The 72,089-nt window shown below is 38.4% G+C and overlaps 1 long non-coding RNA gene across 1 annotated transcript; it reads right to left on the reverse strand.

Moving 5' to 3' along the window:
- Positions 1–19,070: 19,070 nt before the first annotated feature.
- Positions 19,071–47,926, reverse strand: LOC116834753 (uncharacterized). The gene is made up of 4 exons (XR_012656256.1): positions 47,773–47,926; positions 40,494–40,589; positions 30,107–30,184; positions 19,071–19,536 (listed from the first exon to the last, which is right to left on the reverse strand). It is a non-coding gene; the product is annotated as an uncharacterized LOC116834753 (long non-coding RNA).
- Positions 47,927–72,089: the final 24,163 nt, after the last annotated feature.

A 72,089-nucleotide genomic window follows, 5' to 3' on the forward strand; every position in this document is an offset into this window, starting at 1 on the left:
TTTAGGAACTGGATTTTTCACAGCTCAGGGAGGGAATTTTGGGTGTGTGTCTTCTTGGTCTGTCTCTCTAGTGCTTCTCTCGGCTCTGGAGAGGTTCTCTACTTCATGCTTTCAATCTTCTGTTTCCCATGTAGGTACCAGTACGACAATATAGGTTTTTATATTGTTTTTGTTTTACATGTGTGTAGTTGCTGAATGTTTTTCAATGTATTTCTTTTGAATCAAGGCTTTCATCATTTTGTTTTCTTTATTAGCAATGACCCTGTTTAATTGTTCACCTGATTACAGAGACCATTTATGTCCTTTTTCTTTCTTTTTATATACGGCATTGTCTTTTAGACCTGTTTGTTTTTCACTTGGCTAAGGCTAAATGAACCAAGGGAGGGGGAACTCTTCTTTGTTAGAGTTATAAGCTTGAATTTGTATAGCCTCTGGGAGAGGGGGAGAGGACACTTGATCTCTCGGTGGTTGTATTCAAGGAATTGGAAATAGGAGTGATCGTCCCGGGCATCCAGGGAGGGGAGCCTGGGAGGAGGTAAAAGGGGGAGAAAGTGGTTATTTCCCGTTTGTTGTGAGGACTCAGGACATCTGAGACCTTGGGGTCCCCAGAGAAGGTTTTGGGGAGACCAGAGTGAGCAAACACTGGGAATTTTTGCTGGTGGCGCGCTATCAGATCTAAGCTGGTAATAAGTTTAGAGAAATTTATGCTTAGTACCGTCAATTTGAAAATCTTTAGGTTCAGAATTGAGGATACTTATACGTATGACAGTTGGATTTAGGAAAAACTTTTTCGATTAGAGAGCGTGGTGAAGCACTGGAATGGGTTACCTAGGGAGGTGGTGGAATCTCCTCCTTAGAGGTTTTTAAGGTCAGGCTTGACAAAGCCCTGGCTTGGATGATTTAGTTGGGAATTGGTCCTGCTTTGAGCAGAGGGGCGGACAAGATGACCTCCTGAGGTCCCTTCCAACCCTGATATTCTATGATAGACATCCTAATTTCCAGTCCTGTGGCTTAGCCATGTATACATGTTTCCTATGATGAAGAAGGAAATGTTTGAGCAGTGAATTGTAGCTACACGTGTAGCATCTGTATCTTTCAGAAACAAACACTATTACAGTATATTTTCCATATTTCTCTTTCAAGGTTCTGTCTGACTGGCAGGTCAAATCTTCTGGGGCAGAGTTTGATCAGGAAAGACAAATTATGGACCAATTGAAACTTGATTCATATGGCCAAATCTAAACCTGCTCTGTCCTTTGCTCCAGGTAAGATCAAAAGCTGGAAATGGTCCGTTGCACCTTTGGTTTAGATGGAGCCAAAATCTCATGAGATTTCTATTCCAAATGGTGGAACAATCACCAGAACAGCTGAGTTTGCAAGATTTTCACTATTCAAGGTAGTAAAAAGCTCATATGTTTAACTGATCTAATAATAATTCTATCATTTGGAGCCAAATTATCACAAGAACCATTGGTGCTTTTGTATTGGAAGTCAAACCTTAATCCTAGCTCCAATTCAGAATTGAGGCCAAACTTGAAGAATTGACCTCTATCTATATCAAAATCTGGATAAAAACAGCATCATCTTTGCCTACAATTAAAACCATGGATAGGATAGTTATAGGCATAGGTAGAAGGAAATGGACCGCAGCAAAGAAAGCAAAATGTTATACAACCATTTAACTTAATTATGAAGCTTTATCAGATGTAATAGAGCCCAGTGGAAGAAAGAAACTATTGAATGATATATACTACAAAGAAGGAGAATTGGTGGTTCAGCAAAGAGGATGGTCAGTTATATCCCATATGAAAGAGAGAAGGAAAACTACCTCATGGATACCAGGATAAAAGATGACAAAAATCCTTCTTCAAAAGGATATCCTAAGGGTGCTGAGGAATCCACTTGAAACCAGCAAAATGAGTCAAGGGAAATATGATAACGTCAAGGATAGTTTCAGGAATCTGGAAAGTGAACTGAAAAGGCAAACAATGTGTTTGTATATACTTTCATCGAGAAAAGTGAGAGATGGAAGGAGAAGATTAAAACTGAGACCCATTGTTGGAAACACAAAGCATTGGATATATATTCATACTGAACAACATGTCTCAACATGTGGAGGTTTTTCTAATCACTACTAATAATAACAATGCAGAGTAAATACTTAGGGTCAGATCCTTAGCTCCAATAAGGTGTCTGAACTGATTTGGTGGTGCAAAGCAGCTTTAAAGCTAACCTATTTCTAGCATCCTACGGGGATTTCCAAGGTAGTATAGAGTCAGCATAGCTAGATCTACATCACTTCCTTTTCATCTCCTGTGGTGGGGAAATTACCTGTGGTATACTGGGTTGGGGCGTGGAAGGAGAGCACTGAGCTCTGGTGATATTCAAGTTCTTCAACAGTCCTTAAAGAGTTCAGACACAGCTGAGAATCGAACCCTTTGCCTTTATACAGAACCTTACAAAGTCTTCAGACAGTGGACCATATTCAAACCTGCTGTAACTCTATTGACGTACACAGGGGAAGAATCTAACCTAATTACTTAAGTAAAAATAGTTTAATTAGCTGATACTTTTATGAGTATTTTTTGAGAAGTACCTTATATCAAATAGAGTAGGCTAAAAATCTCCTAGAGGTCTTCAGTGGAAGCATAGGATAAAAGTAACAAATGTACACACCTCTGCAGCCAGAGGGGTTACATGCCTCCCAGATTGGCTGCTTGGCTTGTCCTGAGCATGTTCAGACAGACTGAGCCTGCTCAATAACATCTGCCAAAGCCACTGCCCTCACTCTACCCCCCCATCAATATCAGCAGGTATGGGTCGTGTCTCTATCTGCAGCTATTAAAGAAATGTGAAATAAACTCAAAGATCTTCCTAAGTAAATCCAAAGATATAGTCTATTATGTGGGATAATTATACAAAGTTACATCAATTGAAGAAATATATATATGCAGAGAGGCCTCAGAGACAGTCCAACACATAGTGGCAGGATGTAAGATGAAGGCAGGAACAGCATACACTGAACGGCACAACCAAGTGGCTGGCATTGTGTACAGGAGCATCTGCACAGCGTGTGGGTTAGACCCTCCCAAGACCAAATGGGAGATTCCACAGAAGGTTGTAGAGAATAGCAGGGCTAAGATTCTGTGGGACTTCCAGATCCAGACGGACAGGCAGGTACTGGCCAATCAACCAGACATCGTGGTAATAGACAAGGACCAGAAGACAGTGGTGGTGATAGATATAGCAGTGCCAAGTGACAGCAACATCAGGAAGAAGGAATATGAGAAGCTGGAGAAGCACCAGGGCCTAAAGAGGAACTAGAGAGGATGTGGAAAGTGAAAGCCAAAGTGGTCCCAGTGGTGGTAGGAGCACTCGGGGCTGTGACTCTTAAGCTGGGTGAGTGGCTCCAACAGATCCCGGGGAGAGAGAGAGGGAGAATCACATTTGTTATTCAGACAGGTAGGTGTCATTCCTGCACTTCTTATTTATGTCAGCAATCCCACCAAAGTCATTAAGATAACTTGCATGGGAAAAAATTACGCACAAGAGTAAAGAGTTGCTGGATTTGGCACTTTGGACCAATTTTTTAAAAGTAGGCCCCTAAAGATGCAGATTGGTGTCTCAATGGAATTTTACAGATGTGAGTAGCCTTCTAGTGCCCATTGTAATCAATGGGAGTTAGGCACCTAGGCACTATTAAAAATCTCACTAAGTGCCTATTTGCATCTTTAGGGGCCTAAATACTTTTTAAAACCTGGTCCTTCATGCCTGTATAGGATATGGTATTCTATATAGATCTAGATTAAATGTTTTAGATTAAACTTTTTTTGAAAAATGCAAATTTGAATCAACTGTGAATTCATATCAGATGGCTTTGATCAGAAAACAAAACAAAATTCTGAAAGAAATCAAGATGTTTCATTTTGACATTTTCAGATATTTTTTTAATTCAAAATGATGTTTCATTTAGATATTTATTTCAGTTTTATTTTTTTAAAAAACGGAAGATCAAACATGAAATGTTTTGGTTTGAGTTAAACAAAATTGTTTTGTTTGACCCATTTTTGGGGAGGGCAGGTGGAGGTTGGTTTGGCCAGCAAACAAAACAATAAATTATTCACAGAGCTCTTATCCTGTGGGATATACTGTTTGTTTTTATACTGTCTCAGAAAGACAGTACTAATACATATTTTTGGAATCCATATTTATTAAACTCAACATCTACTTCCCAATGTTTCTGGCACTTTATCCAAAATGAGTGGAGATATCTATCTATCAATCAATTGATCTATAGATTGATATATAATATTTCATCCTAATTTTTAAGACCAAGAAGTCTTGCATAAATTTCACATGTATACTGCATTCTTCATTAAAAATAAAGGTTGTTTAATTAGAATAAGAAGTTATCAACCTTACTAATGTGTCCTGCTTTATATAACTATGAATTATTGGATCAGTAGAAATACAGGTGCCAAAAGAATTAATATGAAAGGAAATATTGAAGAGATTGATTGATAGTCCCTTATATAATTTTATTACTTGAAGGAGCATATTGAGCTGAAAAAAGAAACATAAAATATTTATGTCAGAACAAAGTATGGAAAAGTTGTGAGTGCTCAAGGGCTAGAATTTTTTCCCTTGCATTCCATGTGAACCATAAAATGAACTCAGAAGTTCTTGTTACTCTAAAAGGACTTACAGTGTGTGTACAGTATGTCAGTTTGCATCAGGGGATAGATACTGTCACCAATGAAAAATCAAAGGACAGCACTAAAAGCTTCTTTTTTGTGTATGTTATGTGAATGGTTCATTTTGGTAGCTAAGATAGGATTACAGGATAATATATTAAACTAATACGCTTAATAGCAATACAGTCTAGCCTGTCAGTGCCAGGGTTTTGGATTTATTGGTATGCTTATATTAAATATATATCCAATAGAAGTCGGACAAGATATGCAGTCATTTTCAGGTGCTTTGTGTAGCTACATTTGGTGTGATACTATAACAATAATGCTAGTATCATTACTCTGGTCCTAAGTTCAATTAACTATTTTCAAAGTCAAGGGCTCTGAATCTCCTCTCACTTACAGTGGTGTAAATTGGAAGTGACTCTAGTGAGGTCAGTGGAGTTACGCTGACGTGTGAAACAAACATCAGAGCCCTGGTTCTCAAAAATACTAGTCTGAAATTAGATTTTGGATCTGCTTTCTGAATTTTTATCCTTCAATTAGATTAAAGGTGCTGCTTTAAATTTTTGCTGTTTGTTGCACATTGTGCAATGAGGACTCTCAACTGCACAGACTAGAAGTAAAATGAGAGAAGCCCTCTGCAGTACTTAAAATTCCCAGTTACTCTACTTTGGAATAGTTCAGAATGTTTCTATTCAACAACAATCACTCTTGCTATTACCCTTGTTGTTTGCTTCCTGTGGGCTATTATGGAGCAGCTGTTGAAAGAAAAGAATAACTGACTCATTTAGATCTGTGAAACAGAGAGGTAATAACCTTCTAATGATTTCAGCCTACAGTTCACCCTGATTTATAACTTTGCTTTATAATAATTTGCTATTATTGCAGTAGAATTGATAACATTCATGCAGGGATAGCATATGTTTAGTAAGGAACTATTTTTGAAGTCCTTACCCAGCATGCCCTTCATGTATTATGCCCCAATCTGCAAACTACTTAAGCATATGCCTAACTTTAAGCATATGTGAATGGGAACATTGACTTCCTTGCCGGAATGAGCGAGTTCCTCTGTGACTTCAGTAGGATTTCTCAGGTGTGTGAAATTAGGCATGATTTTAACTACCTTGCTGAATTGGGGCTTAAAGGAAAGGATTTACTGTAAGAGGATTTACCTAATCCACAGCTAACTAAATTCCATGTTGGTGGTAGGAATGTCTGCTTCCTGCCTCCCCTAATTCTCACATTCTGTGCAGCATGACAGTAAGCTGCCACTTGTTGGACCCCACCAAGTGCCTGCCAGTGCATACTCCATGGTGTGCTGCTCAGGGCAGCAGTCAATTTTAATGCACATGGTGTTGTAAGTCAGAGTGCCTTGAAACAGAATAATGTTGCCTAAAATGTCTGCTTCTTCCTCCTCATGACACTCACACTCCTACCCCCACCTCCACCCCTGTGGAAATGAGATTTTGCATTATAGGTGTCAGAAGCTATGTGGTGTGGGAAAATTCTACAGCATAGCTCTTTATCCTTAATACATTCCCTACCCCAAAACCAAATAACATAAGTTCCCATGACTTTGCTCCCATTCACACCATTCAGTGACGGGTTATACGTGTCTCTCACTCCTTATTCAGGCAAACTCCCATTGATTTCTGAGTAAGTACTTTAGGATTGGGGTCATATGAGATGGGGTCTTACTAGTAGAACATATGCAGTATATGTTTGTGCACCAGAGCATACAGACTGTAGATTCAAAAGTGTGTGTCTCATCAAGTACTCTATCAGTTTTAGAGCCCAAGTCCCCTAAGAAACAGTGAAAGAAAAAAGAAACAAAATTCCTTATTTACTGTTTGGCTCCAGTCATCTCAGCAACCATTAAAGGAGCTGTTTTCTCCTCATTTGCACTCCTCTTTAAAGGATTTTGCTGATTGTAGGCAAATAATAGTTTGATTGTGGTAACTTTTCCTTTTGAACATATCTGATGATTGGTTCATGAGACTGGAATAACTTTCTGGTGCAACCATAAACCCAGAAACACATTTGCAGTGCTGAAGAAGAATATACCCTCATGACAAGCTAGAATTGTTCTCTGAGAATCTTCCCTGATGCTGGTCATATCATCAGGAGTTGAAAAAGTTTAAATCCCATTTATATCACCTCCTAATTGAGAGTGCCAATGTTGTGGTAGCTGTGTCGGTCCCAGGACGTTAGTGAGATAAAGTAGGTGAGGTAATCTTTTATTGGATAGAAGTTGGTCCAATAAAATATATTACTTCTAGTGATCTGAAGAAGAACTCTGTGCAAGCTTGAAAGCTTGTCTCCCTCCCCAAGAGAAGTTGGTCCGATAAAAGATATTACTTTATCGACCTTATCTCTCTAACTTTACCCAGATATACAACCTTCTATCATGATACAAGAGGCACTCCCTTTGTCTTCCCACACAAGTCAAATTTAACTGTTCAGAGGGGTCTTCCTTTTGCTTTCCATTTAAGTTTTCCATTTAAGCTTTCTGTTGAATCAGCTCCATGTTATTTTGATGAAACTACTGTCCATTGGAGGCTGAAGAGACAAAAGACACTCAGCATTGGCTCTTCACCAGGTTGGAATGATACCAGGGGACTGCAAGACTAAGCTGTGGTAGTTCAAGAAGGAGCCCTAGTCCTGCTCATGGCATATCAGTCTAGTTAGTTGTGTCAGTTAAATTCCAGCAATGGATCCGTGAGTAGGAACTAGTTACATTACTCAACATCTTAAAAAATGTAATAACAGGCCAAATCCCGAGAGTTCCTGCAAAGTGGAAAGCATTAGATTATGGAACATTATGTTATAGCATCTTCCTCTGCCATACATCCATCCATTTCCCTTCTCTTCTCCAAACACAAAAAGGCAAATTGTTGGCATGACCTTCATCCTGCTGGAACCTAACATACTTTCAGGAAGTCCAGCACCCTCCCTCTGGAGGAAAACAAAACTCTCCCTCCATTAAAAAAACACACAACTATGAAATCTTGATGACAGTGTATGCCCTGATGAAAACTGCCACCTTAGACTGTATCCCTACAGAAGAGACAGTGAGGGTGGGGGAGGGAAGGCTAAATGACTGAATGCTTTGTGACAGTTCATTTTATTCTGGGTTCTTCACATGACAGCGAAAATGATTTCTGTAATTATTTTTAGGCATAAGATCCTAAGTCAGTTCTATTAATGCATATACTTCGACTGTTTGAAATAAAATACATGAGATACTTCATATAGATCCCTCTGGTAAAAGCATTAGAAATCAGAAGCAAATGAGTGCATGAGCTGCTACTGTATTGCTTCCAGGCTAGGAATAAGGCAAATACAACTGGCTGATTTTCATCTGAGACATCTCATTTGTAGTGCAATTTCATCCAAGGTCTTACATAACCAGGCTTGCTTCTCTTGTAGCTAAATCAGTTCTTGTTTTAGTTTTAAGTTAAACCCAGATCATTGCTCTTGTTCACTAAGGAGTGGAATAAAATTGTAATATGCAGTTGCAATAGAGCTGAAATGTATATTAACCCTAATAGTGTTACAAGATTCTGTCATCATGAACCTTTAAGACTCTATGTGATTAGAAATTAACATAGTAGATGATTAGATATATTGCTGGGAAACAGTCTGTTCATAATCATTACTATAATTATTTGAAAGATACATGAGCTAGTTTAACATGCAGAAAAAAATGTACCATGTTAACAATTAACAGAATGTATTAAAAATGTATTTACCTTCAAAAGCCACAGCTATACAATATATTCATAGGCAATTTTAAAACAACTGATACTCCTTTTTTAAGAAAATTGGGTATTTCTTATGAAAATGTTCATGCAGTAAAACTTCTGTTGATATTTGTGTCTAAGTTGTTTCACTCTTTGGATTTCCAATGTGATTTTTTGTCATGTATTTTCAAGTTTTTAGCTGGGTTAGTATGATATCAGGATCATTGAATGAGTTGAACGTACCCCTAAGGTAACTGGGGACTCTACAGCAGCAGTTTTACATTATGTATGTAAGAAAGAAGGAATATGTCCACAAAACTGACAGAATGCCATCCATCAAAAAATGTCATCACAGCCACTGGTTCTCTCTTTCAAGAAGACAGCATGAAGAAGGCAGAAGGAGATCCAGCATGAAAGGGAAATTTTAATTGGTGCTTTATAGGAAAATTAGAAATTGACTCATTTCTACAAGGAGAGTTAATTTCAGGCACATAAGGAGCTGCATGAAAAATATTGGGGCAAGGCATCCACGGTGTAACTCCATCAAAGTGGATTTAATTGCATTAGTGATCAATTTGGAACACCGCTGACATCAGTGACGTTATGCTAGGAATGTATTTGTCCACTATGTTTGATAATTCTGTGTATCGCTCTTGACAGGATTACAGGAAGGAAACACTTGAGAGGGGAGACTTGTTTCTGGACAAAATGTGCTGTGTAGTTGCCTAAAAGATATATTTTTGCTATGGTCTATCTTTGCTCAGACACTATATTGGCATGCCAGAATGATGGATGACACACAGCATAACCCACAAGCTTCAGACTGGAAAAGAACTGAGGCTTTGGGGTTGGTTTAGGTGTTACAGAAACCTGAGCTCTCAAGAAAAAGTGCACATAATTCATAAAACAGTCATCATTAGGCCCCTCTGAGAACCTTTAAAAAATGCCCATTTTGTAGTGGAGGTTTATTTGTCAGTTATGTGGCATGTCACGCTCTGCCTGTCTATTAAAATAGTTGTGAGCAGACTGTTTTGAAATGTACAAACTTTCTGAAAGCAGACAGGCAAAGTCAAGTGCAACTCTACATGCAAATTGCAGAAGCAGTGTCTGCGATCTGGAAGAAAGCCAGATTGCTAGGTTAGTTATCATGGTGTCAGACAGCAGCATAGATAGAAACTTAATTGGAGGAATCAGACAGGCTTTCTGATATCAAGAGAACATTTGTTTATGAGTATACTTCATTATTGAGGTAGGGGGGCCTATCAGCTATAGTATCATAATTTTAATGCTTAACTTTATAGACCATCACTACCCTGTTTTAAGGTGGCCAAAAGTGGCATGGTTTGCATAGACTCACTATGACTTTGGCATTTGGATAGAGTTGGATAAAATAGGGCCTGTACTCAAAGCGAAAAGGGGTGTCAGCTAATGCTAATTGTGAATGCATTTTTCTGATGCGAACATGCATCCACTGAGAATTGGACTGAAAATGCTAGTTTATTTCACACAGAGCACTGAACATCCATCCTATTAATATTATTGTTTAGTTTCTATTGACCTCAGCCAGGTTAGAAATGATGACTTAGAGACATTGTAATGGGACTTGAGGAATCTATATTATAAATGGGGAGACACAAACAAAATTTAGCTTTCAGTGTCATTGTCCCTTCTTTGTTTTCAATTATGTTTCTATAGCCTGCAAAATGCTCTCTTCCTTTTGAAAGACAAGGACTCTGGTGACAGAAGAATGATTGTAAAATTGAAATTGGACAATCTTTTCCCTCCAAAATTATTGGAAAACAGCTCAGAACAATTACAGCCAAATTTAATCCATAAAACTTCCATAATCCAAGACATGATTGTTTTTCATCTATTTTCCTCTAAACCTCTAGTTGAATTGAGTTTGCAGACCATATATTTAATAATATAAAATCAAAAAGTACATTTTAAGAAAGATCATGATCATAAGAAGTATATCATAAAATATATTCTTTGCTTGGCAAGCTAGCGTTCTTGTTTCATTTCCTTCCTATTTACAGCATATGATTGCTAGAACATGGAGAAAACTAATATCAGATTTATTGATCTTTCTATTTCTCTGATCCTCTTGGCCTTTATCCATTATTGAAAGTGTACTGATTTTCTTTTAGAAAATAACTTGACAAATATTGTTTATTATATTTGACAGATGTGTAGTCCTCCTTACTTTTTATTCTTTCTAGAGACAATGTATAATACACTAATTTTTGTGAGTATATAACATTTTTGAGGAGAGGGGGCTATATCATTTGGATTGCCTCCACCTCTGAAGGAAAGGGGAACCAATTTTCTCAGAGACAAGCTGGCTAGAGGAGTCAGGAGGGCATTAAACTAGTAACAAAGAATGAGGATAAAAAGATGGAAGATGTGCACACTCAGCACAAAATCGAGATGTTAAGTACAAAATTAAGGAGGAAACTAAAGGACATAAAGAAAAGAAATTCATAAATTGCCTATATACCGGTGCTAGGAGCCTGGGCAACAAAAAAGAGGAACTGGAATTGCTCATTTATTAGCATAAATTTGATCTACTTGGTGTTTTACTGAAACCTGATGGGATGATTCTCATGATTAGAATGTTTAAATCAATTGTTATATCCTATTTAGGAAGGATCAAATGGGCAAAAGGGGAGGAGGAGTGGCACTATGTCAAAAATTACATTACCTGTTTCTAAGTCAATAACTCAGAAGAAAATGATCTTGAATGCTTATGGATCAATGTCCTCAGAAATAAAGCACAGGATGAGATATTAGTTGGTGTCTGCTACCGACTACCCTGTCCCTCACTAGGGAATAGGATAACTGGCTTCCTATGCATCTATCCTATTAGATGTAGGATGATCATGGGGGAACTTCAATTTGAATGACACATAATGGAGCCAGTACCAAAATATCTTTTGGAATTTCCAAATCTTACACATGTCAATTTCCTAATTCCAAAAGTGTTGCATCCTGCACAGAGGATTTTTGTATTAAATCTCATCTTAACAGAAAAAGAGTAACTGATCACAGAACTAAAAATTAATGTTAACTTAAATACCAGTGACAATATTTGATCTAATTTATATAGGGAACAGAATAAAGTCCAAACCAGTGATGGTAGACAGACACACCCACACCCACCCACCCCTGTACACCTACTTGGTGCTTTAAAAGGACCAGTTTCACAAATCTGAAAATAGTTATGAGCCAAATCAGCTAGGATGAAGAATGTAATCAGAAAAAATATAAATTATAATTGGAAATTGTTTAAGAACATTTTACTAGATTCCCCAAAAGCCACAATTGAGGAAGAAGGCCACGTTAGTTAAAAAAAACTGATTTAGAGAGGAAGTGAAGTGAAGTAATATATAAATACAAAGAATGATACCAATGGTACTGGGGCATTACTAGATGGAAAAGGTAGAATTATCAAATAATAATGTAAAAGGCAGAAGTGTTCAATAAATACTTCTGTATTTGGGAGGGGGAAAATGATGCATTTATATCATATAACAACATTTTTTTTCATTCTGCTAGTATCTCTGGAGATTGTTAAACAGATGCAACTGAAGTGAGCTGTTTTAAAATCAGCAGTTCCAGATAACTTGAATCAGGGAGTTTTAAAAGAGTTGGCTGAGGATCTTGCTGGACCATTAATGATGATTTTCAATCAGTTTTTGAACACTGGGAGACTTCCAGAAGACTAAAAGAAAGCTAATGTTGGGCCAATATTTAAGAATGGTAAATGAGATGACCTGACTAATTATAAGTCTGTCAGTTTGACATTGATCCCAGGGAAGATAATGGTGTGGCTGCTATGGAACTCAATTAATAAAGAATTAAAGGAGGGTAATTTTATGCCAATCAACATTATACCTTTTTTATAAGACTACAAGTTTGGTTGATAAAGGTGATCGTGTAGATGTACCATCCTTAGACTTCTGTAAGACATTTGACTTGATACCATATGACATTTTGATTAAAAAAACTAGACAGATATAAAATTAAACATGGGACACATTAAATGGATTATAAAGCTGGCTAACTGATGCGTCTGAAATTGCAACTGTGAACAGGGAATCATCATCAGATGCGTGTGTTTATAGTAGGGTCCCTTGGGGATCAGTTCTTAGCCTTATGCTATTTTACATTTTTATGAATGAACTGGAAGAAAACATGAAATCATCCCTGACAAAGTTTGCAGATGATGACCCCAAAATTGGGAGAGGGTTAAATAATGAAGAGCACAGATCATTGATATGGAGTGTCATAAATATAAAGGGAAGGGTAACCACCTTTCTGTATACAGTACTATAAAGTCCCTCCTGGCCAGAGGCACAAAATCCTTTTACCTGTAAAGGGTTAAGAAGCTCAGAAAACCTAGCTGGCATCTGAGCAAAAGGATCAATAAGGGGATAAGATACTTTCAAATCTGGGGAGAGGGAAAAGGCTTTGTTTTGTCTGTTCTTTGTCTGTGCTGTGTGCTTGCTGGAGACGGATCAAGAAGGCAAGCAATCCAACCCAGTTAGAATTAGTAAGTAATAATAAGGAAATGTGTTAGCTTACTTTTAATTTGGCTTGTGATTTTCCTTGTCTAGAGAGAGGTTTTATCTTTGGATTTGTAACTTTAAGGTTTTGCCTAGAGGGGAGACCCTCTATGTTCTTGAGTCTTATGTTATTCTGTAAAGTACTTACCATCCTGATTTTACAAAGGTAATTCTTTTACCTTTTCTTTAATTAAAATTCGTCTTTTAAGAACCTGACTGATTTTTATCATTTTAAGATCCAAGGGTTTGGGTCTGTGTTCACCTGTACCAATTTGTGAGGATATTATTCTCAAGCCTGCCCAGGAAAAGGAGTGTAGGGGCTTGGGAGGATATTTGGGGAAGGTAGGGCTCGAAGTGGCCCTCCTTAAATGTTTGTTTAAATCACTTGGTAGTGGCAGCATTACTTGATCCAAGGAATAGGGGAGTTTTTATCCTAAGCAGGTAGAAATAAGCTTAGGGGGTCTTCATGTGGATCCCCATGTCTGTACCCTAAAGTCCAGAGTGGAGAGGGAACCCTGACATAGTGTTCAGGATTGCTTGATAAACTGAGAGTAAGCAAACAATTTGATTTTTAAAATGGCAAAATGTACATGTATAGATCTAGGAACAAAGAATATAAGTCATTCTTACATAATGGGCAGCTCTATCCTGAAAAGTAGTGACTGTGAAAAAGATTTGGGAGGTGTGATAGATAATCAGCTGAACAAGAGCTCCCAGTGCAATGGTGTGGTAAAAATGGCTAATGTGATCCTTGGGGAATCTTAACTAGAAGCAGAGAAGTTATTTTACCTCTGTTTGGCACTAGTATGACCACTGCTGGAATACTGTGTCCAGTTCTGCTGTCCACAATCCAAGGAGAATGTTGATAAATTGTAGAAGTTTCAGAGAAGAGCCACAAAAATGATTAAATGATTAGAAAACCTGCCTTATAGTAATAGACTCGAGGAGCTCAATCTAATTTAACAAAGAAAAGGTGAAGGGACTTGATTACAGTCTATAAGTCCCTAAATGGGGAACAAATATTTAATACTGGGCTCTTCAATTTAGAAGAGAAAGGTATAACACAATCCAGTGGCTGGAAGTTGAAGCTAGAAATAAGGGGTAAAACTGTGAGGGTAATTAACCACTGGAACAGTTTACCATGGATGGTGGTGGATTCTCTATTACTGACAATTTTAAAATCAAGTTCTGATTTTTTTCCTAAATTATTTTGGGGAAGTATAATGGCCTGTGTTATGCTGCAGATCAGAATAGGATGGTCACAATGGTCCCTTCTGGCCTTGGAATCTATGAATAATTCTGTATAAATTCATATGGTTAATCAACAAGACCCACACTCATTGTATCCCATATATTTACACTCCAGTCAGGGGTGGCTCCAGGCCCCAGCATGGCAAGCGCATGCTTGGGGTGGCATGAAGCTGGGGGTGCTCTGCCGGTTGCCGGGAGGGCGCCAGACAGGCTGCCCTCGGCGGCATGCCTGCAGAGGGTCTGCTAGTCCTGCGACTCCGGTGGACCGGTGACCGGCAGAGTGCCCCCTGCAGCATGCTGCTGTCCTTGGGGCGGCGAAATGTCTAGAGCTGCCCCTGGCTCCAGTTTATTACTTGAGATTTTAAAAACATAAAATTAATCTAACTGATGTATAAAACTTTCCTATGGAAAAACCCATGAAAAGTGATTAGAGGGTACAGGAAACACCATTTGGAGTTTTCTTACATGTTCCTCTCTAGAGGAGGAGTTTGGTGGACCATAGAGAGGCATGGGAACCTCTCCAGATTCTACAAAGCCCTAAGGTCCTGTGGAGGAATTACCTTTTTATAGTGCTGCCTTCTCCTCCTCCTCCATGGCATCAAAGCTTCTTTAGCAGTCATGCTCCCATTGTTTTCCAAGCCTTCAATTAACTGCCTTTTCCAAGGAGGGTGCAGGCACAGTGTGGGAGTTAATGCTACTCCAGGTATTGTAATCTCCCACGTATATATCCAGTTAGTAGGAAGGTATAGTACAGAGAGCAGCTGCTCTTCACTTTGAGTCTATCTGCTTCCCTAGCATGATCTCTGTAAAATCCCCATCCTTCAGAATACATGAATACAGGAGTTTTCCTGGGATCAGGAGGAGAGAGAGGCATGATGTAGATATTATTAATCTTTTTGATGGCCCTCCCAGTTTCTTACTGTGTTTTGCTCCTCCCTGCTCACATTAGTAGATGGGGAGTATATGAGCCATGATTACAAAATATTCAGGGTCTAATTTCATTTCCTATAGGCAAGGGAATGTTACTGTCTCCTCCCTTCCTCCCCCCCCCCACCAATAACGTTCTATACATTTAAATGCTCTATGGTGCTGGACACATTCTGCCATGCACTGACATACTGATGAGACCACTGTTTCCTGCACATCAGTGCTTACCCAGGCCCTACAAGATTCACCAAGGTAGATTGTCTAACGTGCACATCTTATATGGCCTCCCTCTACCCCTTGGTTCATTGTCTCTTCTTTCATCCTGAGATAGGAGGGGAACAAATGTTCTCTTGTCTCCTCCCCACCAAAGTATTGAACTCTCCAGTCAGGGCCAAACTCTTCCTCTCTTTGAGCCCATCTCCTACAACTGAAATTGTGGTGCATGGTTCTCTACTTACAGACCATTGTGGCTACTATTTTTATGAATCAATCTAACAGCTACTATTATTCACTACTACTGGAAAGTGAGCTTTGAATCCAGCTTGCTTAATTGAAATTTATTTTGGTGGCTTGTGCAGGGTTCATCCTTGTTTTATTTAAGGAAGAAAAACAATTAATTGTTTTTCCTAGTCATGGATGAAATGTCTAAAGTCTCCAGAAATTAGATGTCACTATCAGTTACAGTAAATATGGATTGTATTCAGTCCTGTTAAATTGCAGGAGTCTATAACTCTCAGTTTTCAGAATTATAGGGTCTTATTCTATATCCATACACAGAAATGAATGTTAAACTTTGTGATACAATAATTTCATTGATGGAAAATAGTGTTTAAATTGTGAAAGTCATATTCAAAACTGAATTTTGATGTAACATGTAACTTCTTGTTATAAGTACTTGAAGATTTTATGCATATTTTATATATTCAAAATTCATGAGTGTATTTGAAAGGTGAATTGCCTTATCTTTCTATCTTCCTCCAGGTTTATAAAAGAACATACCATTTTAATTATATAAAAGATCACAAAGACAGCAATAAAGGAGCAAAGTGAATTATAGATTAAGAACTATTTTGTAGTGAGTAAATCCAGATTTTTAGATGGTTAGCTCTTTCTACCCACTGTAGTTTTGTGTGGCAGATCCTTTCAGTCCTATGGAAAAAGGGTTTCTGGAACTGCGTGAAGATTCAGGAGTTTCATCTTGCAAAAATTTTATTGCAAAACTGAAATATTTGTTAATATTTCATTAATTTAGCAAAGGAACTACATTTAGTGCACAGAAGATTTTCCAGTTCTATCAACCTTCATAGATTGGGCAACACTCTTATTTATGACACAGAACTTCATTTTTTTTCCTAAAATGATAATTATAGATCATACTGTGATACTCCTGCATATACTGAGTAGTCCTTACTTCATAAGAAGACCCATTAACGTCAAGATGAGTATTTGTGGTGCAATGTACTATCACTTTCTGGTCCTACATATTTTGTAGTTTTGGGGGTGGTCTTAGAGTGGCTTTTAGCATATAAACTCTTTGGAGCATGGAATTTGTCCTCATATTTGCCTGTAAAACAATTAACCTATATTTGGAGTGATATAAATAATAACAATAATGGAAGGTACATTTGATTTTTTAAACGTTTTGGACCAGTGAAATATTTCTAATTTACATAATGAAATGACTAGAAACATGATTTAGTCTTTGTAAGTTAGAATGCAGCTCTTAAGCTGATGTGCAAAGGAAAATGAAAATTAAATTAACCACGCATATGTGTGCTGAATGCTTAGGGATAGTCAGCATATAAAATATTCAGCTCCCTTTCACAAAAAAAATTTACTCTGTCATAGATTCTTTTCCTGGATGCCTAAGTCATGTGTCTATTGAGTGCCTCCCAAATTCTGTGTCCATTCAGTGAGGTAATTCAGACCTATGCTCTAAGGAACGTGATTCTCTAGGAGCGTGATCCAACTCACTGAAGTCAATGTCCATCTAGCCAATAGAGTTAAAATATCTCTGTACTTAGTCGACTGAATCACTCATCAGCTACATACCTCCAGTCCAAATCTCTGACTCAGGAGAACACATGCATGTTGTCCAGAATATGAACAGCACTCTAGTCCCTGAATTGTGGCCCATGAGATGCTTTAAGATGATACAACCTTAAAGGCAATGCACTCAAAAAACAAAACAAAACAAACAAAAAGCTAATGACTATATTTGTTAACACTGCTAAAATCATAGATAACAGAAATAGAATACACAGAAATATTACTACTAGCAACAATATAGTTATGTAGATCAGTTTATGATATTGGCAAGCTTTGTATGGAGAAAGATATGTTTAATAAGACTTTAACATCTAAAGTGACCATATAATCTTAATCCTTATTATGAGATTCATTTAAATGTGCAACTTTTATGCATGCAGTGACAGTCAGTAAATGCATGTATTTAGAATATTATGTCAACTCCTCTAGCTGATGGGACATTTCCACTTGTTAATGGAGATGTCACCCTTTTCAATTTTCCCATACCCACAGAGATGCCATAGCATGGACTCCACTCACCTGTACACTGTTGTTGTGGGCATTACAAACACCTCACACCTTATCCTGCAGTATTTGCTCAACTGAATCAGTAGCTGCTGCATGGAGCAATGTGATGCCACGCAAGCAGCCCTGGTGGAAGCCATGGAGCAGAGCAATTTGCAGATGCTGGGGACAGTTGCACATCACCTTGAGTTGGAGCGCCGCTTCAGGGTCCAGGAAACAAGCAGTGACTAGTGGGACTGTGTAATTATGCAGTTATGGGATGACAAGTAGTGACTACAAAGCTTTCAGATGAATAAGGTCACTTTAATGGAACTGTGCGAAGAGCTTTCCGTAGCCCTGAAGAGTAGCAATACTAAAATGAGAGCTGCTCCGACAGTTGAGAAGCAAGTAGTGAGATCTCTGTGGAAGCTTGCAATGCCAGACTGCTACCTGTCAGTGGGGAATCAATTCAGAGTTGATAAATATACTGTGGGGTCTGCTGTGATCCAAGTTGCCAGGGCAATCAATAGATTTCTGCTAAGAAGGGTAGTGACTCTGGGAAACATGCAGGACATAGTGGATGGTTTTGCCATGATGGGGTTCCCTAACTGCAATGGGGCGAGAGATGGAATGCATATCCCTATCTTGGCACCAGACCACTTTGCCAAAGAGTACATAAACTGAAAGGAATACTTCTCAATGGTGTTGCAAGCACTGATGGATCACAGGGGCCATTTCACCGACATCAACGTGGGATGGTTGGGGAAGGTGCATGATGCATGCATCTGTTCAGAAAGCTGCGAGCAGGAACTTTCTTTCTAGACTGCAAAATAACTGTTGATGTTGAAATGCCAATTGTGATCCTGAGAGATCTAGCCTATCCCTTGCTCCTATGGCTCATGAAGGACAGCAGTAAGGAGCAGTTCAACCATAAACTGAACAGGTGCAGAATGGTGGTGGAATGTGCCTTTGAGTGTTTTAAAAGCCCGCTGGCATAGTTTGCTTACTAGGTTAGACCTCAGTGAAAGTAATATCCCCATTGTTGTTGCTGTGTGCTGTGTGCTTCATAGTATCTGTGAAACAAAGGGAGAAAAGTTTCCGACTGGGTGGGGGATTGAGACAGATCGCCTGGCAGCCAATTTTGAGCAGCCAGACACCCAGGCAATAAGAAGAGCACATTGAGACATGCTGCGTCTCCATGAGGCTTTGAAAACTAGTTTCATCAGTGACCCACGGTAATGTGACACTTGTGTGTTGTTCCTTACCAAGCTGTCCCCTTCATTGAACATATTCCCCTGTAAACTACACCCCTGCTAACTGGTGTGCTGAATAAATAAAAAGTCTTTTCTCCTCAATCCATTAAGTTTTATTATGTTCACAAATACTGAGAGACAACAAAGAAAAGTACGATAACCTGGGACAAAAGGGCTGATAACACAGTGAAGGGGGAAACAAGGACAGCTTGCTTACAGTTGCACTGCAGTATCAATCAAAGGTTCAGCATAGGCTGCAGCAGGACTCTAGTGTCCAGTTTCCTTTCTTGAACCTCAACCAGATACCTCACATGTCTGTTTGCTCCCTCATAATCTGCACCATCTCATCTTGTGTGTCACGCTCATGTTCCCTGCCTGCTCTTCTGTCCTTGCGGTCAGTGTGCAGACTGTCGGACAGTGCAATCCTCCACGTGCTGAGCTCCGTCTTATCACTCTCAGAGACATGCATTAACTCACTGAACATGTCCTCCCAAATTCTTTTTCTGCCTTCTAATCTGGGAAAGTCTCCGTCCCAGTGTGAAGGATGCGCCTATAGAAAAAGTGTCAGCTGCAAAGAATACAAAGCATAAGAATAGCATTGACAGTGCATACATGGTTTCTTGTGCAAGGTTAAATTTTTTTATAAAAGAAACACCCCTCAATGCACTCCCCTGCAAGCCACAGCGTAATCACAACTGCTGGCTACTGTAAGAGTCGGTTTGCTGCTACAGCCATAATGCTTGAGCCCATGAGACATTGGCAAGAGGTCTTGTGCTGCAGCTTTTGTTAAGATGTACTTGAGATCAATGGTTCCAACCTCAGAATAGTCCCCTTTCTCATAGCAACCTGGATGGTGCTTGAGGACAGGCAGGAGCATACAGCCCCGCAAATAGTTTGACTGTTACAAAAGCGGCAATGGGTTAGGGTGGAAGGGAGAAAAACAGGAAGTGTTGTGCCTGATGTGACAAAGTGGGAATGTTCTTAATGTTTTCTCTGACTGCTGTATGGGTGCCTCAGTTTCCTCCATGCATGTCTCGGATGTTTAGGGATGTGTGATTGTTGCAGAGCCCTACGGGGGCAGCGTGATGGTGTCTGCAGAGAGAATGGCTGACACCCTGTCTCCTGGCAACTGGTGGCCTGGGCCCCTCCTCTGCAAAGGTGTTAACGGAAAGTGTTGGAGAACTAAGCGATCAGGTGACCTCCTGGCCCGAGAAAGAGACAAAGAGAGAGGAGGGGCTGGAGAGTTTTCAGTTTGGAACTGGATAGGAAAATGGAGGGGAGCCCAGACAGGGCTCTGGCCTCCCTGCTCCCTCCCCCCCAAACGGGCCTGACTGAGGGGGTCCTGTTGTCTGTACCTGCAAGACCTGTCTTGGACTGTGTTCCTGTCATCTAAATAAACCTTCTGTTTTACTGGCTGGCTGAGAGTCATGATGAATCACAGGAAGCCGGGGGTGCAGGGCCTTGTCTCCCCAAAACTCCATAACATGCTCCCTCCCCTTTTAAATACTGGCTGCAATATGGGGTGATCCCTTCCAACCACAATGAGGGCACGCTCAGGAAAGCTAGGTTGTGTGACCCAGAATTCACCAAACGGGCAAATTACTTATCGACTTGCTTGCAGTTTAAGGGCTAGCATTTAAAACTTCCCCCGTTTCCCTTAGGTGACCATAGATGGTATCATTTTCCTGAAGGTAGCAGAAGCAGAAAGGGAGCAGATGCTGCAAGCATCTCGGTACAGACCTGGTCCTTATGCTGCAATGAGGTGTGTCACAATGATGCCAGAAGAGTTAATACTGGAGTAGCATGGGAAAGTATTCTATCGTGGTGGACAAAATAAGGCAGCCCTTCCCAGAAATATTCTGCAAAGGATTGCAGAATATCTTCATGAAAGCTTCCTAGACATCTACATGAAGGATTCCAGGGCCATCCCCATGCACATAAACAGTCTTTTTCAGAGAGCACTCTCTGCGTAGCTAGAGTGGCCACCATTAACCACTATCCCAATTTTTTAATTCAGATTCAACATTAAAAATAATAGCATGTAACTGCTACAGTTTGATTGAAAATGTGGTGCCTTCCCTGGCATCACGCTCCGCCGACAATTAGTCCTGTGAGCAGATGGGTTCTAGAGTTTAAAAAAAAAAAAAAAAAAAAAGTTCTTGGCTGTCTGGGAGAATGGATCCTCCACTTACCTGACGCACATTCTCCTCCTCCTCATCATCAGCAATGTCCTGCTCATTGTTGCCTGAGGTAGCCTGGGGCTCCTCGGAGGTATCCACAGAGCATTTTGGGATAGTGGTGGGGTTGCCTCCTAGAATCGCATGCAGCTCCTCATAGAAATGGCATGTCTGTGGCTCAGAACCAGAGTGATTGTTCACCTCCCTTATCTTCTGGTATGCTTGCAAAAACTCCTTTATTTTCATGCGGTACTGCTGTGTGTCCCTTCTCCCCCATGCCCCACGTGATTTTGGCATAGATACTAGTGTTTCTTCTGCTGGTTCAGAGGTGCACCTGCACAGACTCTTCTCCCCACACAACAGTAAGATCCACCTTCTGTGTGGCTCATGCTGGAGAGTGTTTGCGGTCTTGAACACCCATGGTCAGGTGTGCTGACGAGCCCTCCAAGCCAATCAAACAGGAAATGAACATTCAAAAGTTCCTGGAGCTTTAACAGGGAGCGACTGCTTCCTGTGTACCTGGATGAAGTGCATTGGAGTTGAAAGTGCGAGTACTGTGGACACCACATGGAGTCCAATTCATTCGAATTACACAGCGCAGCCTCTGCACTATCTCCATGTCAACGTGTGGATGTCAACTTAAACATTATGCCTCTCATGGAAGTCATCTTTACAGGCCTTTTAGGTCAGTGGAAGGGACTCGGTAGTGTGGACACATGCATTATTACCTCAACCTAAGGTGATTTATGTTGACATAACTTTGTAGTGTAGACCAGGCCTTACTGTCTGATAATATTTTCTTCTTTACTTAAAGATCACACTAAAACACTTTGAATAGGAAAAAAATAATCCTGTTATATCCGTAGTTTGATGGCTGTCAGTTCACCAATTAAATGTGATGGCTGGATCATGCTAGATCTTCTATATGCTTGATCTTTTGTATCATATTCCCACTCTGACAGTTCTAAGTAAGACTTTTAGTTCTTGTATGCTCTACAAAGACAATTTTGTAGATTAAATTAATTAGTTAATGGACATTGGTGAAAAGGTAGCCTAATATATTACCTGGACAAAGACTTTGTTCAGGCAAATTTCAGCTAGTAAGTAGGCTGAGTTTGTTTAGCGGAATAAAGGGAAGTGCATTCATCTGAAGAATTATTCAACATGCCTGATAATAGATTTTATAACTGATATAATACCTTATTGGTGCTATTGATACTTGCACAGAAAGAATACAAAGGCCAGTGAAGGTTTCCTGGTTTAATCATTCTGAAATAGTATGCATATAGATAGTAGGAAAGAAATTGTGATATGATGTGGCAGCAATTTCAGACCAGTCCAATATACACCTAGACACATTCACATTCAAAGGAGAAAACTGATTAAAACCAATCTCCTTACAGTGAATAAAGTGTTAAGAACGTTAAGCTAAAAAGAAAACCACCAGACCAAAGATCTTTATTGACTAAAGCTATTTTAATTTTTTTCTCTGTTAAGGCAAATGTACATATTCTTGTAGTTTGGTCACTCAGTTTCTTGGTTTTCATGGAATCTAAAGCTGATGCAATTTCTACATTCATGGTATGGCCCACACATTGCTTAGTTTTAGGTCTTTGGCAAACTACCCTGTGTACCACAGAGAAAGATATTGACTACGACTACATTCCCAGCTATGCAAGGAGATCTGCACTGACCCACTTTAATATACTCAGAGTACAAATGAAAGTGGACTGCCAGTACACCATGAGCACAAAGGAAGAAGGACTATTAAAGGCAGGCTATCAGTAACCACATAGTAGAGACGCACTGTCTACCTAGCAGGCATTTCCAAGCTTTGGATAATGGTGGCTGGAAAATTTGCAGGTAGCTAAAGACCTTCAGCTGATCCTTCCCAAATAAAGAGCTGCTCTAACTGCTTCCTATTGTATTTAAGATAAACAACCTGTAGAATTTGTCTTCGTGGCTTTGTTGTGACTAGGAGCCTGTCACTGCCTCTTGAGGTAGTGTCTCAAAGGCCTTAGCTTCTTCTGACTGACCCTCCTTAGTTTGCTCTTAGATCAGTTCCTGGACCCTTACCTTTAATTAAGCCTGTCAGCCCTTCGTGTTTTGGATTTGCAGGCTCTTTCAGCCTGCTGGCTGTTTTCTTGGAGGAAGCTTAGTGCCAGGCCTGTTGCCACCTTGCTAGCCCAGGCTCTTCAACCTCCCTTTCCTTCCTTGCACTCTCTCCTTTAGAGCAGCCCTTGTTTCCTCTGTTGGTTGCAGCTGTGAGTGCTTGCCTCCATGATTGGCAGCTATGTGGGACTGTGATCAAGCTGCTTGCTTGTAAACAAGAGAGACTCCCCCCCCCATCACTTTATGTTCAGTATAGGGTTTGTAGACTCCGTTACACAGCCAGATTTTTTGTGTACTTCTGTCTTCACCTAAGACTATACAGAACTGCATAAGCAACATTGTTTCCTCATGCTGAACCAATGTGTGCAAAAAGTATTTGTTTACCTTATTGCATAGTGTTGTTGGTTCAGAATAACTGCTTTATTTGCACCATAAAGTGATATTGTGTAACCATCTATCTGTAATATAAATTCATAGTCAATAAATGATTTGGGAGCTTTCCAGGAAAGAGATGTTATATAAATATAAAGTAGCATCATTATTCCGATAATTTGTCCCATGAGTTGTGGTATTAAACACTCCATTGTTGACTAGTTGTGCCCCTTTCAGTGTTTGCTGCAAGTAAATGCATGACATTTATCATGCTTTATTGAATTCATTCCTCTATAGATCATTTCCCCCCGATGTCATGATGTTCGCACACAGAATGCTTGTAACCAGTACTTTTCTAATACATTCAAATTAACAGATCAAGAGGTCTTCATATTTGCTTGGCACTGGTGCACATAGTGGAAAGGTCCAACCAACTTTTTACTGAACATATTGCCAGCTAACAGATGGACATGATTACTGAGAGCTGAGAGACCTTGTAAAGTATGGATATTAACTGCATTTGATAGAGACACAATTTTCAGTGAGAAATAGGTAAGCTATCTGCCCTGAGTTTCTGTTTATGATGAGAGAATAAGCCTGATTTGTACTTTATTAACATTTAGAATGTAATTCAGAACTGTGGTGTGATTTGGATGTTACTTGTGGGAACCCTCCTGAGATCTTGGCTTCCTGCGTCTTTAGGATTCATGTTTAGTTTACTTCGAAAAATGTTTCTGGAAATGAGTTTTAGGACTAGTAGCAATGTATTAGATTCCTAAACCAAGCTAAGTCAGATGTGATGTCACAATAATTATATAGATCATGCTCCTGCAAAAAAATCAGTACAGGCACATCGCTGCGCTCATGTGGAGCCCCACTGAAATTGAGCTCACTGAAGAATTAGGGATCATACTTTATTTTTGTATTTTAATGTATTGCATATATCTATATGCTCCAAATCAGTGTCCTTTTCTAGGACTTTTTTTAGATAATTTAGTCATGTTACAGCAAAGCCAAATTGCAGAGATGGTGACAGACCTCCTGGTGTTCTCCATATTTTCCTCCTCTTTCCAGCCACAAACAGAAAAGATTTTTGTATGGGAGAACAATGTTTCAATGTTGTCATTTATACCACTCTGTATATGATTTTAGTACTGCTGCCTGTTGAATGCCATATTTAACATTTTAATAATCAACTAGAGGTCTATTTTTAAATGGGAAAATAGCTTCCATAGTTACTCTTGGAAATATGTTAGTTCTACCTTAGTGAGTCAATCAAGACATCATAAGGCAGTCTGCACCTGTTTCAGACTACTACCTCTTGATTAATTCTTGAAATGAGTTTCAAACAAACATCAAGACCAACCTTCATCTGGATAGGTCAACACAGCATGGAAAGTTCTGTGACCCATTTATGTGGAGTAAATAAGACTGTAGGAACTTAATAACTAGAGATTAAAAGTGATCAGGAAAAGGAGTTTTTGTTTCCAAAAATGAATTATGGTACAGTTATAGATCAAAAAAAGTAGGGAGGACCTTTTTGTTATGCCTTTCTGCAGACTTGAGTTCAAATGAACATATTTCACTCAGCTCTAAATAGTGTCTTCCACTCAGTGTCCCAAAGAGCTTTTAAAACACTACTTTAAATTTCACAGCAGCCCTGTAAGTATTATTACCATGCCTATCTCACAGATGATGCAAAGAGAGGACCAAATTTTCCAAACACAGCCTCCATTTGGAGAAGCCAATTGTACATACATGTTCTTGAGCTTCATGGCACTGTCAGTGTTTAGAGGTGATGGAATTTCTCTTTCACATGCAAGTGATAATAGAATTTACACATGCAAAACCCAACTGGACAAAGTTTTGTTCACACAAATGGAAGCCAATTTGGGGCCTCTGAGAGAATTGGGCCATAAATCCAAGATTTTCAAGAATGCAAACTGAAGTTAAGTCCCTAAATAAGTGGACAGTTGAAAGTATGGAGTACCCAGCAACTCCCACCAACATGCTGGTGCCTAGCATTTTTGAAAAACAGATCTTTTGTTTAGCACCCTAAATAAGGACTTAGGTTGGGATTTTCAGAAGTGCCTAAAGGTGTGCAAACAAACTGCACAGCGACTAACGTGATGTAATTCCATTCCTGATCAAATAAAATTATGTCATTTGAAATGAACATGTTCAAAAGAGCTTGTCTAGCCATTTTAAAATGTAAAACAAATGCTTCTACTTAGTATTGGAAAGTAATGTGTATGAGAACAAAACTTATTTTTCACTGAGATGGTTTCATTTCAGACTCTGTTATACTCTGAAATTTGATAGACTATTAATAGAGACAGACAAGCCTTTAGAGAGCAAGCAGAAATGTCATTTATAGCAGGCAATTCCACAGCCTCTCAAAAATGTGCTGAGATGACAACAGTGAATGTGTATTAGGCATTGAATGTAACTTCCTAGTGAATTGTTAATGACCTTGATCTTAAGGTTCAAGAAGCCTCTGAGTTTGCATTTATTCTGACTCTGAAGCATACTTAAGAATATCTGGAGCTGAAAAATCTCAGACCTGCTGTCCTTATGATTGCATGAATATATATATCTATATTATAGGGTCATTTATAATTCAGAGTCTGACATTCTGAAAACACTGTCAAATCAAAATCTTCACATTTTATAACATATTAATCATAAAATACATAAATACTCTATAAGAGAATTTCATTTTAACTCATTTCATTTTATGCTTTGCTTATCAGTTATGTGTCTTAGCACCAAACATCATTAAATTATATTTTGCATAAAGCTTTGCATGACAACCTGAGGTTTTAGCCTAGTGTATAGAACATGCAGGTTATACTCATAGTTACAAATGTATTTTAAATCCTTATTTTTGAAATGTTTTCTATGTTATGTTCTATGTGATGAATCATGAAGTCATAACATTGTAAACCATATTTCTTTGTGTGAATATAGATCAAATTCCTTTAAATTAATGATAACATTATCAGAACTGCAATATTTGCATACCTTCACTTCTCTATTGTGCTGCCAGTCAATAACTCTGTCCTTTCCTGAAAATGGAGTTCCACTGGTCAAAGGGAGTTGTTTACATCAGGCCACAAAATTTGCTGACTTAAGAACTCTCTGGCCATAAAGGTTGGCTGAATGTATATGTCTGGGACCTTTCTCTTTCCTCCTTTAGCTAGCAAAGAACTTCCCTTCCCACAAACCCTTCCCCACATAGTTCAAGTGTGTTATTATTAGTTTGTCAGAAAATAGAGACTTTTTCCATGACAAAAATTAGAGCTTTTGGTGAAAAAGTATTTAGTTATTTGGCCAAAATACTTTGTTTAAGTCTGAAATGCTAGTGCCTCATAGGAGTTTTAGTTTGGGTATCTCATGATTCCATTCTTCACTACAGGCCACGCTCCCTAGTCAGACTACATGTCCCATGATGGACCCCTGTCTTTAATGCTGACATGATGACTAATGCAGTAAAGTTGCAGCCTGGCCCAATCTTGAAAACTATTACTCCATCTCCTTACTGTATGTGTGACAAAACATTTGCAGCATGAGTCCCATACTTAGTACTCTTCTGATTCTTTAAAAATTAACCACCTCAACAAATAACAGATAAAGATCTATTTTTATTTCCATTTTACAGGTAGGGAAACTAATGCAGAAAGGATGATTAACTTGGTTAAAGCCAGATAATGTTAGTGGGAGAGATGTGAATAGAAAGAAGGGGAGTCCCTGGCTCTTTGTTGGTTCTCATGATTATTCTCATGATGTGATTCTCAAACTAGGGCCACCACTTGTTCAGGGAAAGCTCCTGGCAGGCCAGGCCAGTTTGTTTACTGGCTGCGTCTGCAGGTTTGGCTGATCGCGGCTCCCACTGGCCATGGTTCACCACTCCAGGCCAAGGGGGGCTGCAGTAAGCGGCATGTGCTGGGGGATGTGCTGGCTGCCCTTTCAGGGTGAAAAAAACCCCCCAAAACCCAAAAGGGTGATGTTATGGTAGGGGTGTAGTACAGACTACGTAACCAGGAAGAGGCTTTTTTTAAAATAAGTTACAAAATCATCCAAGCACAGTACATGATGATGGGGACTTCAACTACCCAGACATCTGCTGGGAAATTAATACAGAAGGGCACAGATTATCCAACAAATTCTTGTTGTAAATGTAAATGCCATTTTTTTTTATTTCAGCAACTGGAGAAAGCTACTAGAGGAGAGGCTGTTCTAGATTTGGTTTTGAAAAATAGGGAGGAATTAGTTGAGAATTTGGAAGTGGAAGGCAGTTTAGGTGAAAGAGATCATGAAATGGTAGAGTTCATGATTCTAAGGAATGGTAGGAGAGAAAACAGCAGAATAAAGACAATGCATTTCAAGAATGTAGTCTTTAAAAAGCTCAGAGAGTTAGTAGGTAAGATCCCTGGAAAGAAAATCTAAGAAGAAAAACAGTTTAAGAGAGCTGGCGGTTTTTCAAAGAGCCATTATTAAGGGCACAAGGGTAAGCTATCCCCCTGCGTAGGAAAGCTAGAAAGTATGACAGGAGACCACCTTGGTTTAACAAGGAGATCTGAACCTCAAAAAAGAGTCTTACAAAATGTGGAAACTAGGTCAAATTATAAAGGATTAAAATGAACAAATACGCAAGAATATAGTAACAAAATCAGAAAGGCCAAGGCACAAAATGAGATTAAACTACCTAGAGACTTTAAGGGCAACAAGAAAACACTCTACAACTACATTAGAAGCAGGAGGAAGACCAAGGACAGTGTAGGCCAGTTACTCAAGTGGGGAGGAGACAATAACTAAAAATGTAGGAATAGAAGTGCTAAATGACTTTTTTGTTTTGGTTTTCAGTAAAAAGGTTAGTAGCAATTGGACAACTAACATAGTGAATGCCAGTGAAAATGAGGTATGATCAGAGGCTAATATAGGGAAAGAAGAAGTTAAAAATTACTTCGACAATGTGGATGTCTTCAAGTCACCAAGGCCTGATGAAATACATCTAGAATATTCAAGTAGCTGATTAAGGGTGTATCTGAGCCATTAGCTATTATCTTCAAAAAGTCATGAAAGATGGGAGAGAGTCTCCAGGCAACTGGAAAGGGGCAAATATAGAGCCAATCTATAAAAAGGGAAATAAGGACAACCTGGGGAATTACAGACCAGTCAACTTAATTTCAGTACTCAGAAAGATAATGGAGCAAATACTTAAACAATCAATTTGCAAACACCTAGGAGATAATAAGGTAATAAATAACAGTCAACACGGATTTGTCAATAACAAATCAAGTCAAACCAACCTAATAGCTTTCTTTGACAGGGTAACAAGCTTTGTAGATGAGGGGAACTGCTAGATGTGGTACATCTTGACTTTAGTGAGGCTTTTGATACTGTCTCGCATGACTTTCTTATAAACAAAATAGGGAAATACAACCTAGAACTACTATAAAGCAGGTTCATAACTGGCTGGGAACCATTCCCAGAGAGTAGTTATCAAGCTGGAAGGATATATCAAGTGGGGTTCTTCAGGGATCAGTTCTGGGTCTGGTTCTGTTCAATATAATCAATTATTTAGATAATGACTCAGAGAGTCTACTTCTAAAGTTTGCAGATAATACCAAGCTAGGAGGAGTTGCAAGAGCTTTGGAGCATAAGATTAAGATTTGAAATAGTCTGAAATAAATAAGATGAAATTCAATAAGGACAAATGCAAGTACTCCACTTAGGAAGGAACGATCAATTGCACACACAGAAAATGGGAAATGACTTCCCAGGAAGGAGAACTGCAGAAAAGGATCTGGGAGTCATAAGTGGATCACAAGCTAAATATGAGTCAGCAGTGTAACATTTTTGCAAAAAAACCAAACATCATTCTGGGATGTATTAGAAGAAGGTTGTAAGCAAGACACAAGAAGTAATTCTTCCATTACATTCCATGTTGATTAGGCCTCAACTGGAGTATTGTGTCCAGTTCTGGGCACCATATTTCAGGAAAGATACAGATAAATTGGAGAAAGTTCAAAAAAAAAAAACACAACAAAATGATTAAAGGTCTAGAAAACATGACCTATGTGGGAAGATTGGAAAAAAATGGGTTTGTTTAGTGTGGAATAGAGAAGGCTGAGAGGGGACATAATAGTTTTCAAATATGTAAAAGATTGGTACAAGGACGAGGGGAAAATTGTTCTCCTTAACCTCTGAGGATAGGAAAAGAAACTATGGGCTTAAATTGCAGCAAGGACAGTTTAGGTTGGACATTAGGAAAAACGTTCTATCAGAATAGTTAAGTACCGGAATAAATTGCCTAGAGAGGCTGTGGAATCTCCATCATTTGATATTTTTAAGAGCAGGTTAGACAAACACCTGTCAGAGATAGTCTAGCAAATACTTAGTCCTGCATGCTCCCTGAGTGCAACTGTGTATTTTCTTACAAAGAAAACAAACTGAAAGAAAATGTAGACATACCTTGCTATTTTTTTTCCCTTTGGAAGTGGCAGAGCAATTTGTCAACATTTTGTGTGCCTCTAAGGAGCCCGGATGGAGCTGAAAGAGAATTTCATTTTCTCTGTCATAGAATATAATTCTGCATCCAAAACAGAAGCTTGTTTTGTTACTTTTTACAAAGTAAAAGTTTCATAAAAATGGGCTTCAGCAGAAAACATTTAGTGGCTTTTAAGAAGTATTTAGCCGTGAACGTTCAAAGTGAGGGGCACCTTAAATTCACACCTCTTCAGAGGGCTAGCAGGAGGCCTCTGCACCACTTAAGTTCTATCAAAACAGTGCTTAAGTGGGACTTATGTGGTGCAAGACCTCCTGCACAGGACTTGATTTTTTCAATAATTGTACATATGCAATTGTGAGTGCCTAATATATATAAATAACCAATGTGCCTTTGCAAATTAGAAATGTGCACATGACATGACCAGTCAGATGCCTCCTAACCATAAGAGTAACTATGCACTAATTGCTGATTTGCACATATACATAAATTAGGCACATACAAATGTCTGTGCACAATTATACTGGCCTAATTTTAACAGTATTTTTTTCTGAATGGGTATTTTTATAGCAGTCAGTCCTAATAGTATGCAGTACATACAATATAGATTGATACATACATAGATGAAAAAGAAAGAACTGAGAGAGAAAGAAGTTAGGGACTACTGCTTTTATTCCATTCTGAAGTGAAGTTTTCTTCTTTTTAAGATCCCAGTTCAGCAAATCACTTAAGCGCTTGGTTAACTTTAATCAAATGAGTAGTCCCATGGATTTCAATTTATTCACATGAATAAAACTAAGCACATGCATAAGTGCTCACAGGATCAAGGTATGAAAATGTAGGTATGGTGCGAATGCTTTTATATTCTCATGCTTGCTTATCCCCTAAAGCTGAGCATTGTCCAATTTCAAATGAAATAACAGACACCACCAGCATGTCAGTGATAACCATTTCTAATTCTCAATTTCCCTGTAGGATTTAAATTAGAATCTGTTTTGCAGATAGTTCAGAGAAATCCTAAGGCAAGTCCAGTCCTGCAGTAATTGCACTGGCTCTGATTTGTTTTCCTAAACCACCTGTCAGTCGAGCTGTGTTTATTTTAGGAAATAAAGCTTATGTCAAAAAGGAAGTAATCTGAAATCGTATGAAAGATTCTCAGTATCTGCAAGTGCTTAGGACATATAGATAAATGAACAAGAATACATACAATCATTTACAACATGAGGAAAGGTGATAACTTAGTTATGTTGAGCTAGACCTTTAATTGACTTAAAAAGACTGTCATATTAAAAAAAAAGTAGAGGTTTTGTCTGATGTCAAATACCTTTACATGCCAATCTTTTAAATTATTTGATAAATATTTTAATACATTAAGGGCAGATAGATTCCCCCTGTCTGTGTATACACCACCAGCTGATGTTATTGTGAGTTCTGTCACAGTTTAAAATTTTCCTTTGTTGTGATGCCTAAAAAAAATGTGACAATGGCTAGGCAGCTGGTGTACTGAAACTATTGTCTTAGTATGTTGACAATATGGTCTCTTTGTTTCCTGGCACTCCCGCTTCTGTCAGTTTCCAACTGTCATTTCTCATACTAGACGTAGATTGTAAGCTCTCTGAGTCAGGGACTGTCTTTTTGGTTTTGTGTCTGTACAACTCCTAGTACAATCTCTGAGTGGGGCTCACGGATGCTATCATCAGCATCAACAACAACAACGAAAATATTAGGAGCAATATGTTCCTATGATATTCAAAACAACATGTAGGACTTGATCTTGATGCCACTGAAATCAGAGAGTTTTGCCTTTAACTTCAGTGGGGACAGAAAAAAGCACAAAAACACTTACTAAGCTATTTTAGAGACACGTACATTTCAATAATCTCTGCAGGTGTGATGTACATATATCATTCATATTTTGTCGTTGCTGTGTGCTTGATGTTTATGTGAACATTAGTTAGAATTAGAAGTTATCACTTTCCTCCCCTAAATCGCTCCTTTTATTTTTATTTTTTAAAACCTCAACAATGAGCTGATAAAGAATAATGCCAATAGTATTGTCGTATTGGCTTTTGATTAAGACAACAAAGCATGCTGGTTATTTGTTAACTAATTGACAGAAATGAAAGAGAAAATTTCAAGGTCACTGACATTTAAAATGCAAGCCCTATTCCTATTTTAAGTCACTTATCAGCGTTTACTTGGTGTACATAGGGTCAGCAAATACAATGCTAACATTGTCAGTGGGGAAGTTGGGACTAGTAATGTCTACTAATAACTTACTATATTTATGCTAGATCCATTAACTTAATACAGTGGTTCTCATCCTTTTTCTGGCCAACACTTCCAGCCCTTTTCCATACTGCTTCCCTCCCACTACCACTCCAGAACCTCCCTCTGATGTCCCCTCCATCCCAGCTACCCAGTAACACAGGAAGGGTAAGGCGGCCCCTCCTCCCCTGACACTGATGTTCACACCCTCCTCTCCTGGTGTGGAGCATCACAACCTGAAAGTGAAAAGCTGTGCCCTCATCAATTGATCCAGTGATAGCGAATGACAGGGAAGTGTGTGTGTCTTCTGTTGTATAGGGTTTTTTGTTAAAGCTATTAATATTAATATTTAGTATTTGAATGTTCATGTATTGTACAAACACTAAAAAATCTCTTATGTAGTATGTCCTGTTTGCATCTCTGAATGTGGGTGAAAAGAACTTTTATACATTCCACTCACTTTAATAAAAATCTCCTAAAAAGGAACTATTCCTATTGAGAGATCAGATTATTTTTTATCACCTTTCAGGACTCATTTGCACCATAGTAGGAAAAAATGAGCCTGTAAAGTATTCTAAGTTAAAAATGAGCTTGCTTCATTTTTGCCTGGTGTGTCATGCTTGGAAATATGTTCCTGATGGCCTCGGTGGCCTTTGGCTTGGTTTATAAATTGTTGTGTATGTCACTTTCACTGCTGTTGGCTGGTTGCAAACTCTGTGGCTGAGGTCAGCAAGGACACGAGGCAGTAAAGCAATGTACTCCATTCTTCATGTCCAGTCAATCTTTCTCCTATCTAGTGAGATTGTCAATAAATATGCTAGTCCACGCTACAGCTGGTTGAAATATTTTAACACTTTTTTTTCAAAATTAGAATTTTTTCCATTTTTTGTGTTTCCAAAATTGTGTATTTTTTGACAAAATTGGAAAAATTAAAATTGTAGCCATGTTTTCAGCTTTCATTTCCCCTGTATGTCCCATCTTCAACCCACCAACCCAACAGTTCCATGACAAAATGGAAAAAAGGAAAGGTAAGAAGAAAAGGGAGAGGGGGAGGAAAAAAGGGGGAAAATAAGAAAAACAAATGAAAATGTTCATAAACTGAACATTTTCAATAAAAATGTTCACAACAAAATGTATTTCTTTGCAAAACAAATGGAATTAGAATTACTTTGAAAATTTTCATGAATTACACACTCTTCCTTCCCACCCTCCTCCCCCATTTTTGACCAACTCTAGTTATTGGTGGTAACTGTGAGCAAGGCCCATTCCAGCAACTTCTTATTATAGCAAAAGCCATTTAATTACACCCTTAAGTGGGGCATATGCTTGATGCTGGATCTCTGAGAGAGGTGTATGTGAGCTATGTTTCTCTATACCCACTGCAACCAGCACATTTATTTCAGGATAAGAGCAAGGTTAGGAGCTCATGGCTTTGACTACTTCTACAGTATTTGAAACACTTTTAAACTTTCCAGGACCCGAGTGACTTAAAGGATATGGACCAGTCACCCCAGTCATAATCTAGATCAGGCTCAGGTCAGTAACATCCCTTTGTCACCATGTGACTGCTATCCTGTTGCCTACATGAAATGAATTAGTTGTCTCAGTCCAATTCTTAGTGAAAGTTTACTCAGGATCCAGTGCTGCATCATGTAGAGAAGAAGCTGCGCTGTGCTAACAGAGCTCGAAGGGATTAAGTGGAGCATAGGCTTGTGCTGGACCTTTGCACAGGAATGAATTTCACGCTAAATGAACATAAAAATGATATTCAAAAAGAAAAAGAGAAAACTCCTTTTCATTTCATGAAGTCTTCAGCCAAATTACTAAATGATAATTTATTGTTGCTTCACTTAATAGAAAATAAATTATGAATGGCTTCTGAAGCTGGAGAACTTTTCCAGAAACGTGTAGGTTTGTGGGTTAAAAAATGTTTAATATAATACACACTGAAAAATACTCTTTCTAAATCAAAGGACTGCTAATGATTGTTTTATCAATAGTGCAGTGCTATAGTGATTTTGACTTTGAGAAAGTAAATCTTTAAAATCTTGCAGCTATTATGACTATTATTTTATTCATTTTTAGTCTACATTTTTACTATTGATTATAAAATATATTTTTGTATTTATACAGTATGTATTGTAACACTGTATGTGAAGCTATAATGAGAAGTGGCATCTATGTGATCACCTTGGAGAGTGGAGGAGGGGAATATACAATGGTATGTCAAGCAGAAGAGAATTTTAGTAAGCATGCATTATCTATAACCACTTATGGCAACTGGGCCAAAAGGTTATCTTTACAATGAATCAGATATATACAGTTTTTTTTTTTTGTAGCCCTTGCTTTGTGCTCCATCTTATCCACTGGAGTACTTGTGCCTTATACAAAGGATCGTGCCCCTCCCTTTGCGTCTTCCTATACTGATTCAAAACCTCTACTAGCAGTGTCTCTTGCCAGTCATTGGGATGAATCGCAATGGCAGTAACTGTCCAGAAAGCAGAAGGCTTTTCCCCAAACTCACTCCACAGCGACCACATGGAACTAACTGGAATCTTGGAAGGGGTACTACCCTTGGATTATTTGCATATTTGTGGCTTCATCAGTTCCACGATACCTCTGACCCCAGCCAGTAGCCTGTTGTTAACGGCCTGAGAGATTCAGTTAATATTCTCCACTTTTAGCCCTTCATTATATCAGAAGCCTGTTGGGAATGAGGGTGAGAGTGTCACAGTTCCATTTCTCACTTGCTTAATGAGGTTAGTGCTAGACTTTGAAGGAGAGCAGTTGACTGATTTCTTGGCAAGCAGCCATGGCAAAATTCCTCATTAAAGTGTCTTTCAATCTCTCTTAAATTAAGGTGATCAAAGTTTCAGATGAAACAGCAAAAGCAGGTCTAAGAAAGAAGAGCAGAAGGATTGACTTGTGATTTTGTTTTGTTTATGAGAGATGAAAATCAATGATTTTAGTGAAAGGGAGGGATACGTTCCCAACCCAGATCAGCATAATGCTAGTCCAGCAACTATAGTGAAGAATGCTAGTTGGATCAATAATGTTTTCTTGTTTCACAGAGAGCATACACACATTTTCTAGAAAATTATGGAAAGGGGAATTAGGAATAGCCATCCCTGGTTGGGATAAAACAAGAACCCACACAAAGCTTTCTTTAATCAAATATTTATTTTTAAACATACAACTTATTTTTACATTTGATTTTATTTTCACTCTCCTGTATACTTTATAATTCTCACTGGGACTAAAAGCAGAGGATTGAAATATCACAAAATGGCATAACATTGCATTGCTTTTCTGTTTGCTACCTATCTGCAAATAGATCAAGGGTTTCTTTTTCAAATATAGTCATCATTTGAAATTATTAGCTGAATGCTTTGTGTAAATAGGTCTAGACTTGTAGCTCATTTGTGAGACATTAGTTACAAGATTTAAAAGTGAAGCTGTATGATTGATCACCTAGTTCATGTGGATGTTTTTGTTCTCTGGCTGGAGAAGCATAAGTCATAGAATCAGGTTTCCAGTGTGAATGTTTTCAAAAAAATTTGCTTCTGAGGGAATTCTGTGGAAAAAAAAAATTCTGTGCATCATATTTTAATATTCTACAAAATTCTGCAAATTTTATTAGTCAAATAAATTTGGAGACTCCACCATGACATTGGGGAGCACAGAGGTGGGAGATCACTGTGCAGCTCCCACCCAGGACACAGACTCAGTGGTGAGGGGCTGCACCCAACCCTGACACAGCGCAAGGATGAGGCCTGCCCCTCCATGCCAGGCACAAAAGATGTGGGCAGGCAGGCTCAGCAAGGCAGAATCCAAGGGTGGAGGGGCTTAGTGTGGAGGTATCCAGGTGTGGGTTTAGAGGGTTCTGTGTGGGGCAATGAGGGTGTGGGCAGTTCAGTGGGGGATCTGGGTGTGTGGGGGATCTGGATGCATAGGGGCTTGTGGGGGGGGGCGGTTCTGGGTGCAATGGTAATGGGACTCTCCAGGTGAACATAGTTGGGGCTCAGCAGGGGGGTCTGGGTGTGGGTGGCTCAGATGCTGGGGGAATGAGGCTCAGTGGTGTGGGGATCCAGGTGCAGTTGGTTGGATCTCAGTAAGGTTGGGATCCGGGTGCAGGTGAGTCATCGGAGTGGTACAGGTGCAGGAAGAGTGGGGCTCATCGGGAGTTTTGAGTGTGGGGGAGGGGTGAGGCTTAGTGGGAAGGTCTGAGTATGAAGGTTGGGCATAGGGATTGGGTAGATGGGGAAGCAGCTCCCAGTACAGTGACCCTTCCCCCTACAGCAGAGGAGCAATGGGTGCAGGGAGAGTTTGCAGAGCTTCCTACAGCTGGGGGAGAAATCTGGAGGTGGGTCTGAGGTGGTCTCAGGTGCCCTGCAGAGGAAGAGGAATTCCTATGCTCCCCAGCCCAGCCGGGATTAGCAGCTGGGTCGTAGAAAATCAAAACACACAGTTGTAATTCCTCTGTCATCTTGTGTTGTTTCAATAGATATTGTTTCTTTCAAATAATGTTTTAATAATTTTATTAGGAGATACAATGTATAAAGCATATCCCAGGAAAGAATCCTGTTGCTATGTGAAGGAGGGAGAAAGTGGAGGTGTGTGTGTGTCCTTTTTAAACAACCTGGAGTGTTACAAGCAGCATCCAGTGAAGCAAAAACATTTAAGTAGGATTATCTTTCAATTCTCTTGCTAGTTTCATTCTTGAAGTTATCATCTGAATGATCTGTTTGACCTCATATAAGGAGTAACAAAACGATCAAAACAAAGTCTGTCATAATGTGCATCTCTAGAGCATGCAGCAGGAAAAGGAAAGATACATGTCCAAAAAGAAACAGATTATATACTATGTTTTCTGGCTTATCTCTCTAAACCTGTCACATGTATAGTATTGATACGCTCAAAGGACACCAGCGTTTCTCAGTGGCTCTCTAACACCTTCCATGGAGGCAGTTGCTTGGGTCAGATATAATTGTTTTCTGACTTATGACTCACAGTTTAGACCAACCAGCTCTTCAGATACTGTTGTTTGAATGCCCAGAAGGGAACTGAGTATCCTTCTATTAGGTAAATATGTTTTGACTGAAAGACGTAACATTTTATCTCAGCTTTTGTTATCATTTTCTGATTTCTTCAGTGTTGTCTTGTGACTATCCAGGGCTACTGCAAAATATGTTATGCTGCTATTAATACATGATGTTCATATCAGTCTGCAGCATTTTTAGAGACCGTCTTGGCATGATATGCTATGCATGTACGCACTCTTTTAACAACACACCACATAACGTTAGAGGGGTTTTTTTTCCTTAATAGACTGTCTCCCTCTCACATCTCTCTGTCTCATCAGCTTTGGTGATCCGTTAAAAGCTTACTGTCACAGGGCAAACTTGCAGTCCTTGTCAGTCCTTGCTGAAGATCCAACGATGTTATCTAAGAAAGGAACTTTCTTCCTTCTCTGCCCACTCCAAACAAAAACAAGAGTTCAGACAGCGGGTTTGTACAGCCACAAATCAAAAAGGTCTCATGCTCTGACCTACTTTTCAGTATCCTTCAGGAGAATCAGTTCTAATACAAGCGTATGTCCCCTTTAAATTGAAACTCAGATCCATCAACAGTGGTGAGTGGGGCCACTCCACTCAATGCCACCACTTGGTAATGCATGATACACTAACATTCTCAAGATTGTTTATTTTTGCAGCTTTGTAGCAATTTAGCAGGGGTTTTTTTTGTATTATGCTAATTTTAAAGCTAACACATTTATCCAAAGTACAGCGTAAGATATAAATTACACCACAAATTACAGAGAGATGGGGGAAAGAAGTCAGTATGTGAATATGTAATTGAAGATTGTATTATAATGCATACGCGCAAGAGGGCCAAATTAAGGTTGCCTAGGCATCCTTTGGGAAAGTTCTATGGTGTGTGTTATACGGGAAATCAAACAGTCCCTTCTAGCCTTGGAATCCTAATTTTATTGCCTAATTTTTGAGTGCTTGACTCTGCAACTTAATATTATTGTAATATTGGGGGGGGTTGTTCATTTTGTGTGTGTGTGATTATTTATATTGTAGTACTGCCTAAAGTCCACAACCAAATTGAGTCTCATTGTGCTAAGTACTGAACAAACATATAAATTACATTCCTGCCCCAACAAGCTTATGATCTAAACATCTTTCCTATATATATTAATGAAATAATGGCCAAACACTGAAATCAACAGCTATACTTGAATGCACAGGGCTCAAGATTTTGACCTTAAAAGCTTTGCTTCACAAATATGGGATTTTAGTTTATCTTGTTTTCCTCTTTTCTTCTAATATTGTGTTTATATGTTCTATTTATGTGAACCTGATTTAATCGAGAATAGATGTTAATGGGGTGTTGGATCTTTTCCCATCCAGTCTTTTTACTATTTTATGAGAGAATATATGTAATAAAAAGATTAAAGACAGTGGTATTTCCCTCAGTTGGAGAAGCGAGATTCTGATCCATGACTAATTTTTCAGTGGGTGTGGTTTGTTGTCTCAAGTGCTTCACATAGAATTTTACTTGCTCTGGAAAGCACTATAGTCCCTAAGTAGGTGAATAATATTTTCAAAGTGTTTTCTTTTGGGTATGCATCAGCTCTGGTCCTATCAGAGTAAAGATTTTAGATATTTAAGATCTGAAGCTTTAGTTGAAGAATAAGACATTGCTCACTGTTGCTCTGTGCTCTGTTGTCTTCCTTTGATATCACTGTTAGCTAGGCTTTAGACGTGCAAATGAACAGCGTAACTACATTTCTGGTACAAGTTCCTTCTCTTATGTTATGATGGGATGTGATGAGAGAAGGTCAAGCTTTATATAAGAGCTATGTAATTCATAACTTCGGCCTTTGATTTTTATTGACAACTGAAGTGGCAATAACCATTGACTGAGCCATTTCAGATTATTTTATTTACTGAAAAGTAACTTAAATATTTTGTCATTTATACTCAGAAAAAAATAAACCCCAAAAATTCAGAGTAAAAGTGAAAATTCTAGTAATCATTTTAATCCTGACTCATGTCTTATGACACACAGAGGCCTAAATTCTGCTCTCATATCAGGAGGTTAATTTCCTGGTGACCTCAGTGGAGTTACATCTACAGAATTGATTTTGGCCCACATTGTGTCACATTATCTATCTCTTTGAGAATCCTGCAATATCAGTGCATAACAGATTGAACTGCAGTTTCAACCCTAAATTTACTAGCTTTGAGAATGACACAGTATCTTTAATAACCAAACCAACACAAAACAAAAAACTCAATCCCTCCACCATTCTAGTATTTAAATAATATTAGCATCAGGTTGCAGCTTGGTGGGTTAGAACTCTGTAAAATATATTAGCCTAGTCCCCTAAACAGTCATAGTTGTGCATTAGACTAGAACCTGAATAATGTGAATTAGTTAAACTACTTACAGTGGTTTAACATTAATTCTACAGCAAAAATTTTGGTTCTGCTTATGCTCAGAATTATCCTGAATTGTCTAATAGCTGTTTGTTTGACAATATACTAATTACTGGTTACATCAAAAGTACATTCTAGAAATGGCTTCTCTAGGTCACTTTTCTGTAGGATTTCTTTCAATGGGAACATTTTTTGAGGAAACACACCTCTACCATATATACAATATATTGCACACAGACGGTATTAGTATGTTTCTGTTTTGGAGCTTCATTTCTTGTGAAGTTAAGAAAGATAAATGAATCTCATAACAGCTTTATTTTACATTATATTTCCCACTGACTTAAGGACCAAACTCATGCCCAGAGAAACTCTATTTAAGATAATTTGCAGCAACCATGAATTTGACACTGAAACTGTAAAGAAAACCTTGCAACATGTTTCCCCTTAGGATCTTCCCTTTTAACATGGTGGCAGATAATTACAAATGTCATAATCACTTCAATCACTTCATTATTCAGTTTCACAATCTGCTTCCTGGTTTCTAATTGGTAGTACACTGAATTTTTGTTTAAGGCTGGTATTCAACTGCTTATTACTTCTATTACACATATTTATTATTATTATTATACTTACTTACCTCTTCTGAAGGTTGAATTCTTAGTACAGCAATTCTGACCTTAAGATGAATCAGTGTAGCATATTTTTCAACAGGAATGTCCTCACTCTTCATTTTCTGAATGTGACAGTAAATGGATTTGCCAGTTTAGATTGAACTGCAATTTGTTCCATGACCAAGGTGGCTTTTTCCCCATCATTCGGGGCATGTAATTAACTGAGAATAAAAACAATGGAATGTCCAAACAATCTAACATCCTGGAGATCTGCCTATCAGGTATCGTCATCTTGATGGTCATGGGACAAACTCATCATAATAGCTGATTTACAACAACCAAGTCAGTATTTTTTCACACTTTACAAAAGTACAGCATGATGATGAATTCTCTTTTGTGGAAAATCACTATGGCAATTTTAAATTCTGACACAATGTTTCATGGTTCCAGACAGCTCTACTTCGACTTTCATGTACATCATATTCACATATATAATAATAATGTGAAAACCTAAATATTTATAATCAAAATAATTCCCCAATGTTTTTTCCCTAGAGTTTGCGGATTATTTTGAAGCTGAGAAATAACATTCACTAAAATACTATGAGCTATATTCTTTATTCTGTGTATTGAATACAGAGGGGAACAGAGCAATGCTCATTCTTCAAAGGGATATTCAAAGAGGGAAAGCAGGTATGTGGCATATTTTCCCCACTACATAACAGCCTCTTTCCTTACCTCAGTCTCTAGGCATGAGGTCTCCTGTAAGTAGTGTGTTTGCGTCTCAGATTATTAGAACTCATAATAGTCCACTCTACACCATAAGTAAGGCTACGATTTAGTGACAGAGGTCATGACAGTCATTGATTCTGTGACTTTGCCAGACCTCTGTGACTTCTAGGGCGTCAGGAGGATGGGCGGGGGGGGGTGGACTGTGCACCCCTGCTCTGCAACTGGGACTGGTTGGTACCAGGATCCTGCAGCTTCAGCCCTGCAGCTTCCACCAGGGGCTGCAGTGGGGGCCTGCAGCGTCCTGGCTTGGCGGGGGCCATGTGCCCCATCCCCTACTGTATTACAATATAAATACTTAGTTCTCCCATTTAATTGAAAACAAAACTAATCCTCCACCCAGTCATTACCTACTGAAGAAATTCTGCACATTTTCTCTCCCCCAGAAGTGTTGTGTGTCTTTGGACTAATTTTGTTTGGCAGACACAGGTAAGTGATGTCTTCTCTTTATGCAAAGCACCAATGTGCTATTCTTGGCATGGTTCATTCTCACAAAAGCTTTCTGTTTACTTTTGATTCTCTTTTATGTATTCCTGGCTTGTCTTTTCAGATGTTTATTTTTAAAGCCTAAATATAAATGAAAGAAATAACTAGAAAAGGAGAAAGGATGGGACACTATCCCCTTGATGTTCTGTAATTGCAATATTCATTGTGCTAGTGGTAATTATTCATGCTAGATCACACAGCCTAATAGATAACTTTCTCCTTGCAGTTAATATATTGCTCTTTCTATTTTACAAGTCATTTGAAAGAATTAACAATTGTGGGGTTTTGTTGTTAAAATGAAATTCAGAAAAAAAATAAGTAATTCTGCTGAGTAGATAATTAATTCTGCTGGAACAATATCACTAACTAGAAGGTTTTGTTCATGGATTTAAAGGCAAAATTAATATTCTGTCTCTATTAAGCTCTCAAGGAGCGCAGTTGCAATACCACCACTATTATTTTTCACATACAAATCTATATATAGTTATAGAAATTGTTTAAAATTAATTTTAACATAGATACTGTAATTTGATAGACAAAAGCACAATATTTCATACTGCTGGTAAAAACAATATAGCTGAAAGATGCATGGCCAATAACAAAATACATTACTCTATATGTCTCTGAACAGCATAGGCATGGCCATTCCAGATTAGCCAATGGTCTAAAAGCAAAAACTGCTATTGAATCGACTGATGATGTCCCCTTCCTCTCCTCAACCCTAGAAATACTTAAGATAGCAAGATAAATACATAGTTTAACATTCTGTGTTTTGTTGTGGCTAGCATCAGATGCTACAGAGTGGTTGTAAAACTCCCATAATAGATTAGTATGTACTTATTTAGGTTTATACAAAGAATTTAAAAAGGTACCTATCCAGGGGTCTATAGCCCCCTGCCGTAAATTATTTAAAAAAAAACCCCAAAATTAAACCACCCACCCAACACCAAACTCTCCTCCACCGTACAAATTAGCTTTCTCTCAAAAGCTTACTTCCACAGCAGCTTATTTGTATACATCATGTGTATAGTCAAATAGTAGAGATGGTTGAAAAATGGTAAATATTTTTTCATGAACTACTTCAAAAATTTGGAAATAATTGAGGGTGAGAGTAACAGAAACAAAAAGGATGGGATTTCCAAAGTGCTCAGTATTGGCTTAACTCTATTTCTGCTGAAGTCAGTAGTAAAACTCCCATCAACTTCAGTAGGAGCATATTAGAAAATCTGTCTCAGGGTTGCATATTATTCTTATTAGCTTAGTTTACAATTTAGAGACTACGTAGGTAGTTTTTAAATAAGATAAGTGTGCAAAAGCTATGAATTTATCACTGATACGACTTAGATTGTAAGCTCCTCAGGGCAGGAACTAACTTTGTATTATGTGCCTAAACTTGTACAGTGGGGCCTTGGTCTCTTTGGGGCCCCTGTGTGCTACTACAATATAAATAAATAATATCAGGCCACATGTCTCCTCTTCCCTGTTTGTTTTCTCTTCTGTGAGACCCTGTCATATTCTCTCCACTTCTCCGGAACTTGCATTTTTTAAATGATTTCTTGTTTGTTTCCTATACTGCGTGACTGGCTTGTAAGCCTCATAAATAATGTGGGTGCAACATCTTTCCAGAGACCTTGTAGAATTTACAATAATTGTGGTTTAAATAGGCCCATACTCCTTTTATTTCAGAAGAGCAAGAAAACTTGTACAGATTTGGTACATTGTTGAGACAGATAAAAATGTGTTATGTTCCTTTTGTTGACTCTGCAGCTGTAGTTAACTAACAAATGCTGTTCCTGGAGCTCTGGTGACATCAGTTGATCATACTTGTGTGCAACACTGCTTTTGACATGATAGATTGCTATATGTAAGCTGAAAGGGTTTATTTTGTTGGGAACCAAAAAGAGCCACATCAATTTCAATTCCAGTCAAAACACGGAAAGACCTTAGTGATTTCCAAATACAAAAGGACAAAATCAGCAGGGAGTGAGGGTATTCGTGCTTACAAGGGACTGATCCTGGGAGGTTTCAAGCACCTTTGACTCCTACTAAAGTGTGTGTGTAAATGTTTGTTTAAAAATGCTCAATTGCCTTTTATAAAAACAGGAGCAACTCTTAGATCAGAGTATAAATGGCAACTCAAAGAGCAAGTGAAAAATATGAGCTAAAATTATTTTTTTAAATGCCTTTAAGAGATTTTCTTAACTGCTATTAATTTAACTGGCACAAGGAAACGAAAATGTAACCCAGCAATGGAGGTGTTAGTGATATCAGGGAGAAGGTTTTATTAGCAATGACTAGGTAATGGCACCTGCCTATAGCTAATGGTTCTCAACCAGGGGCATGTGTACCGCTGGGGGTACTCAGAGGTCTTCCAAGGGAGTACATCAACTCATCTAGATATTTGCCTAGTTTTAAAACAGGCTAGATAAAAAACACTAGCGAAGTCAGTATAAACTAAAATTTCATAGACAATGATTTGTTTGTGCTGCTCTATGTACTATGCAGCATTGAAATATAAGTACAGTGTTTATATTCCAATTGATTTACTTTATAATTATATGGTAAAAATTAAACATAAGCAATTTTTCAGTAACAGTGTGCTGTGACACTTTTGTATTTTTATGATTGATTTTGTTAGTTTTTAAGTAAGGTGAAACTTCGGAGTACACAAGACAAATCAGACTCTTGAAAGGTGTACAGTAGTCTGGAGTGGTTGAGAGCCACTCCTCTAGCACTTACAGAGGTAGTGGTCCCAAAGGAAAAAACAATCTTATAACAGACAATCAAATAACTACAGTTCCAAAAGATCACAGAGTACCTAGCAGATGGGAAATGCATTTGTTGGGCTCCTCCATGAATATGAGGACAAATGAAAAGAACGAATACTAGAACCACTAAAACAAAATCTTTGAAATTTTATAATTGCAGTTTTTGTTGAAAAGTTCATGAACTCATTAGTGTTAACATGAGGGACAACCAATTTTTTGTGCGGGGGAGGAGTGGGGAGAAGCTAGCAAGAATGTAAACAAGTGTGTTTAAAAAGAAACCCACAAGTCTGAGTTCACTTGTTCTGTTCGCTGCCTCAGCTTTAAAATAATTTTCATTTTTATTGTGTTTTTTTTCATACCATAAAGTGGTATGTTCTCCAGCACAGTACACTCTTTATAACATTCTAGGAATAAATGCTTGTAACCACTGACTTTCCTATCTCATTACCTACAAAGCTTTTAGTGTGAAAACCAAATGCTTGGTGTGATATTAACTCACAAATGCAGAATGAGTCATATTGTCATTGCCTTTTACAGTGCAAAGCAAGGGAACTGCTTCCCATCTGAGATGACTATAATATATGAATTTCAAAATTACTAGAAGAAATGGTGATTTATATTATCCTTTTTATAATAAATTGCTACATCTACTGGAAATGGGCAAAAGAGGATTGCATAAAAAGAGCCAGCCTTGGGGTTAGATCTTCAAAGGTTTTAGGTGAGTAAACAAGATAAGCTGAATTTCACAACTGTCCCATTTAAATCAATGGGAGTTAGGCACATAGGCACCTCTGAAAATACCATTAGGTGCCCATCTGCATCTATGGTCACACAAATATCTTTTGTGCTATGCTCTAATTATTTTTCTTGAGGTAAAAATAAACCATTAGGAAGGCAGAAAAAGTTCAATTAACCTTCTTTTAAGTGTCCAAAGCTTGGCCTTTTATTCAGGGGAAATTCACATTGAATTCAATAGGAGTCTCGAGGATTTTATTCCATTTTTGTTCACTTCTTGCTACCTGCCAAGGCCCTATGACATGTTGATGTACAGTCAGAAGATTTGCAGCTGAATTTATTAGGTTCAGAGAATCTGAATAATTTTTCTACAAATTCTTTGGTGCTTATCTGCAACCCTGAAATTTTGGTCAGAAAATTGAAAAATTGGATTTTGGGGAAGGTTTGGGGCAGATAGCTAAAGGTGGTGTGAGTATGGATGAGTAGGTGGTGGTAGTGGTGGAAAGGAGCTTTTCTATTGCTTTGATTTACTGGTTTGCTTAGTTAATACATGCTTTATACTTCTTCAGCATGAAAAGAGTAGTGTCCATGTGATATAATCCTCCTCATAAATCTAAATTCAATGAATTTATGAATTCTTGGATAAATTGGTAAGAAATTATTGAAAGTTTTCAAATTATGCAATCTAGGAGGATAACTTTCAGGAAAATTGTTCAGTATTTTTCAACCAGGTTATGGAATGGCCAATTTTTTTCTGAAAAATTCATATTTTAATAAAAAAATCACTAACAATTTTTGACAATATGTCTATATATTTTTACAACTTTTAGTTAGCATTTTCCATAACTTGCACATTCTCTGGTGGACTAGACAGACTATGATCATCTGAAAGACACTCCTCCGCTATCTCTGAAACATTGCTGTAAAACTCCAAAAAATAACTGTTGATTACATTTGGAATTTCTCTGATTTGTAAAAGAAGCCATATTTCATTTACATGAATTATTTAGATACCTCTAGTTCCATGGGATGATCTGCATGAAAATTACTAAGTGCAAATTAATCTGAAAGTAGAATACAAGTTATGTGCTTTGCAGGAAATTTGTACTTTATAATGTTCTCTGCATACTGTGTGCTGCGTCCTGAACACTTTAAAAAATACATTGATTTGGATTCTGTTTGTCAGCCTATAGAATGGAATCTATCACCCTCCTCACTGCAGCTATTTCTATCACATGTATGTAGGCAAATAGCTCTGGCCAATTCTGTAAATAAACATGCCTTTAGCTCTTAAAAGATTACTATCTTAGTGCTGTCTTTCTGAGCTTGCCTATGCTTGTAAATAGTGAGTTAAACATTGCAGGATTAGGTCTCTAATTGTCTTCATTGTAGACATGTTATCTAGCCATTAACCAGGTATCAATGATATAAATACTCATGGTGGATATATCATGCACTTCAGAGCCTATGCCACCTCTTTGTTAGCTTTTAATCTAAAGTGTTAACATACATTTCATACATCTAGTGGAGTCAACAGATTTTATGTGGGGTCAATCCCAAATCATTTTAGCAGAAATATGTAATCTGGGAATCTCAGAACCCTCAGATTTAATTTCTTGTTGTTTTCTATGGATTTACATTTGGAGCATCATGGCCTATTGTCTTCAGTGATTGTATTTCATGCTTTCACCTAACTACCCTGGGTATCTGTCTTTCATCCTGAATTATTTGATTCTGGTCAGCCACCTTTCTACAGATGGTGCCTGGTTTTGCAACAACTGTAGTCTTGGGAACTATGTGGGTGCAGTGGGAAAAGAAAGGAGAATAAAAAGCAAATAGAGAACATGAGGAGAAAGTAAATAGAGGAGAAAAGAAAAGACTGAAATTTTGTAAATGGTGTTTTTATTGTTAATATTTTGCTCTGGTAGATGCTCTTCCACAGTGATGCATCAGGTTACATATCAAACTTTTTGTTACTCATTTAATTGTATGTGAAATGATCTAGCAGGGCACATTTCTGCAATTTGAAAATTATCTGCTTGCAAGCCAGGTTTTATAAGAACATAGTTTTGTGTCTCAGTAGCAAGAACAACAATAACGAAACACCTAGGGTATTGCTGTTACAGAAACTTAAATTGCATAACCCCAAACTCCAGCACTTATTGGATATGGTGTTCTTATCCCTTTGGATCAACTGAGACAGATAGCTTATAAACATTTGCAGGTATTATATGACTACTTTACCATGCATTTGGTGCTGCAAAATTCAAAAGGATGGTAACAGAAGAGATGAATGTTAGACAGATTGTGGTGCACTGGAGGTTAATATTCTGCCCCAGCTAGAACCCCTACAACTATTGCCACAAATTAGGCTTGCCAACATTTTCCCCAAACTCCTGCTCTCACCCCTAATTACTGTTGTGGAGAGTATTTACAAGCTAGTACAGCAGTTCTCAGTATACCTGGAATGTAGTGTTGATTCTCCATTGTCACTTCCAGGTTATCATAAATTAAGCATTTACTGTACCTCTGTTGTAAACGCTCATGCCGCTCTGCTCCTGCCTGCACCATAACACCACCTGGGGCTTGAACCTCCCCTGACTTGCTCCAATGAGAACTAACATCACTGAAATCAAGATCTGAGGGGAAAAAACAAGGTCCACAGCATCAGAACTGGCTGGATTCCACCTCCAGACACACAAGGAGAAAAATAAAAGAGAGAGTAAATAAAACTCCTCAGCAGTGAAGGGAGGGCTTTTCCTGACTCGGGAACATGCCCCCAGAACAGGATGTGCTGCCTGGACAAAACTGAAAGAGAAAATGAGACTGCTAAATGCTCTTAGAAGGGCTGTGGTAGCAGGAAAGACAAAGGAAAAAGCAGGACAGAGAACAATAAACTCCATTCTTCAAAGAGGAAAGTGAAGAGGAGGCTTTGCTGAAAAACTGGGCAGCAGGCCCAAAACACAGCAGCTTCAGCAAGGAGGCCCATGAGCCCATAGCAACACAAAGGAAGAAGGCCATTTCTGTAGGACCAATTAAAGGGGAAACAATAAAACAGTGTTTGTAAAAGAACCAAAGTCCACCCTCCGCAACTCAAAACCAGCATAGTGGAGTCCATATTTCCCATTATTCCTCCAAAAAGTTCTCATATTGCTGATAAAGTCATTGGTTTATTCCATTTGGGCCTCATTCTGAGCAATGTCATGCTGCATGCACCCTAAAAGTAAATTCCCTCAAATACATCATGGTCATACTCATGACCTCAGGTCTAACTCCTCATCAGAATGATGTGTATGAAAAAGTGAAAACACTTTTAATGTTAAGGCAGGGTTGGTGATTGATTTTCATTAAAAAAAATGTTGTTTTTTGGTCAAATTTTTGAAAAGTGTACAAGTTGTAATTATGTGATGCTAGGGGACAGGACTCAGCAGCCATGGGGCTCACTTCCAGTATGTATTGTGTTCCTAAAAGTTCACGTTCAGCTGCAGGGGTCAGGAATGGATTTCTCACCCCCACCCTCACCCTCCATCCTTCCCCACTAGTGTCTTCCCCTCCCCCACCATCTCCTTCCTCTGAAGCATCCAGGATGGCCACAGCTAGAGATGGGACACTGGTTGGGGTAGATCAGGGCTCTGAGCATTTTCTCTCTCTGGTGCTTGGCTGACTGGCTTTTGTTCAGGGTGTAAATATTCACCATATGTTGGGCTGGGAAGGGATTTCCCCCAGGTCAGTTTGGCTGGGAAATTGGTGGGGGTTTACACCTTCCTCTGCAGTGTATGGGTCACTTGCCAGGATTGCCTGGGTATATCTCAGTCATTTCCCTGCTATTGTGGGAGGAATAATTATGACAATTATTAGCACTGGTGTACCTCAATTCCTCCCATTCTCTGCCTTTGGCACATTGTCTAAACAGCCTGTGGGCTGTTAATACTTTGGTCTAATTTTGGTTGTTGGGTTTAGTGTGTGAGTGCTGGGTGGTGGCCTGTGATACACAGGAGGTCAGACTAGATAATCTGGTGGCTGCTTGTGGCCTTAAAATCTGTGACTTTATGAACACAGAAGCTTGAGAAACATCTATAAAATACTGAAGGCAGGATAAGAAGATGCAGATTTCAGAGTAGTGAGGTGCAATAGAAAAGCTTACTGAGAAACACAAAGAAAAAAATCTAATCAATTCAAACAGTGTGTGGAAATAAGTACAAAGAAGAGAAAACTAAGTGTTTGAAGATGTGGTAGAAAATCTCAGCACTCCTGGAAAATGTACCCAGCTTGAGAAACAGAATGCTACCAATGTCATGAAGTCGATGCTAAATGGCGTTATGCAGATTTCAATGCAGAAGGAGGTGAAGATGGTAAAAAAAGACCCAGAGTAAGAGGAGATGGCCACAGCAATAGAAATTACTAATGGGACTGCTAATATATGAGTGAGAGAGTGCTTAGAAAGAAGTGCCATTTCTTCTCCTACCCTACAGTAGCAAGAAGAAATTTATGGAAACTTGTAATCGCAGCTCAATAGCAGATTCAACAGCAAATATAACAGATCAGCAGATAAATACACACAGATACACAAACTGGATGTGAAAGCTTCAAAGAGCATGGAATTTGTAGCAGAGGAAAGTTGAGACGTCAGCTCCTTGAGTGAGAAAATTGAAATTTTCCACCAAATATTTTGGTCCTTTTGGGGGTTTAAATAAGTTCACCTCACTGGAGAGCTTGCAGACTGCTGTTTGAAAAGTCAATACCCATGAGCTTCCTTTTTCCAAAAAACCCTGGCTCATATGGTGCCTGGGCCAGGCTGTCAAGAGAGCTTTAGAGTTTCCACTGACAAATCTTGTGATGGACCTGATGGAAGAGGATGCTCTGCCTGGTCACATTGGTGAATAAACTAAGAATTGTGACTTGTTCCTTCAGCTAGAGGAAATGAAGGTAAAGGAAGCCGAAAAAAAAAGGGAGGGCGTACAGGTTAGAGCTGAAAGGGAAAAAGTAAAACCTAAAACCAAAAAGAAGAGAGAGGCCAAATGTCATAAGGTCAATGTGAAGAAAAAAGGCAAGCCTAAAGTCAAAGAGAAGAGAGAAGCACATATATTAAGCTGGCTTTCTAGTAATACAAGACAAAATAACTCACACGGCTGATTTGGAGGTTCAGGTAGTCTACCCTGTCCTCCTGTTAAAGTTAGGTCTTGTTGGATTTTTAGTATGACTAAGTGTTAGAAGCTGAAATAGGGGAGATTTGCTGAAAGCACTTGGAGCTAGTGTTGTGAGATTCAGTATACCTGGAAGCATTGTTGACTCTCTGTTACTTTCCAGTAGTTTCTAATAAAGCACTTCTCTCTTGTGAGCACATGAGCCTCTCTGTGCTGCTTGCTCCTTTCTGCATCACAACATGACAATTATCAGCAAGAACCTGATTCCCTAGAAGGTAGAACCAGTGAATAGAAGAAGGAAAGAAATACACCAGGGTGAAATCTTAGTTCCACTGAAGTTAATGGCAAAGCTCTCCTTGTCTTCCATGGGACCAAGATTTCACTGTGAAAGTAGGAAGAGAGCTGCAAGAGTGTATTTGGAGGCCAGAAGGCTGTTCTCCTTCACTTGTGCCAACATTTTCTTCTGAACAAAAGGAAGTTCTAATCCTCTTCCACACTTTTTATAGCATTGTGGATAGGATGACCGGATGTCCTGATTTTATAGGGACAGTCCCGATTTTGGGTCTTTTTCTTATATAGGCTTCTATATACTCCCCACCCCCAGTCCCGATTTTTCACACTTGCTTCCTGATCACCCTAATTGCATAAGCAAAATAGAAATATTTAATATTTTCATACTGCCTTAAAAACACCTTAACTTTATGCTGATGCTTAATGTGGTTGTGCAGATTCTTGTATTCCAGGAAACAGTCTGCACTGCCCATTAGTATCTGAAAAAATAGTTCTTGCTTTTGTGGGTGTTTGATTTTAGGTTATGAACAGTTACAAAGAGAATTGGTCCTCTTTAAAGGTTTGTAACATATGTAGCAATATATATTGTACAGGACTCCTCTTTAAAATCAGACATAAAAATGACTAAAGCCAACTACTCTTTTTCTTACAATTCAGCCAGATGTGTGCAATATCCAGATACAGAATTTCAATATGAAATTATAGAGCTAGCAATTAACTTAAGGCTCTCAAGTTCTCTGGCATATTGCATGCAATGAGTGCCAAAATACCCATGCACTTCCTAATGATGATGATCAAATAATACTATGAATACTGTTCTTGTAGGGATTGCCATTTTTACTTCAGTTTTCGCATAAAGGGTGACAAGACTGGGGGATGGAATTCACATTTTAAGCATATCAATTGCAAATGAACTAAAATGCCAATAACTGACACCGCTAAATGACCTCATATTAAAAGTAGCTATGTTATTCTCCATTCTAGGACATCCATATTTTAATGCCATTCACAGAGTAATGTGGTGACAAAATGTCATTTTTATCAAAGTGCTTGCACAATTCAAAACTGGCTGATCAATTGATGTAACTGCTAGAAATATAACTTTTGAGGATTCTGTGAGTAAATTTTTCACTTACCATTCTTTCTTGCAATGGAGTTGTTGTGTTACTTCTACTTCTAGTGGAACAATAATCAACAATAATCAGCCAGGACATATTTATACATAGCAGTGATGTGTTAACTTTCCCATTTGGAGGTATTAAATCTCAGATGGGAAAGCAAAATCCTTTGAATTCTGAAATCTGTACAAGCTAATATTCTCCGAGTTGAAACTGATCATCTCTGGTGCTAGAGGCTTTCATCTGATACTCCTAGATGATTCACCTCTTTAACTTAGGGTATGGTTACACTTGAAATTTCAAAGCGCTGCCGCAGCAGCACTGCGGGAGCGCTGCTGCGGCAGCGCTTTGAAGTGTGAGTGTGGTCGGAGCACCAGCGCTGGGAGAGAGCTCTCCCAGCACTGCACATAAACCACATCCTCTACGGGTGTAATGGCACTGATTACACTGAGGCTTTACAGCGCTCGGGGGGTGTTTTTTCACTCCCCTGAGCGTGAAAGTTGCAGCGCTGTAAAGTGCCAGTGTAGCCATACCCTTACAGTAAACAAATTTCAGTAGCTTTGTTGTGCTATTGCCTCTCAGAGCCCTTAGCTAATGGTACTCTTTTTAGCATCTTAATAGATATGCCTGCTTTAAATGTTTCAAAAGTCAGTGCTAAAAACAAGTCGAGTGCATAGTATTGTGTCCTGTATATGCACCTTAGAATGGGACTGTGGACACAGAACTGTCATTTCCCCCCTTACAATCCTCCTGTGCATGCCTTATGTTTGTTGCAATGTTTCAGGTTATGTCATATGATGAGAGAATAGATCTGAATCTATTATTTAGGTGTTAGTTTTAATGAGTATTTTGGATTAACTTTCCACGTAGGGAAAGTGAAATCCTGGCTCCAGCAAATTCAGTGGTAAAACGCCCAATGACTTTAATGGGCTAGGATTTCAAGCCAGGTCTACACGACGCGCGAAAATCGATTTTAGATACGCAATTTCAGCTACGAGAATAGCGTAGCTGAAATCGATTATCTAAAATCGATCTACTCACCTGTCTTCACCGCGCGGGATCGATGTGCGCGGCTCGCCATGTCGATTCCGGAACTCCGTTGGTTTTGGTGGAGTTCCGGAATCGATGTAAGCGCGCTCAGGGATCGATATATCGCATCTAGATGAGACGCGATATATCGATCCCCGAGCAATCGATTGTAACGCGCCGATATGGCGCGTCGTATAGATGTGGCCTCACTCAGAAAATTTGACTATAAAGCATTAGATAGACACATATAGAGATGTGTATATTCAATAGAAATACTCTACTTCTATTTAGTTATATTTGTTATACACAACTCTTTCAATGACCACTGATCCACTGGGAATTGGTCAGTATTTCCACTGAGTTCCACAGAATATTACACTGGCCCACTTCTTTCCTGTAGCCTTCCAAAACTGATTTTTATGCTGACCTTGTCCCCTCATCTTACTGTGGTAGAATTGCTATCCTGTTTTATCTAAATTAGATTATATTTGTCTGTCTGAATTGGATTGTAAGCTTTTTGGGGACAAGTATATATCTCTTGTGTAATGAATATTTGCTGCATATATATGACTTCATAAATATTAAATGTTAACATGGATGTATTTAGGATATTATGAATGGTGGTATGTTTTTATTAGTACATGGTATGATCACTGTATATTAACTTTATATTATCAACTAACAAAAGCTTTGATTAATATAGAACAATGTGCCACTTAGAAAATTGGAGGCCTTCTTTGAATACGTTAAATTTAATTCCAAACCAATGTAATAAATAGTTTTCATGTGCTGCTTCTGAATAGGATTTGGGCACTAAGTAAATGTAAATTTTGGATTCCAGAGGGTTGGCTGTATGAAAATAAGCAAAGAAAAAATATTTAAATTGTCTAAGTATAGTGTTTAAAAGAGAAATGCAAACAGTGTACGTCTTGAGTTCAAACCCTTCCAAGTTTGGTTTAATAAATGTTTGAAAATATTTTCTTGTGCTGAGAAGTTACATACATGGGTTCACAGGACCGGAAATTGGAGATGTTTAACTCCTAATGATTCTGGTTTTCTCATTGTTAAACATATTGTGAACCCGTAGGCAAGGTTGAAGTTCATGCATATTTACACAAGTTTGCCAGACAGTTGCTGTATTTGAAAATACAACATGACCTTTCGCAGCTTTGACTCTACAATTCACTAGCCAAAAAGCAGCCTTAAAATGTTTACAAATATCCAGCAAAAACATTCACATACAGCTTTGACAAAATTCAATCAAATTCTTGCTTGTCCACAAACCCAGATGAAACTTCAGCCAAGTTTGTTTTGAGTGACTGCATTTTATGTTCAAGTTGAAATGCTTTGCACAGCTTCTAGTGGATGGGCACTATTGTTTCCTGAGGTTTTTTAATGTGCTTGTTTGAATGGTCACATGGTTTTTGAGAGGTTGTTCATACAAAGAAGTAAAGAAATGAATGATTAAATTGTTATGTTTGCAGCAGGTGTATTATGCTTTCAGGCTAAGTATAATCACATATTAGCAAGTCAAAAGTGAAAGGAATTTTTTTGGTAAAGAATAAAAAGGCGATGTAAAAATGACTGCTTAGATGATAATTAAGACATCACTGAATCAGGTCTCAGTAATGTTTGTTCAATGCTAAAGGAAAGGTGAGCCTGAGCAATGATCTAGCTGCTGTTTCACGTGGTTACCATTGCCACAGAAACCACTTCTCTTTTCTCTTCAAGTTCAGTTGAGCTGCCTTGTTTGAAGTGTGACTCTGAAGATATGCTAGATTGCACCATGTAATGAACAACTGTGGCAAGGGTAAAAAAACCATAAATACTAAAATGAAATAAAAATAATGCAGGAAAATAATTGTCCAGGATTTTAAATTCTTTGACTAGACCTACGGGACCTTGCATATTTGCCCTCCAAAAATGTGGATATTATTATTAGGAGATGCTCTTCTCTTTTGTGCAATCAATATCTATTAAACTTCAGTATACATTTGAAGCTCGGAAACAGTTCAATCAGAATCAGATAGCTATCCTCAAAATACAGGCTATTCTGAGCCATAGTATCTTAGACAAATGGAGCCAACATCTGATAATCCTAGCTATATTTTCTCCTTTTCATCATGTCTTGTCAGCAAAGGGATTTTTTTTGTGAGTAAGAATTATATGATGAAATTATATATCTTGGGGAAACTACTGCTTCAGATAAGGGGTTGTTTATAAACACGTGTTCTGTGTTTTATTGTCAAAAGAAGTTTTCAGAACTTATAGCAGCTTCCCTTTCATGATCTCAAAGATTTCAGAGAATGAAGCCATCTAACAGGAATCAGAGAAAAAGAATTGGGAAAACATGTGTTGCATGATTTATTAAAAAAAAAAAAAAGGTGAAAGCCTTTGGAAAATTAACTTAAGTTAGAATTTCAGTCTGGCTTCTTTGATACAGCCCAGGGATGTGGCAAGGTGGGGATAGGCTGGTATACTAATTCTCTTCTGGCATAAAGGTCCCTCAGGGACTCTTCAGCTGCTCTAATTAATATTGGGGTTGGGCTAGTGCTGAATCAGAGAGCTGTAACTGAGACCTTAGTTGCCAGGGAGAATTGAGCCCTTAATTTAAAAAATATATTTAGCAATGATAGCCTGCTTAACACTGGACAAATGCCTTTGGAATTTTTTGCCTCTCATTGTCTTGCACAATATTCATAATCTATGTCACACTGATACTTAGCATCCTCCTTCTCTTTAGCATTTTCATATTCTTCTCTTCCAGCCTCTCCTCATAAAGCCTATTCACTGAATAACAGTCATCATTATCTATTAAGAGTCTGGTTTTCTAGTCTGATATTTTACCCAAAGTAAGTTAGCTCTTATAATCTCAACATCTGTGATTCATTTTGATTATATAAATCCTTTTGTCTTGTCTTTCCTTGAAATACTGGACATTGAGCATTCATATTTCTTTATGCATTTGATAGCTTCTGTTCACTTATCTTTGTAGGCAGCCAGACCTTTCCTCCATAGATAACTGTTGGGAGAAAAAATTGAGACGTGGATGATATTTTAGATTTACCAGATGTTCTCCACCATATTTTTATTCTGTGATTTATTTCCTGTGGCTTTTAATCATTTCACTAGCATCCCTGAATACATATCTGCACATGCTGCATCTTTTACTTTCCTCCTATGTGGATCAGTTATGGGATATTTCAGTTTTACCTTCTTTAGGCTTGTCAACAATCTATACACCCCCCACCCCCACCCTACCCCCGTTTAGACTTTTTCCATTAGGCATCAGTGCCCCGAGGTTTTCTCAAATAAGTGAAACATAATCTGTTGATATCAGATGGTTAAATCTGACTCCAGTTACATATTTATTTTTTGTCACTTTCAATCTGGTTTATAGGAAATCTCTTTCATACAAGTTATAAACGATTCAAATGATTTTGTATAGCCTCATTTTACCCTTTTTCCTTATGTGTAATTTATAGCCGTTGGCAATTAATCTGTAAGTAGCTGGATTTTAAATACTTTATGCTTTCCTGTTGTTTGAAGGCCCCAGTGTGTGTGTGTTTCAGTGTTAGCAGACACCCATTTACAGTGAACTCTATATTTATAATTGTGCTTTAGTTTGCGTATGCAGTGTACACAGACTTCTCATGGGTTTTGTAAATGATCGGTATACAGAAATTGAGAGACGACGAGAACATGAGAGAAAGGGGGAAAGATGAGAAGACAAAGGCAATGTGGGCACACAGCTATTACTTGGCCTTGTCATAGCACCTCTCATCTGAGGAACTCCCAAAATGCTTTGCACATCCCATGAGGGAGCCTATGTATACTGTATACTCAAGCAACCCACATTGCTACTATAATTCATCATTCATATCATCCCTGTGAAGTAGGTAAAATTGGTTCAGTTAAGGCTAATGATCATCTACCATTGCAGACTATGTACTCCAGATTGTGTTCCTCAGACAGTATAACCACCATGATAGATACTTGATCTAGACTGAAATATCAGAGGCAGCCTTGGAATTATAGACCATCTGTCATCAGAACTAATGTTGACTATAATAATACTGGTTTAAAAATAAATTTTATAACAACTTTTCTGACTTTCCTTACAGAAGTAGCAGGGTACTGAGGTTCTGAATAGCAAGATAAGCACATGAGTAACTTTAAGCACATGTGCTTAACCTCACTGAACTGGGGTCTTGGACTGCTTATTCTATAGCAGATCTTCCAGGGCCTCATGAAAGAAAACCTTTCACAGACCCATGTCTACTGTTCTGGACTACGTTAATATGGAAATTTGAACCAAATCTGTATATGCAAAGAACATAACACACAAAGATACTAAAAGTAATTGGAGAGTCATTACAAAGTAGCAATAGCATCAACAGGAGAACCCAAAGTTCAAGTATCTTTGGTTATTCAGTGTTACCATTGATGACACCAAACACCATTGTTACTTAGATAAAGTCAGTTTAACTTATTGCAGAAACTTGTAGTCTAAAGTGCAAGATTTAGTGAAAATTTACACCCTGTATAGAGGACGTTGAATAAGATGCTGATTTTTTAAAAAAGAAAATCCTTATTTTTCCATGAATAAGTGCAGAGAAAATGGCACTAAGACCTCACCACTACAAGAAAATTTTCACTCTGCTGAATTTTTCATTGAAACTCAACGGCTTAAAATAAATTGTTTCTATCCAAATACAAACAGGGAATGAAAAATAAAAGTTTAGGCATCTCTAAAGTTCAGATGAGTTAGCATTTATTATAAAGTTACTAAGTCACTGTCATATCATGCAGAAAATCCAGGTAGGATATACAAAATAAGTGCTTCATATTCTGACATTTAAGCTGAATACAAAAATTCATCCCTGCTCTATAAAAACAACATTTATTTTTTGGCAATAATGATGGAAAAGGAATGTCTGGTCCTGTGGTCTACACATTTTATATAGATGGTCCCAAGCCACAATTCTGGATCGTAACATGCCCAAACTTTGTGAAAGTCTAGACTGGGATTCATACTCAGAACACGTCCACTTGGGAGTCTCTCAATACTTTTTTGCATCTGATCTCTGTTGTCTCAGTGGCTAGCCTTTTCACCTTTAATTTCCCACTATTGCTATCAGTGGTGGAGTTCTGGAAGCATCAGCAGGAGCTCTGGTATAGAAAAGGCTCCCACAGCACTAGCGTGTCACTAATATGAATGCTCCCAATTTTGTTCTTAAAGGGAGCTAACCTGGTATTAGCAATAATGATAGATTATTAAAGGAAAATGAGAAGGCTAATAATACCTTATAATCTGCTTTGCTGTGGTGAGTCGGAATCTTTCAGGGCAAGTGCCATCAGCTTCTGCAGAATTTCTATTTTCATGGGTTTTTTTAAAGGTAAATTTCTGCCCTTCATAGTGTGAAGAAAACTTCCCAAATGCACATAAGCAGATGCAATATCACCTTTCCAAGCCAGCAGGTAGTTTCTGTGCCTCTGCTGTTGCTCAGAATTTTCATCACTCTGTAGGAGAGGTAAACTGACCCAAGTCTTCTCAGTTTTAACTGATACTGTTCAGAACTTTGGGGGCAGTGTAAGGTGTTTTTGGTACATGGTGATATTCTATTATGTATTGTAATTAATGTTGCTGCAATTCAAAATGGAGTTTAGAAATTCAAGATGGCACATATGATAGGAAGGGTTTGAACTCCATCTTGGTACCCTTTCTTTATGGCATTTTCCCACCAAAACGCTATTTCCCACCAGAATGTGAGGGACTGAAAATTGGCTGGAACTGTTTGGGGGCAGTGCCTGTCAGTGTGTGTTTTGCACCACAGAGAGCATATAAGGGACTGTCAGTGGTGACACTGCCGCTGTCCATCATGGAGGCAGCCATATCCAGTTTCTTTGTGTGGCTTCGGATCAAGATCATCAGATCAAGATTTTGGCTACTAACACTCTGCCAAGGACTCTGATACTTACCTGACTCCTGTGTTCCACCAAGGGATCCAGAAAAGGCTTTGCTATCAGCCCAGATCTGTTATCTCCTGCTTCTGTGGTAGAGAGCCAGATCCTTTGATGTTCCAGAGATCCTGAGACAGACGATCAGTTGTCAGTGACCTCCATCTGCAGTAGAAGAGAGACAGTAATTATTTTTCGGGCACTTAATAGTTTAAGCAAGGGACAGTTTAAGGGTCTGGGCATTATGCCCCTTGCTGGAATCTATTCATGGGCATTTGTAGTGTTCCCCATATTAAGTCTTCCCCGGTTGTATCTATCCCTTAATAAATCTTCTTTCTGTTTAAATTTATATTCTCTCTAGCCTTTATTTCAATGCAACATGGGTGTGAGGCACATAGATTTCTAATTCTCCCAGTTGATAGATGCTGGTAGGAGTCAAAACTGTTGTATATGTCATCTTATTATTATTTCACATAGAGATTTTGGGATAACAGCAGCAGGTCATCTCTGTTACTGCTTGGTGCAGGGCAGGGAGTTCTGAGCAGCAGTAGTGGCAGTGGAGAGGATAATTCTAAAAGAAGAACCGGCATTAGACTAGCAGAGACACTCATCTTCTTGCATCAGCCAGAAAGCTTCTGGGAGGTGCAGAGATGCAGACACACACACACCCAGATCACAGCAGGTAGGAGGCTGATGAAAGGGTAGAGCAGAGGAAAACCCCAACACCCTCCTTGCAGCAGTGAAGATGCTGTAAAGTGGGAGTGCACTACAAAAACAGTAGAATGCTCCTTCCCTTTTTCAGAACCCAGACAGAGTTTTGGAAACTGTTGTGAATTTATCAGACAGTCCTCTGTGTAGTGGAGTTGAGATGGAAATGTTGATTTGGGGTTATGTGGACCTAAGAGAGCACATGGGAGTGAGAGAGAAGGTAACTGATAGGATAAGTTAGAAAAATAAAAGTATAGAAAACATTATATATAGGGGAAGAGACAGAGAACATAAACATAAATGTGCCATGAACTAATGTGGTGGGGAAAAAAGAGAGAAAATGTGGGGAGAGTGGGGGGAGAGAGAAGGAAGAACAAAAAGCAGGAGACATGGAAAGTTCATTTAAAATGAAATAAAATTTAGAGAGGTGATTGACAAGATGTTATAAACAGTTCTCAATAAAGAACACTAACTGCTTTATTCTATGAAATTGTGGACAGATGTGGCAGTTCAGGTTTTTTCCCTACGCAGTACTTTCTGAAGGTTTAATTCAGTTCAAAAATCAGTGTTTAAAAATATGTCCAAGTAATTCTTGGAGAATGTAATATAAACCATTCCAAAGTAATCCACATTTCTGCTGCAACTCCTCCAAGTTTTGCAGATACTACAAGTTACAAATTGTGTTAATTTTACATCACTTTTTCTTGCTTATGTTAATAGGAACAGAGGAGCCACCCATTTCTGATGTTGCTTGAACTCTCTCACTATTATAGCTATTTCCCTTTGGCTGTTTGAGATAACATATGAATTTTTGGGTGAGAATACCAATGCCCCACTTTTAGGAATGCTTAGGAATCATTTGGTTGTACAGGAAAGTGATTTGATCAATATTAATTGGTTTCCATGAAATTGTTCCCAGTGACAAATGTTTGATATCAGTGGAATTATGACATTAATTTTCTCTTTGAAACATGTAACATAAGAATGGCCATACTGGGCAAGACCAAAGGTCCATCTAGCTCAGCATCCTATCTTCCAATAGTGGCCAATGCCAAGTGTCCCAGAGAGAATGAACAGAACAGGTAATCAGCAAATGATCCATTCCCTGTCACCCATTCCCAGCTTCTGGCAAAATATGTATCAGATAATATTACCATCATAAATATTATTCTGTCATTTCAGTTATCTTGGAGTCCAAAGTAAAGCTTTGGAGCCACTTTAATATCACTATTACGGTAGTGGACCTGTTTCCAATGAGAGGAAGTCACTACAACATCTGTCTTTCTTACTTTGCCTACATACTCATGCATACCATTTTGCTATTTCATGAATCTCTGGAGTATAGATTTAATTACTTGAAATCTGCTGTTTCAACTGATATTTTGGCAAACTGCTGGCCTGCCGTACCTTATACAAAACTTTTTTTTATCCTTCACAAAGAGTGGCTAAATTGGCAGCAGACTTTGCATCCCAACTTAACATTTTCCATTGCACAGGTTTTCTGGTAAGATATTGGTGATGTGAGAGAGTACAGGACAAGAAGATAGTCCTGTTCGTTTATCATTGGTCCATGTATTTGTACTTTCTCAATATGAACCATGAGGTTAAAACACGGAGGTAAGTCATAGCTATAGTGCTGTACATGGTTATTAGGGGAGGTGTGTCTTTGCTAGGAATTTACTGCACATTTCCATCTACAGTATGTCTTGAAGGAGGAAACACCTGCCTTTTACAGACCATTTTGTCTTAATATAGCCATATTAACATTGACCACTCATTGACAAGTAAGAGTTGTAGCAATGTGCTTTCACATCAACTCTTAGTGCCTTTGAATAAAGAAGGTGCATTCCCTTATCGGTTGTGTAATGAGGTTGGATGTTTCAACAGTAAGGAATACAATGCTGACCCCTTTTTTAACATAAATAAGCTATTTTAAATCCAGCATAATTTCTCAGTAAAAGCAGCTCACTATCTAGGCAGAACAAGAGTAGAACTAAGAGGTAGTTTCCCGCTTCCTTTCGCATTGTATTTCTCTTTTTTTCTCATTAATATATAAATATTTCTGCTGATGTTGCCTAGGCAAAGAGGCTGGAAGTACAGGGTTCGTTTGTAGGTTCCAATAAAACTTATAAGAATTTCTGAAATATTCCAGGTGCTTAGTTGTATCTTTTTATGAGAGGAAGGATGGAACAGTGGTTAGGGCACTAGCCTGGGTTCAGTTCCCAGCTTTACCCCAAACTTCCTGTGTGACCTTGGGAAAATCACGTAGTCTCTCTGCACCTTAAGTGTCCCTCTGTAAAATGGGAATGGTAATACTTCCCTGCCTCACAGGGGTGTTGTAAGGATAAATACATAAAAGATTATGCAAGCCATATAAGTATGATGGATAAGCAGATACTGTATATAGGTGCTCTGTAAATGTATAGCATTCTCTTCAGTTAGCAAATGACTAGATTTTTTTAAAAAAAATTCTTAAACATAAAGGGTCTATACCATTTTATTAAAAAGGACTAACAGATATGTATTCTGCAGTATATTTTACCTTTTTCTATTGACAGTAGCATTATTAGCACTAATTGCTTAGGTTGGGGTGAGAGGGGAAGACAGGAGACTGAAGCTAGCTATCATGTTAAGGCATTTATCTGTATTCTAGAAATGCCTTAAAAAAAGTCATTCAATATCAGAAGAAACCACTAGATATAATACAAATTTGAACTTAAAGACTAATTGGGAAGTCAGTTTTATTCTGCTTTCTCAAGCAACCAGCAGGAATGATAACTCTCATGTTAGTTTTCCTATTCATGTAGCAGTGTCTGCAGATTGTAGAAAACAAATTGCTCGGTCCTAAAATTGTGAATGCTAGGACTGTTCACCTACAGAGGTACCACTTCAATTATGATTAAAAGTAGAGGGAAATATACAGCATACAAGAATTCCAATACTTAGGTTATTTCAGAAATAGTGCCAGGATTTTAAGTATCTTTGGCATCTGTGTTCACCTTGTGGCATCGATGTTTAGCTTTAAAGCAGTGGAGCCTGCAGACATAAAACATTACAGATGGTGCCTACTGTAAGCAGGGATGAGGCTGCCAAGGGAAGGGATAGGGCAGAGGGATCACTTTGCTATGGGCTCTCTGCTTGCAAGTGATGTTGCAACCTGGCACACGGCACCACACACTGAAATTTGGCCCAGTGACCCCTCACTCCTGACAGATGGTGGCGCTTCCACCCCTAAAATGAGTGGTTCAGTTGCACATACCATATGAAAAATTATTGGGGATGCCCCTATTTGAAATTGGAGGGGTGTTCTGCTTAAAAAATAGATGGCATACTCTGACTGATAAATAAGATATTGATGTGTGATCTCTGACTATTCCAATAATATTTAACAATTAAAAATTAATAACTCAAAAATCAGAATAAAAACACTATATTTGGCTTCAATTGATAGACCAATCATGCAAATCTGTAAATATTGGAATAATATTTTTAAATGATCAGTTAGCGTATTTTCTTTTATTAATTTGATAACCAAATAACTTCTTGTGTCCTCTTCGAGTTATATTTCATTCAAAACATTTTCCTGCAAACAGATTATTTTAAAAATATAATGACATTTATTTCCTTTGTAGTGTACTTTTCAGCAGACACTAGACATTGGCTTTTGAGCTGGAAAGCCTGTGACTGCCAGAGACTCATACAGATTTGGTTTTCTCACATGACTCAGTAGTAACTCTGGCTGGACAATTGAATTGCATTTGCAGGTGCTTACTACAGATTGGGATTGGAAATTTAGTTTAAAATTAGATTCTCCATGCGTAGTGCTTTTGAACAAAATCAAAAGGCCATAAATTGAAAGCATGGATGCTACAGTATTTTTAAAAAACTAATAAACCTCAGAGCTGGATTAACTCTGCTTCTGTAAACCATGGATCTTTTCTAGATTGCCTGTGTCACATTGACAAAAGCCTCAGTAACTTTTAAATATATTTAGCTCAAAACTTCACTTTGCCACTGTAATGTATTCTCTTACCTCCCCAGTGCAATCAGTGTAACTCAAGTATCTTTTTCCTTTGTTTGCCTTTAAATTCTCACAGGCTAAACACAGAGGCAGATTGTGGGGCCCTGGGTCAGAGCAAGTGGGGATCCCTCCCCACCCCTTCTGCCTGCAGTCCCTACTCCCCCCACTCCAGCACCCCTGCTGGGGAAATGGGGTAGGGACACAAGGGCCTTGCCATGCTAGTTCGGCACTCCTGCAGGCTTCTCCTGCTCTCTGGCAGGAGCATCAGGCGGGCAGAGCAAGGCAAGACCCCATGCCCCAACCCCACTTCCTGGCAGGAGTGCTAGGCAGGTGGAGTGGAGTGAGGCAAGCCCCTGCACCTCAGCCCTGCTCCCCGGCAGGAGCACTGGGAGGAAAGGGATTGGGGCACAATGGTGCCCATTTTTCCCGGACCCCCATTTGGCTGGGGCCCTGGTCATGGGCCCTTTTGGCCCAATGGCTAATCCGCCAACATTGCATCAGCTTATCAAAGAAAATAAAAATAAGAAGACAATTTTCTTACATCAAATTTGCTTTCTATATGAAAATCTTTTTAAAACTGACTCCATAGAAAAATCCATGCAACAACAAGGAGAACAGATGACATTTCACTTGACTCCAAGATCCTGCCCTTGTAGCTTCTGTTATAGAAAGCTGAAGACTGACCTTTCTGCAAGGTTTTGGGGGAGGTAGAGCTGAGGGAGAAAATGTGACCTCATTCATGGTTATTAGTGCATGATGGTGTGAAACACCATGACAGAAACTAGCCCAGTTAATCTGTATAAAGGAATATGATCATTGTTTTATTCCACAAAAACAAATAGTTTGTATTATTCAATACATTATTTAGGGCTTGACTCTGGCCAGCCCAGACAGGGGTGACCGAGTTTACTGTCACATGGAGAAGGGGAATAAAAAAGAAAAACCTCCAAACATCTGACTTCAATTAACCAATTCTCTCAGTCTGCTGAAAGTAGAAGAGGTCTGGGTCAATATAAGCCAATGCCAGCCCATTCTGTTGGGAGAGGAGATAACACTTAGGAAGACCGAAGGAGTAGCTAAGTAAAAACTTCTGAAAGAGGCAGGAGGTGAGGTAATCACCTTAGGGAAAGGATACTGTCTTTTGAGAGTGTGGGGCTGCCTTGATAGCAAACGTGGGGCTTGACTGACAGGTAAGAGAACTTATGGGGGAAATGGGACTAAAGACTTTGAGTGTAGACGATAAACCCTTTTAAACATACTTAGGTTCTCTCTGGCTATATTTTTGTCCTCAGCCCTATTGTTTCTGAGGTGGTCAGGTCATCTTGGCCCACCAGGCAATAGCTTGGTGACAAGGAGTAGTGTGGATCCATACAACACATAAGAGTTCAGGGAAAGATTCAAAGGAGCTTTCTAAAGTGCCTGCATGACTTAGAAGTCACATTGAAAGTCAATGTGGTTGTGACTTGTTTCCTGTCACTTAGCTGCTTTTCAAAATCCTACATACTGAGTCTCCACAAGCTCTTAGTGCTCAGTGGGGGGAAGGATAAACTTGTTTGCCTATATGTGGTCAGTCTGCTCCAAGCCTCTTTGAAGCAACATGTAGCCAGATGTGTTGATGCCACAATTGTCTGTCTACATGGCAGGAGAAGCTCCCTTTGCCCTTGTCATCTCACTTCATCTATACAAGGACCAGCATTCACTAGCCCATAGCAAAGGCATAATTTTTTTCTACTCTATGTAGTTTCCTTCATTTTCTGAAGCAATTTTTTTCATATTTATTCAAAAACTGATCTACAGATAACTCTGCAGGGGTCCAGTAGCTCGGGATTTAATAGAATGTTAAAACAATAAAATAATCCATAAAACAGTCCATAGAAATTACTTGTAATCTTTCAGTGGAATTATAGATGCAACCATGTAATATTATTTCTCTGTGACCAGAATGGGCTAATTATTGGGTATGCAAATCCATTGCAATTTGTTACACTCTTGGGAAGGGCAGGGGGGAGATAAACCATAGTGTCTCTTGCCAATTATTTTACTCTTATGCCAGAGAATCGAAATGATTTAAAACCTGTTATTTATGCCTATTAACAGATCTACATAGAATACAGCAGGTGGCAATTATAGGCATAATATTTTTATAGAAATTATGGAAAGTGTAGCATGCTCTCATCTTCTGAAACTCCAGACAGTTGAATGAAATATTCTTGATGTCAGTAAGCTTATGTTTGTTTCAGTTAGCTGTAAAAGACATTACTTCATAAATGTAGCAAACAAAGAGAGAAGGAGGAGTTACAGCTGCATGAAGAGTTTGTTTCTAAACTACTATGAAAAAACAAAATAATTCACAGGCAAACATCTATCTGTCAAATGCACCCAAGATGTTGAGCTTTTATTCCATTTTAAAAACAATACAAAATACATTAGTCACTTTGAAAGTGTATACGGTGCCTCTTCCTCCCCTACATTAGGAAGAAACTTGATAGCATCGCTCTTCACAAGCGGTGCTAGTACTTTCTAGTAATGGATCCTATTGCTGCGCTAACACTACTGAGCTCAATATCTCAGCCAAGCTAAACTATGTATTTCTCTGTATTAGGCGACAGAAGAGCACCTTCTGTAGCACAGAGTTCTCATGAGGTCTGTGACTTGCTGGATTTGGAACAGCTGAAGCTGCCCCACACCTTGAGAGGGAAGTATACTAAGTACTGCACTAACAAGATCACCTACTCCCTTTCCCAGGGCTGAGTTTGTGACTTTGCTCCACTAACTTGCTCTTCGTGGGAATTGGGCACTAGGGAATGATATCAGGGGGTGCAATACACAAAAATTGTTAATGTTGCTTTCTACACTTTCGTTATTCATAAACCCTTCTGCTGTTTTTCTTCCTGTGAATTTCCGTTCTTGAAGATTTTACAATATCTTGATTAGCATTTGCATCAGTATGTAAACAGGCATCCTCTGGGAGACATACAATGCCCAGTACACTCAGGAGCAGAGAGAGAGAAGCATCTGTTATCTCTTGCTTGAAAGGAACCTATCTGAGACCACGTCACCTCCTGTATCCTATTGACAAAAGCTTAGGTAATTTTTAAATATATTTAGGTCAAGACTTCATCTTTGCCTGTCTGCCATAAAAACAGAATTTTCAGTACAGACACATGATTCCTTAAATATTTGTACAGATGTTTCAGTGATTTTGATGACTAGTGGGCTACTGGCTCTCAGTAGATCATTCATTTGCCAACAATAATTTGTGTTGTGAAACTATTTCCACAATGAAAGCACACAGTCTTTGAGTGTTCTGTATGTTGTACTTTCTGCTTAACCTCCAATTTATTTGGTGCACAGATTGCTACTCTTCGACATCTTTAGTTAGCAGTCCCTATTGAAGCAGCATTTGCTAGTGCATATTTAAGGTCAAATGTACTTCAGTTAATTAGCTGGTTGTGGGTAGCTTCATTTTGCATAATATCCAAACTGATTATGTCCCATTAATTTCTTTAATCTAGTTACATGTGAAGGAATTGTTTTGATTTTTCTTTTCCATTCCATCTGTAAAGGTGTAATGTAGTGCAATCACCAATAGTTTCAGGAATGATGATTTTAGAATTTCCACAAACTCAGGAAATATTTTGACTCCTGGTGTAGCAGAAGCTGTAGATTGTAAAGCAAGTTGTAGATTTAGCCTTCAAGACACTCAGTAAAACTGCCACCTTTTTCTTATCACTCATCTCATTAGCTGTTACAGTCTCTCAATATAGAGGGCCCAGTCCTCTACTGAGCTATCAAACAAATCCATTTTTTTTTCCAGACAGACAGTTTTAACTCTTTCTATATGAGCAGGTTACTCACAGTCCCAGTGGCTGCAGGTGCAGTTTTAATTTTGCTTTCCTTTGGCTTCTGCAGTTGCTGTCTATTCCACTGTATGTTAGGACCTCAGCTTCATTGCAAGTGTTATCTTTGCTGTGGGAAGGAAACCTTTAGGACAGCACTTAACCAGGATTTCTGTTGTTATACTGAGAAAGGTCTAGATGAGTCCTTTTGAAAAATGCACCCTGATTCCCATTGAAATTGAATGAGACTTAGGCTCCAAGTGCCCAAGTAGGGTGACCAGAGGTCCCATTTTTAAAGGGACAGTCATATTTTTGGGGACTTTTTCTTATATAGGTGCTTATTGCCCCCACCCCCTGTCCCATTTTTTCACAGTTGCTATCTGGTCACCTCATGCCCAAGTAACTGTTAAAAGTCAGATCTGAACTCCTAAATCACACAAGTGGCTTTGAAAACTTCACCCTAGAATTTTCTGTTTTAGTTGGAGCAAAATTCTCCTTTCAGATCAGATTTTCAGCTTTCCAATCTTGTATTTTGATTCCTCCATGTGTAGATTAGTGTGTAGATTAGTGAAAGCATGCTCATAATCTACATATGACTGCATAGATTAATGTAAGCATGAACAAGTGGTTACAATATGGACAACTGACTGTTTAATTGTCACTGCCATTCCCCACTTGGTTTGTGATAAAGAAAGTACAAAAACCACAAATGCAACTAATTTAGACCTTTCCCAGTATAGCAACAGAAATCCTGAGCACTATAAGGGAACTAAAATGTGCAGATACCCTTGGTTTGTTAAACATAAATAATGGAGCTGTTCAAAAAAAAGTCATTGTAAATGGAAATTTCTGGAAATTTCAACTAGCTCTAATAAATAACTCCATGTAGAAATGCTGTTAATGTTGAAATCAATGTGATTAAAGGGCATGCTTAAAGTTAAACATGCTTAAGTGCTGTCCTAAACTTAAATAGATTTTAATACATGCTTAAATGCTTTCCTCAGTTGGCACCTAGAAGCAGTATCAGTGTTTGAAGGGTGATTTGCTTCGAAGAATGAAAAGGTGGATGAGGCAATATCTTTTATTGGACCAACTTCTGTTGGTGAGAGAGACTTCTCTTTGAAGTGTGTCTCTCTCACCAACAGAAGTTGGTCCAATAAAAGATACTTCTTCACCCACGTCTATCTAATATTCTGTAACCAATACAGCTACAACAACACTGCATGCAACTTTCAAGAATGAAAGATAATCTGCCTTCTCTGGTTGTAATCTATAATAATAGGACTGATGGGCAAAATACCATAGAAAAATATGGTTACAGCTACTTGTTAAGCATCATGGAATAATCTTTCACTAATACAAAGCCCCCTTTCTTTGCTTCAAAGATTTTATTAAGATTTCCTAAAGGTAAAATTATAGCCAATCTGCTTGGCCACCACCTGTGAATGAATCATTCTAAAGTAGAATTACGTACAATTTCTGTTGGGAGTCCTTTTTCTCTCTTCAGCAACAGATGCTATTAAATTTGGACCTCTCTATTCTCTTAGTCTTTTCTAGGTTAGGGTCATAGTAATTAATCAGAAAGTAACCCCATATCACAAATCTTTAAGAAACATGTAGTCACTGCCAGTAATAGGTAATATTATTTACAAAACATCCTGAAATATGATAATTAACATGGACATAAAACAGCAGCTGCTTGTAGCTCTCCTCATTTGAAATTTGCATATGTTAATTAGTCAACATTTCATTCAATTCATCATCATCAACCCAGTAGGGAATATTTACAATTTCTAACGTTATTATCATATTATCACCTATATAAATTGTAGCAGGGGTTGGGGTAAGGTGATTTATTAATTTAAGTCTATTTCAAACCAAAAGGGATGTTTTGCTGCACTGGCTTTTTGGAGATCGATAAAATCCATGACCAGGGTTAAAAATTCCAAAGTGTCCCTCTCCCTTTTCCCTCCAGAGCCTGAGGGAGTAGAATAAGTAGAGGAAAGGAGACAGAGAAAAGAAGGCAAGGCTATAGAGTTTGACTGGAATTGTGTAGGATGAGAGAGACTCATTCAAAACCCACTGAAGTCTGAAGAGTTTTCCCAAAGGCTTTAGTATGCTTTGGATCAGATCCTCTGGGAATAAACTTGCTGGACAATTCCAAAACCCTTCAGCCAACCTGCTGGCTAAAGTTCACATACACAAGTTAAAGGAGCTCAGATTAACTCCCTTTTGTAGGCTCATTGAATGAGACTTCTGCTAGTTCTTTCAATTAGCTAACTAATCTGCCCCAGCGACCCTTGGGGGCTAAGATAAACATTTGGTCCTAACTGAACAACACAATAGTTAAAATATCAAGGACTGTGCATGACAAAGTGTATTTTGTTCATTCTTTTTTTCAATTATTATTTAACTTTGACTATTTGGGATGATACTTCAATATTTCTAAAATACATTGCAGAACAATTATGAAGTCTTCATATTATGAGCTCTGATTAAAGCTCTCTGCTAAGTCTATCTGCAAAGGGGCCAGATTCTGTCAGATTTTTTTGGTATGATTTGTAAAGGGACATTATCACCAAGGTTCTACTGTGTTTTTTTTCTGCTAACATTATAGGCCAGTTCCTATTTATCTAATAACAAAATAATATTTTGCACTTATATACAGAATTACAAAGTACTGCACAAAAATTAACTGATACTTCTTTGATTAAAATATTTTTTAATAGGAGCCAGTTCCTTAATGTACAGCATGACGCAATATAATTTCTCCCTTGTGCTTGCATAACATACTATTATTGTGTCTTAATAGTAATCAATAACAATGGCACCATTGCTATGCCTGCATAAACACTTAATCTTATGCATCTGACTAATCAAAGTGGCACAAAATGTATGCACAGATTTAAACACATCCATATTTATGGTATAATGTTGTACTCCATGAGCATATAACTTGTGATAACTCATGAACTAGTGGCCCTCTAACTATGCTCTTTCAGGACTTTGTCACCTAGGCACAGGTACACAATTCAGGAAAAAATAGCATGAAAAACATTGTTCTATATTAAAAAAATGATGGGTACAAATGTACCCCAACCATGTTACACTATTATCCTGAATTTTTAGTGATTCTATGTACAGGTGTTTGATTCTAGTGAGATTATCTCATATTGAAATACCGGTCCCTATGTGTCCCTCTCTAAATAAGCAGTGTAGGGAATGCAGTGAATTTGTATGTGCTGACCGCTCCATATCAATGCTGATGTGTGAAAATTGCATATAGGCTCATTGAATGAGACTGCTGCTAGTTCTTTCAATTAGCTAACTAAATAAAGCTTTTTTCTTCTAAAGCATTATTGTTCTTATTTTCTAAATGCGCTAGGTACACACATTCCCCATGACACAGTTAATGTAAGTTTTTCTCTCGACACTTAAGCACATGTGGAAGTATTTGCAAGATCATCATCTAAAACAATGATTTATAGTTATTACTTCAGGAAACATGAATGAAACATAAGATTGCACAAGAGGCCACCTCTAATGTAATTTTCACTATAGAACTCAGAGTTTAGCCCATATCACATATATGACTTGTTTGCCTGAATGGAATTGCTAACATAGAAATTGCCATATTAGATTAGGATACTTCACTTGATGGACTACTGCATAGTGGTCAGCATCAGGTGTTTTAGAAGAAGATTCAAGAAACCCCACAGCAAACCAATGTGGGAAAATCTTGCCTCCAGGAATGCTTCTCTGAACCTCAAATAATTAGAGATTGGCGTTACCCCAGAAGCACTAAAGCTTTATATACATTTTGAATCTCCCTTTTAAAATATATCCCAAAGTAATTGTTGTAACTGTGGATATTTGTGTAATCTGTGCAAAATCTAGTTCCTTTAAAACTTGATAAATTCTTAGCTTTGATTACATCATGTGGCAATGAGTTTCACCATCAATTTATGTGCTGTAATAGTGGAAATATATTTCTTTTTATCTGTTTTGAATTTGCTGCCTTTCCATTTCATGTCTCCTTGGTTATATGAGACGAGACAATGGAAGCTAAAATCTACCTTCTGAACCATTCATATTTGCAGTGTTCTCGTGTCCTTTCTTGTTCATCTCCTCTCTAAGATAAACAGTCTCAGCCTTTTCATTCTCTAAATTTGAAAGCTCTTCTGTGCCCCTAATCATTTTTCTTTCTTGTCTCTGAACTGAACTCTAATTCTGTGATATCCTTTTAGAGATGGGGTTATCTGTACTGAACATGTTACAAATGAAGGTGAACCACTAATGTTTGTAATGACACTAATATTTTTTCATATCGTTCTACATTTCATTCTCCTTGCATTTTGTTCTGTTTTTTTGACCACAACTGCACAGTGAACAGAGGCCTATATTGACCTGCACACATCATATTATGTTATAGGCTGACTTGACTTGTACAATAACACCTTGGTTTTCCTTTTATATTCCTGTACTAAAATGTTTTCCTTTAGCAGGTTCCTTCATTAACATATTTGGTTATAGACATGTTACCCGGGGTTCTTTCAACCCAAAGCTCTTGGTAACTTTACTCTGTGCGAGGAGGTGTCAGGACATAAATCAGGGGAGACACAGCTGTCTGACTGATAGATGACTGAAACAAACAGGACAACACAGGAGTGCTTTCACTTAAGGCTAAACTTTACTTAGTCTCAAGCACTTACACACATCAACAACAAGATTAG

This window comes from Chelonoidis abingdonii, chromosome 7 (genome assembly GCF_003597395.2).
Source record: "Chelonoidis abingdonii isolate Lonesome George chromosome 7, CheloAbing_2.0, whole genome shotgun sequence".
In the NCBI taxonomy this organism is placed as follows: domain Eukaryota; kingdom Metazoa; phylum Chordata; order Testudines; family Testudinidae; genus Chelonoidis; species Chelonoidis abingdonii.